This window comes from Lolium rigidum, chromosome 3, assembly GCF_022539505.1.
Source record: "Lolium rigidum isolate FL_2022 chromosome 3, APGP_CSIRO_Lrig_0.1, whole genome shotgun sequence".
NCBI lineage: Eukaryota > Viridiplantae > Streptophyta > Magnoliopsida > Poales > Poaceae > Lolium > Lolium rigidum.
In genome coordinates this window covers 102410599-102473041 of record NC_061510.1, presented here as the reverse complement: position 1 = coordinate 102473041, position 62443 = coordinate 102410599, and the positions used below count along the sequence as shown (strand labels likewise).

Here is a 62443-nt window from a genome sequence, read left to right as displayed (position 1 = left end):
AAACAATCATCTTCCACTCGATACGTTTAATCCTTTGTTACAGCAAGCCGGTGAGATTGACAACCTCACTCGTTTCGTTGGGGCAAAGTACTTTGGTTTTGTTGTGCAGATTCCACGTTGGCGCCGGAATCACCGTTGTTGCGCCGCATCACATTTCGCCACCATCAACCTTCAACGTGCTTCTTGGCTCCTACTGGTTCGATTAAACCTTGGTTTCATACTGAGGGAAACTTGCTTCTATACGCATCATACCTTCCACTTGGGGTTCCCAACGGACGTGTGCATCTACGCGTATCAATAGACTGACAGAACAAAATAGCGAATCGAACAGGAAAAAGAACTTACATCATTCAGTGAAGGAGTCGAGGAATCTCCAGCAACAATTTCATAGTTCTCGCCAGCCTCAATCCTTGCCCTTTTTGGTGAACGGGCTCGGGGGCTGGCTGCAGGAGTCGACGTTTCCATGTTTTGTTGAGGAGGAGGAGAAGTTTCCTCGGCACCGCGGCGTGCTTCGGAAAGAACCATGGTGTTTGACGTGCTCGTTGGAGCCATATCGGGAACCGCGGTTTCTTCTTCCTGTTCTTCGCCACTAACAACATAGCAAAGTGAGCGGGCCAAATAAACAAGAATTATGCCAACATAGCAAAAAGGAAACTTACGAGTTAACGGAGCCTGCGTCGTCATAAGGGCAGAAGGTGCCCTCTTCTTCGGGCGAAATTTCTACGGCAGGAGACCCAATGGGTTTGGAGGTGCCGGAATTTTCGACTTCTTCCCTTTTCCTCTTGTTCCTTGGAGAAACAGCGAGAGGAGGAGAGATGGAGCGGGCAGACTCTGAAGGATTTGATTCACTTTCTTTTTCGGAGGAAGCCGCGGATTTGTGAGACCCGACAACTTCACTCTCAGGACGAGAGGATTCTTGCGAATCGTCGGTAACAACGACTCGCTCATCCACCTTTAGGAAGGGGGGGGAAGAGAAGATAGGATTTGGTGGTTCTGCAAAAGTAAGTCGAGGATGAATACACAATATAAATAACGAAGCAGTCGAAAAATAAAAGAACAACTCGCGGAAAATGCTACTTACTTTGGGAAGGGCGTGGCTGCCACTGTATGGCTCCACGCTACAGGAGGTTGAACCTCGTGTTTCTTGCTAAGGGAAGAGAAACGTCGGATCAGCTTCTCCAAGTCCTTTACAGAAATATCCTCGGATATGCGATAAACATCTTCCTCGCCAGCGTAATCCAAAGGGGGTTTTTGCGAGCTTGCAGAGGCTGCACCCTGATCCTAAGGAAGTAAGCAGTAATTTGAATACCCGACAGTTCTGCACCGTGGGTATTCTGGAGCTCATGGATGCGCTTCATTAGAGCGTCCGTTTGTCGCTTTTTCTTCGGCAGAAGCTTCAGCGTCCCAGGATCGACGCCTGAGGATTTTTGCGGCACCATCAAAAGGAGCAATTCCATACTCCTGGTTGCCGACGTATTCGTCTTGGATCTACAGCCACTTTTTGCGCCATCCTTGAACAAAGTCGGGGAACTTGACGTCGAAGTAATCAACATCGGATCGGACGCAGATGCACACGGCGCCTACGTTGTAGACGGCGTTGCGAGAGTTGTTGCGCCGGAGATAGAAAATACGTTTCCACATGCCCCAGTGAGGATGGGTCCCGAGGAAACATTCGCAAAGGGTGATAAAAATAGAGATGTGGAGGACGGAGTTAGGGGTCAGCTGGTGCAGCTGAATCCCGTAGACAAAAAGAAGTCCACGAAGAAACTCATGGATGGGGGGAGAAAGGTCGCGAATGAGGTGATCGATAAAGGTTACCCGGTATCCAATTGGAGGGCGCGGGTAGCTTTCATCGCCAGGAAACACCAGCGAATCCTTCTTCTTCATCAAGCCCAACCTCTTGAGGCTCTTCTGGTCCTGGTTGGTGATTTTGGATCTCTCCCACCCAGAGATCTCCATCTTTTCCGCCGGCGCGTTGGTCCCTGGAGCGGCGTGCTTGGTCAGTTTCGTGCGCGCCGGCATGGAACTAAGCTTTGGTGGAGGAAGATGATGAACGGAGGCACGAGTGTGCAAAGCTTAGGGATGGCAATGACGGATGCGGAGAGAGAAGAGAGATGAACGGCGCAGCGAAAGGGGAGAATGAGGATGAAGGAGAATATTTATAGCAAGAAATCGATCCGCCGCGCCGTTGGATAGAAAGGAAATGAGTCTGATGCTTTACACGTGTCCACAGGGGCACAAAAGACTTTTTACTGTGAAGTTACTAGACAGGCGTTACAGCGCGCGTGCCGGAAAAAGCGGAGGACGTTCCCCCACTTGTGCAACGTGTCGAACGACGCAGAGTATTGGCCCCACAAATCAGTGAAACGGCATAACCCGCACCTTCCCAATACAACGTTCGTGGCCATCGTCAGTGCTGACGTTGTCAAAATAAAAAATTCGAGTGACCTCTTGTGAAGAAAAATAGCGACAGGGAAAATGTCGATGGTCCAAACGAAGTAATTTCGGGAGCCTTTGATCAAATACAAGTACTTGCTCAAATGCTCGGGGGCTACTCTTATCAGAAGTGCGATTCGTACTTCTGATAAGAGGATAGTATGGAGGACAGAAACGCAGGGTACCTTGAAGAAGATGAAAATTGAGCCTACAACCAAGTTACATATAAGGAGAATCATTACCGTCATACATCTCCGAGTTACATATAACTCGTCGTGTACTCCCGTCGGGAGAATCAAGATATTGTCATCATATGACCCGACAAAATTGGCTATTCCAACAGCCGATAAAGGTACTCGACAATATATTCCTAGAGCGCGTCCTCCGCGGTAAAACCTCTAGATGCAGTAAAAACTTTACGAAGGTAAGACCCCAGGTTCTGTCCTGAGTGGCGTGGTATCGCACCCGAATGCGCTCTACTAATTTTTTCCGTATCAACAGATGCGAAGAAATATTCCTAGCGGACGCGCTATGGATTTCATAAACTTAACTGGAATTTGATTCATGATTACGTCCTAAAGCGGCACATGTCAAATTACGCCAGTATTCCGGGATCATGTCCAGATACTTGACCTTGAAGTAGGTTTTTGCGGGTTTGCCACGAGAGCAGTTAACTGGTACCTGATCCGTCAGATGAACCAGCCCCATCTACCATTATCCTTGTACAAGCTATATATGTCTCGAATAAATTATTTGTAACTGACTCGAAGAATTTATGGGTAAACTGTATGATGGAGATTTTACTCGACTCTACGATTCAAGCAAAATCTCGGGGGCTACTGACATAGGCATCCTGGATGGGCCTGTCGAAGATAGTACCCGGGGTTTACTGAAGGCCCATGACCTGAAGTTTATGAAGCCCGGAAGCCCATTGAAGCATTGACTATGGCAAGTAGAGATAGATTAGGAATAAAGGGACTTGTAACTTTACGGGACGAACTCAAAGAGTCTCCCGATATTTGTAACTTGTGTAATACGAAACCATCGGCTCCGCCTCCTATATAAGGAGGAGTCAAGGGACAAAAAAAGGATCAATCTCATTGTCAACATAACCCTAGTTTTTAGCAGTCGAGCACCTTCACGGCTGAAACCTTCGAGATCTACTTGCCCTCTACTTCCGCGAAACCCAAGTCTACAACTTGTAGGCATTGACAAGTTAATCCCTTGTCAGAGGACCCGACGAAATTTTCTTCAAGGAGGACCAAAAAAAAGAGGTGGGAAAATCTTCAGGTCCTTTGACTTGTCATCTATTCCGATCGAGAGCACCGGCGGTGTACTCAACGACAATATAGAAGAACCCAATACATTCGGCTATCTCATCACGCCCGAGAAAAATATAGAAGAATGATACGTCTCAAACGTATCGATAATTTCTTATGTTCCATGCTACATTATTGATGATATCTACATGTTTTATGCATACTTTATGTCATATTTATGCATTTTCCGGCACTAACCTATTAACAAGATGCCGAAGAGCCTGTTCTTGTTTTCTGCTGTTTTTGGTTTCAGAAATCCTAGTAAGGAAATATTCTCGGAATTGGACGAAATCAATGCCCAGGGGCCTATTTTTGCACGAAGCTTCCAGAAGACCGAGGGGGAAAGGAAGTGGGGCCACGAGGCACCGCCACACTAGGGCGGCGCGGCCCAGGTCTTGGCCGCGCGGCCCTAGCGTGTGGGGCCCTCGTGTGGCCCCCCGCGTTGCCCTTCCGCCTACTTAAAGCCTTCGTCGCGAAACCCCCGGTACCGAGAGCCACGATACGGAAAACCTTCCAGAGACGCCGCCGCCGCCAATCCCATCTCGGGGGATTCAGGAGATCGCCTCCGGCACCCTGCCGGAGAGGGGAATCATCTCCGGAGGACTCTTCATCGCCATGATCGCCTCCGGAGTGATGAGTGAGTAGTTCACCCCTGGACTATGGGTCCATAGCAGTAGCTAGATGGTCGTCTTCTCCTTATGTGCTTCATTGTTGGATCTTGTGAGCTGCCTAACATGATCAAGATCATCTATCTGTAATGCTATATGTTGTGTTTGTCGGGATCCGATGGATAGAGAATACTATGTTATGGTGATTATCAATCTATTACCTATGTGTTGTTTATGATCTTGCATGCTCTCCGTTATTAGTAGAGGCTCTGGCCAAGTTTTTGCTCTTAACTCCAAGAGGAAGTATTTATGCTCGATAGTGGGTTCATGCCTCCATTAAATGCAGGACGAGTGACGAGAAAGTTCTAAGGTTGTGGATGTGCTTGTTGCCACTAGGGATAAAACATTGATGCTATGTCCAAGGATGTAGTTGTTGATTACATTACGCACCATACTTAATGCAATTGTCTCGTTGTTTGCAACTTAATACCGGAAGGGGTTCGGATGATAACTCTGAAGGTGGACTTTTTAGGCATAGATGCATGCTTGGATAGCGGTCTATGTACTTTGTCGTAATGCCCTGATTAAATCTCACTATATTTATCATATCATGTATGTGCATTGTCATGCCCTCTCTATTTGTCAATTGCTCGACTGTAATTTGTTCACCCAACATGCTATTTATCTTATGGGAGAGATACCTCTAGTGAACTGTGGACCCCGGTCCTATTCTTTACATCGCATACAATCTACTGCAATTGTTCTTTACTCGTTTTCTCGCAAACAATCATCTTCCACACAATACGGTTAATCCTTTGTTACAGACAAGCCGGTGAGATTGACAACCTCACCGTTACGTTGGGGCAAAGTACTTTGGTTGTGTTGTGCAGGTTCCACGTTGGCGCCGGAATCCCTGGTGTTGCGCCGCACTACATCCCGTCGCCATCAACCTTCAACGTGCTTCTTGGCTCCTCCTGGTTCGATAAACCTTGGTTTCTTTCTGAGGGAAAACTTGCTACTTTCTGCATCACACCTTCCTCTTGGGGTTCCCAACGGACGTGTGTCAACTGCACGCATCAAGCTCTTTTTCTGGCGCCGTTGCCGGGGACTTGAAGAAAAGTTACACCCCAGAGATTTCTAACTCCCACGTCAACTACGCGCCAGCAACTCTTTTTCTTGCGCCGTTGCCGGGGAGATCAAGACACGCTGCAAGGGGAGTCTCCACAATCCAATCTCTTTACTTTGTTTTTGTCTTGTTTTATTTTATCTACTACTTTGTTTGCTGCACTTAAACAAAACACAAAAAAATTAGTTGCTAGCTTTACTTTATTTACTGTCTTGCTCTCTATATCAAAAACACAAAAAAATTAGTTACTCGCATTTACTTTATTTACCTTTTGTTTATTTCATCATGTTTCCTCCTAAGTACACTCTAAAAGACATACCGGTAGGCCGAGGGTCTATAATTGGAAGAGATAATATAGAAGATTTTTTCACTCATGTTAGTACCGTTGAGGATTTTGAAGATAGACACTTGGCAGAGCTTGCTCCTACTTATGAAATTGCTGCTGCTTCTTTAGTACACATGTTGGAAACTAAATTTGTTAATCTCAATCCTATAATCCAACACATGTTTCTCACACTTGGTGATATGGAGGAAGGGGAGAAGAAAGACTTTGTCTTAGAAACCCTTCTTAAAGAATTTGGTGGTGTAGCAAGAGAGGCTAGAAAAGTCTTTGCTAAATATAAAATGCTTGGTTCTTATACCAATTTTGTTAGTATCCTTGAAAATATGGACATGGAGAGAGTAAGGTACACTAATGATATTAATGATGGTGGGGAGGTTAAGACAACAATACCTTGTAAGCTCCTAGGAATGCATGAAGCTCTAGAAAATAACTATGGTTGGCTTGTTCCTGAAAATTTGTTTGATGAGAATAGCAAGCCTAAGAATAATGAAAAAGGAGCCTCTGAAACTTACATAGATAAGATAACATGCATTGTTGAGGCAACTCCTAACACCCCTGGTAATAGTGTTGATGCTTCATCTCTTGAAAATACTTGATTCACACTTTCTGCGCCTAGCTGAAAGGCGTTAAAGAAAAGCGCTTATGGGAGACAACCCATGTTTTTACTACAGTACTTTGTTTTATATTTGAGTCTTGGAAGTTGTTTACTACTTTAGCAACCTCTCCTTATCATGTTTTTGTGCCAAGTAAAGTCTCTATGGTAAAGTTGATGCTAGATTTGGATTGCTGCGCAGAAACAGCATTGCTGTCTGTCACGAATTCGCGCAGAAGTTTCTGTAGGTAACTCAGAAAAATCTGAAATTTTACGAGCGTGATCCTCAGATATGTACGCAACTTTCATTAGTTTTGAGTTTTTCTGTTTGAGAAAGTCTAGTGCCCCTTTCAGGTTCGTCTTTACGGACTGTTCTGTTTTTGACAGATTCTGCCTTTTATTTCGCATTGCCTCTTTTGCTATGTTGGATGAATTTCTTTGATCCATTAATGTCCAGTAGCTTTGTGCAATGTCCAGAAGTGTTGAGAATGATTGTGTCACCTCTGAACATGTGAATTTTTGATTGTGCACTAACCCTCTAATGAGTTTGCTTGAAGTTTGGTGTGAAGGAAGTTTTCAAGGGTCAAGAGAGGAGTGTGATATACTAAGATCAAGAGGAGTGAAAGCTCTAAGCTTGGGGATGCCCCCGTGGTTCACCCCTGCATATTTTAAGAAGACTCAAGCGTCTAAGCTTGGGGATGCCCAAGGCATCCCCTTCTTCATCGACAACATCATCAGGTTCCTCCCCTGAAACTATATTTTTATTCAGTCACATCTTATGTACTTTGCTTGGAGCGTCTGTTTGTTTGTTTTCGTTTTTGTTTTTGTTTGAATAAAATGGATCCTAGCATTCATTGTGTGGGAGAGAGACACGCTCCGCTGTTGCATATGGACAAATATGTCCTTAGGCTTTACTCATAATATTCAAGGCGAAGGTTGAATCTTCTTCGTTAAATTGTTATATGGTTGGAATCGGGAAATGCTACATGTAGTAATTCTAAAATGTCTTGGATGATTTGATACTTGGCAATTGTTGTGCTCATGTTTAAGCTCTTGCATCATATACTTTGCACCCATTAATGAAGAAATACATAGAGCTTGCTAAAATTTGGTTTGCATATTTGGTCTCTCTAAGGTCTAGATAATTTCTAGTATTGAGTTTTGAACAACGAGGAAGACGGTGTAGAGTCTTATAATGTTTACAATATGTCTTTTATGTGAGTTTTGCTGCACCGGTTCATCCTTGTGTTTGTTTCAAATAACCTTGCTAGCCTAAACCTTGTATCGAGAGGGAATACTTCTCATGCATCCAAAATCCTTGAGCCAACCACTATGCCATTTGTGTCCACCATACCTACCTACTACATGGTATTTCTCCGCCATTCCAAAGTAAATTTCTTGAGTGCTACCTTTAAACCATTCAAAATTTATCACCTCTGATTTGTGTCAATGTTTTATAGCTCATGAGGAAGTATGTGGTGTTTATCTTTCAATCTTGTTGGGCAACTTTCACCAATGGACTAGTGGCTTCATCCGCTTATCCAATAATTTTGCAAAAAGAGCCGGCAATGGGATTCCCAGTCCCAAATTAATTAACCTTCATAATATTACAAAAATAGACACTCCTCCATGGTATGTGATTGTTGGACTGGCACCCGAAGGATTCGGTTAGCCATGGCTTGAGAAAGCAAAGGTGGGGAGGAGTGTCATCATAATAAAACTAAAATAAAAAGGCACTCCTTCATGGTATGAGATTGTTGGCAGGCACCCGAGGATTCGGTTAGCCATGGTTTGTGAAAGCAAAGGTTGGAAGGAGTGCCACCCAAAAATAAAAATAAAATGGGAGCCACTCTTTGAAGGTTTGTCCGGCAAGGGGTTAGAGTGCCCACTACCATTCGTTGACAACAACAAACACCTCTCAAAACTTTACTTTTATGCTCTCTATATGTTTTCAAAATCAAAGCTCTAGCACAAATATAGCAATCGATGCTTTCCTCTTTGAAGGACCTTTCTTTTACTTTTATGTTGAGTCAGTTCACCTATTTCTCTCCACCCCAAGAAGCAAACACTTGTGTGAACTGTGCATTGATTCCTACATACTTGCATATTGCACTTGTTATATTACTTTACATTGACACTATCCATGAGATATACATGTTATAAGTTGAAAGCAACCGCTGAAACTTAATCTTCCTTTGTGTTGCTTCAATACCTTTACTTTGATTCATTGCTTTATGAGTTAACTCTTATGCAAGACTTATTGATGCTTGTCTTGAAGTACTATTCATGAAAAGTGTTTGCTTTATGATTCATTTGTTTACTCATGTCATTACCATTGTTTTGATCGCTGCATTCATTACATATGCTTACAATAGTATGATCAAGGTTATGATGGCATGTCACTCCAGAAATTATCTTTGTTATCGTTTACCTGCTCGGGACGAGCAGGAACTAAGCTTGGGGATGTTGATACGTCTCAAACGTATCGATAATTTCTTATGTTCCATGCTACATTATTGATGATATCTACATGTTTTATGCATACTTTATGTCATATTTATGCATTTTCCGGCACTAACCTATTAACAAGATGCCGAAGAGCCGATTCTTGTTTTCGCTGTTTTTGGTTTCGTAAATCCTAGTAAGGAAATATTCTCGGAATTGGACGAAATCAACGCCCGGGGGCCTATTTTTGCACGAAGCTTCCGGAAGACCGAGGGGGAAAGGAAGTGGGGCCACGAGGCGCCGCCACACTAGGGCGGCGCGGCCCAGGTCTTGGCCGCGCGGCCCTAGCGTGTGGGGCCCTCGTGTGCCCCCCCGCGTTGCCCTTCCGCCTACTTAAAGCCTTTGTCGCGAAACCCCCAGTACCGAGAGCCACGATACGGAAAACCTTCCAGAGACGCCGCCGCCGCCAATCCCATCTCGGGGGATTCAGGAGATCGCCTCCGGCACCCTGCCGGAGAGGGGAATCATCTCCGGAGGACTCTTCATCGCCATGATCGCCTCCGGAGTGATGAGTGAGTAGTTCACCCCTGGACAATGGGTCCATAGCAGTAGCTAGATGGTCGTCTTCTCCTTATGTGCTTCATTGTTGGATCTTGTGAGCTGCCTAACATGATCAAGATCATCTATCTGTAATGCTATATGTTGTGTTTGTCGGGATCCGATGGATAGAGAATACTATGTTATGGTGATTATCAATCTATTACCTATGTGTTGTTTATGATCTTGCATGCTCTCCGTTATTAGTAGAGGCTCGGCCAAGTTTTTGCTCTTAACTCCAAGAGGGAGTATTTATGCTCGATAGTGGGTTCATGCCTCCATTAAATGCGGGACGAGTGACGGAAAGTTCTAAGGTTGTGGATGTGCTGTTGCCACTAGGAATAAAACATTGATGCTATGTCCAAGGATGTAGTTGTTGATTACATTACGCACCATACTTAATGCAATTGTCTGTTGTTTGCAACTTAATACCGGAAGGGGTTCGGATGATAACCCGAAGGTGGACTTTTTAGGCATAGATGCATGCTGGATAGCGGTCTATGTACTTTGTCGTAATGCCCTGATTAAATCTCACTATATTTATCATATCATGTATGTGCATTGTCATGCCCTCTCTATTTGTCAATTGCTCGACTGTAATTTGTTCACCCAACATGCTATTTATCTTATGGGAGAGACACCTCTAGTGAACTCGTGGACCCCGGTCCTATTCTTTACATCGCATACAATCTATCGCAATTGTTCTTTACTGTTTTCTCGCAAACAATCATCTTCCACACAATACGGTTAATCCTTTGTTACAGCAAGCCGGTGAGATTGACAACCTCACTGTTACGTTGGGGCAAAGTACTTTGGTTGTGTTGTGCAGGTTCCACGTTGGCGCCGGAATCCCTGGTGTTGCGCCGCACTACATCCCGCCGCTATCAACCTTCAACGTGCTTCTTGGCTCCTCCTGGTTCGATAAACCTTGGTTTCTTTCTAAGGGAAAACTTGCTACTGTCTGCATCACACCTTCCTCTTGGGGTTCCCAACGGACGTGTGTCAACTGCACGCATCAAGCTCTTTTTCTGGCGCCGTTGCCGGGGACTTGAAGAAAAGTTACACCCCAGAGATTTCTAACTCCCACGTCAACTACGCGCCAGCAAAGAACCCGAAAAATGGGTCGTTCCATCAGCCGAACAAAGGCACTAGACAATATATTCTCAGAGCGCGTCCGCCGCGGTAAAAACTCTGAATGTCGTGACTTGTAAAAGGGTCACGAAGGTAAGACCCCAGGATCCGTCCTGTGTGGCGTGGCATCGCACCCGAATGCGCTCTCCCACTTTATCCACATCAACAGATGTGAAGAAAATCCTAGCGGACGCGTTGGTACCCGATAATTTAGCTGGAATTCAGTTTTCGACAAGTCCTAAAGCGGCACGTCCTGAATTACGCCACTATCCCATGTTCGAGTCCAGGGACTTGAATTTGAAGTAGGTTTATGCGGATTTGCCACAAGAGCAATTAACTGGTACCTGATCCGTCAGATGAACCAGCCTCATTTACCAATATCCCTGTACAATATAGATGTCAAATAAAGATAGCAAAGTTGTTACCAAACATTTCGGGTTAGAACTTCAGTTTGGTCTTGAAAGTAAATATATCAAGGTTTGTAGACTCAACTCGAGTCTGCGACTCAAGTGGAGCCTACTCCCATCGGGAGCACATGGATTTCATCAAGTCCTCTCGCAGGAGTCGATAAAAAGAGGGGCTACGCCCAGCAATATAGTCAAGTTCTTCATCGATTAGTACAACTTGAGTCTATGCCCAGGTGCAAGCATCTGCCCATAGACTCGGGGGCTACTCCCATCGGGAGTGCTGGTCGCGCACCCAATAGAAAAATAACTTCGAGAATCATCGACATTATCTACGCTACACATGATCTACGACATTGACCTAATGTATTTTCCGGATCAATGGCCTCGCCTTGTATTTCTTCGACTTCGGAGATGATTACGATTGGAGTCTCTACGCAAGTCTTCGACTTCCCTAGACACTCGGGGGCTACTGTCATGGGCATACCCTTCGGGTACCCATTATTACCATACCCGGCTCGGCCCAATATGGAGAAGGCCCAAGAAGGCAACCCGAAGAAGTAGTTGACTAGGACTCTTGTAAAACCCTAGACTGGTTGCATATATAAAGTTAGCCAGGGCACCCAAACGGGGGGCAACAAATATACAACATAGCTCCGCCTACGGCGGCACCCTGTAAGCATACTTATGATCATATACTAGATTGCTAGCAGCATGTAGGGATCCTCCAACGAGGGGACCCGAAGCTGGTACATCGTGTGCCTAATCTCGCTCCCGGAATCTCCATCGTCGCTCTCTCCCGAAACCCAAATCTACAATACGTAGGCATTGGCGAGGTGATCCCTCGTCACAAGGCCTCCGCATATAAATTATGTTCAGTTTTAGCATTACATGAATCATTACTAAAGAGAGGTGCATCATTAATAATCATAGAATTTGTAATGTGCAACTCGTTGTCAACCTCACCTTCTTGGTGTTCCTCCTTTTTATCTTGTGAATCCCGCGAATGGTTATTTTCGGGTGACATAGGTATTCCTAATATGCATGTCACATATATACGCCTGGTTTATGATTGGAGCAGAAGGCCCATGGACTCGAAGATTCGGAAGCCCAGAAGGATGAAGATGTTCGAATTAGGAAAGTAGCATTATTATAGGAAACTTGTAACAATATAAAGAAAGGCCCAGTACGGCCCGACAACTTTGTACTTGTGCGACACGGAAAAGCTTTGGCTTCACCTCCTATATAAAGGTGAAGCCCATGTCGAAATAAGGATCGAATCATTGCAAACCCTAGCCACCGTATTTTTTTAGTTGGACGCCTTTGTTCGTCTGACAACCTTCGAGTTCTACTTGCCCTCTACTTTTCGCAAAACCCTAAGTCTACAATCTGTTGGCATTGACGATTCGATACCTCGTCATCAGGAACTAAAAGTTTACATTGTTCCTTACTCTTTATCACAAGTGCATTATCACTAAGATGTTCCTGACAATACTCAACAATATATTGAAGGTTTTGTATGCCATTTGTAAAAATTCATCATCACTACTCATCATAAGTATCATAATTTTTTTTGGAGTAGCTCATGGGCACCTTCATAAAGAACATACTCTATCAATTCCCCATTAGCATCATTACTATTGAAAGACACCAAGGATTCATAATAAGTATGAGAACATTGAAAACAAAAATGCCAGGCACACATACATTGAGGACATATTATTTGATAAGAAGAACATAATGTGTGAGCACAACATATTACTTGATGATACATCTTGTATACCCGTGCCTCATTAGTAGTTATGCTCTCTTCTTCATTGTACACGCCGTCCTCTTCTTGAGTAGCAATGTGTAGGTATTCATCGTATCCTTCTCCTCAATTGCAAGTTGCATATGTTCTCGGATAGACATCTTGGAAGATATGATTAGTAGAACCATTTTTTAATAGTTTTTGGTTTTATAATTTTTTTTGTTCTTTTCAAATAGGTAAAAGCAGTAAAATAGCAACAAATGGAAATAAATTATGTGCGAGTGGGTAGGTACTAACCAAGCGCAATGCTCCCCGGCAACGGTGCCAATTTGATGACTGGGTTTCTTGCGATCAATAACAGGGTTGTTGCAGTACTTCTAGCAGCAAATATTATTTATAAGTTCATCCCTGAGAAGCTTTGCAAATGGCTATAAACACAACCCCGCAATTGGGTTGTAAGGCGCAGCCACGTTCACACCCAAACCGTGGTTTGGAAATAGCCTATACTATAAGTTGTTAAGATGGTGAATAATTAAGAGTTTGAAGTAACTAAGAGCAAAGTAAATAGCAAAAGTAAACTAAGTAAAAGAGCGTGTTTGCGATGTGGTTGAGGGTTTCTCAAGGAGTGTAGGTTCCACCATTAGTATTGGTACTACTTATGATTAGAATGAACTATATATTTGCTATGCTATGTTAGGGAGAGATCCATAATAAGATGCGCCCAGAAAGCCATCGGTCATCACATCTCTAAATATTCACAACATCTAGTCTTCTGCAAGCCACATATTGACTATTGCTATTAAGAGTTTTACCCCATGGTTATCGATATGAGCTTAGTGAATCTCTCCTTATCCCCCTCATCCATGTGTTAAAGCACCGATACGGTAATGTCACTTCAAAGGGTAGTTCCCTCTCGAGACAATAAGGCAAAATATTACATGGTGCACAATATATAATATCAAGATAGATAACTAACACACATTCATAGATCAAAGGTATAAGACATCTTTATTTCACATTATAATATTACTAGGGTTTCTCTATATCTCCCCAAGAACAAAGGGACTACTCATACATGAAGGGGTTCAACATCACGACAATATGAATATGAAGGTACAATTGCATAAAAGTGTGAATCCTAATAGAGTTTGGATCACAACCAAGTAGACAAATGGAATTGAAGATGTAGACGTTGATGATTGATGTTGATGATGGAGATCGATGCGTTGCCCTTCAAGATCCTAGTCTCCTCCTCCTCTTCTGTGTGTTGATGGAGATGGAGGCGGCGACTGCGAAGATGGCGGCGGCGACGGAGCGGCAGGGGCTCCGCCCCTTAGGGCGTGGATGAATTGTGCTCTCCCTTGACTCCTCCCCTCCTTATATAGGCGTTGAAGGTCGGTTTCGCGAACCGACGGAGCTCGGAGCCGAATATGCCCATCGGGCCTTCACAAATGCTGTTCCGTTTGATGAAACAGAGTCGACGGAGGCCCGTACAGCCGTACGGTACGGACGGGCTCTGTCCATACCGGTGGTCGCTAAACTTGCAGATGCTTTCGTATCACCATATTATTTAGGACATGCTAAAATAAATAGTCTTAGTAGTTACACAAATTACAATATTGTTCAATACATACTAAAATAAAACATGATGTCAACATATTATTTAGGACATGCTAAAATAAATAGTCTTAGTAGTTACAAAAATTACAATACTCCATACTCCTCAAGATACCAAAATTTGAGCAATCTCCATACGTAGTGCGTTCGTATCACCACCATTATCATCATGTGAATAATTGTCTCCACCGACACAAGAAGCGCTATCATCATGGAGAAACCACCAGACTGGGGTGATTCATGTACGGGTACACCAGGTCGGACCGAATAGAAGAAAAACTGAGGAAAACATTTTGGTGCTACGGTGGCACTTTTATCATAATTTGGATGAAAAATAGGGACATTCTTTCGTACCTATTCGGGGTTATTGTGAGTATCTTGGGAAGTCGCTCTCTAGACGCTTCTCCAGGCCACCAAATTTGCTCTATAATTAAGCCCACCAACGGTGCAGACAAGCTGTCCACAATAAGACACTCTCTAGAAGCCCAAAAGAAGGGGGCCTAAATCTTGATTACCTTTCTCAATGTGTCCACTATCTCAAACACTTGGCCAACATGAAACTTTGGAGCCTATGAGTCTTCATTTATGAAGGTATTGGATCTCAAGTGAACCATTTCTTCATTAGAGTCAGGTTTCCATAGACCCTCTCTCTATGAATCCTCACATTTGCAAACTTTGTCTTTGCTTTCTCAAATGAACTTTTGGTATTGTTCTTCTAGGACTCATCCCTTTTTAACATCATCTGCATTGAGGTCACCATCACCATCAATTAAGTCAAAATATGAACCAACAATGTCATTGGGATCAAAGTCTGAATCTCTAGTGTCATGTAGTAATGCAGTGTCATTTGCTTCTTCATCTACTATGAAAACATAAGATTTCTTGCTTCTACTCCTATTGATATGCCCAGTTTTTCAAGCAACACAATCTTGATCTTCCACTTGACTTGCTAGCATCTCACAATGCTCTACATACACAATTTGAACTGGGATAGGAGGAGCCTTTTCAACATAATCTCCAGCTTGATTGTTGCCATCTCACTTTGAGTGCTTTTACTTGGCTTAGCAAGGATTAAAACATGGGGCAAATCTGCCACGGAAAAGTCCACTACATCATCCCAATCAATGCACCTCAAGCTCTTATCATGATCCACATACAAATTGAGAAAATGGCGCCACATACAAATTGAGAAAATGGCGACCAACTTATAAATAACTAACAATTTCCTTGCGTTGTTTCTTGATCACTTCTTATCTATATCGACCGATTACCGTTGATAGTTAGCAATGGTACTCAATAGTGTACCTTCAAAAATTTCTAGCACCTCATATTCAATCTCCTCCGCAATATTCTCAACCATCAATGGTGACTATGTTAGAGTATCGACATGATCATACCATATACCGTTCTCATCAACATATTACGACCATTGCCAACATAAATCCACATGATTGATTTCTAGTGAAAATGATTGCTACATGCTCTGCCACAACAAAACATAATACAATGCACCACAATCCTCCTTAACAATTTTTCTCAAGAAAATAATTTCATGAACAAAAACCCTACCTTGAACCCACCCAAAACCGTACGACAACACTTGCCCTCTGCTACCGCTCAAAACTCACAAAATTGACATAAAGTAGCCTAACCAGCGTATAAAACTCTAAAACTTCACAACAACCATGAATTCGAAACAAGATCGAGTGACATGTTTGTGCTTACCGTACTCGAGAACATGAGCGCTTTCAGGCTAGGACGAGGAGCTGAGCGTCAGCTCCACTCCACATGATGGTGATGACAGTGCCTAAACCCCTCTCGCCTCCAAACGAAGTCGTGGTGTTACACCGCTTCTTCTCCCTCCTCCTCGTCCCCAGATTGACCAGAATGACCATAGTGGCAACAGAGGCGTGGCGGATCTAGGGCGAGGGTGGTGGTAGCAAATTTCTGCTCGCTCCGGCTTCGCAGGTGACATGTGGCCTGATAGGTGGGTCCGACAACTCTCCACATCATCGAATACACCACACTAACAACATTAATGACCGTCTTTGGGCTCCTGAATCAGTTGTTGTCGATGTGCGCTCGATCGATCGATGGAGTACAATTACCACATGTGAATTTTATAAAATTGGCAATTGGCATGGTATCGATTCGACATATGCATTTTATAAAATTGGCAATTGGCAATTGGCAATTGGCATGGTAGACTTTTTTAAAGCACAATAAAAAGATAGCCATAAAACACCACGGGCCGTGGCACCAAGGGGAGTTGTTGGTGGGGTGGGAGCAAGGCACAGAGCTAAACCCTCAACAAAAACGCGAAGCGGGGGCGCAGCGCAGAAGAAGATAGGGAAGAAACCCTTGCCCTTGCCCTCCTCCCTCCGCCCTAATCCGCGGCACCCAAATGGCGCTCACCTCCCAGAGCCTCTTCTTCGCGCCGTCGCCCGCCGGCCCTTCGCGGCGGGCCCGGGGCCGCGCCGTCACCATGTGCGCCGCCGCCGCCGCCTCACACAACCCGCAACCCCGAAACAACCCCTTCGCCGTCTCATCCTCCACCCCCAAATCCGAATCCAAGGACTCCAAGAACACCCTCGCCCTAGGCTCCGCCATCGCCGCCGCCGCCTCCGGCGCCTTCCTCATCGCCTCCTCGGGCGGCTTCGGGGGCGGCCCGGGGGGCCCCCTCGGCGGGGGCGGCGGAGGCGGTGGGGCCGGCGGCGGCGGGGGCGGCGGGGGCGGCGGCGGCGGGGGCGGCGGCGGCTTCTGGTCGCGGATCTTCTCCGCCGGCGCGGCGAACGCCGACGAGAAGTCGTCGGGCGACTGGGACCCGCACGGGCTCCCGGCCAACATCACGGTGCCGCTCTCCAAGCTGAGCGGGCTGAAAAGGTACAAGCTTTCTGACCTCAAGTTCTTCGACCGCGCGGCGCCGGCCGGGGGCGGCGCCACGGAGGCCGGGCCGGAGGACTCCTTCTTCGAGATGGTGACCCTGCAGCCAGGCGGCGTGTACACCAAGTCGCAGCTGCTGAAGGAGCTCGAGACGCTGGTCTCCTGCGGCATGTTCGAGCGGGTCGACCTAGAGGGGAAGGCCAAGCCCGATGGCACCCTGGGCCTCACCGTCTCCTTCACCGAGAGCGTCTGGAGCGCTGCCAAGCAGTTCAAGTGCATCAATGTTGGGCTTATGGCGCAGTCGGGCCAGGCCGACTTCGATCAGGACATGACGGAGAGGGAGAAGATGGACTACCTTCGCAAGCAGGAGCGAGATTACCAGCAGCGTGTCCGTGGCGCCATGCCCTGCATATTGCCAGAAACCGTCAGAGGGGAGGTTCTTGCCATGATGAAGAAACAGGAGAAGGTCAGTGCCAGGATGCTGCAGAAGATCAGGGACCATGTCCAGAAGTGGTACCACAACGAGGGGTTTGTATGCGCCCAGGTGGTCAACTTCGGAAACCTTAACACCAGTGAGGTTGTCTGTGAGGTGGTCGAGGGGGACATTACCAAAGTGGAGTACCAGTTCCAGGATAAGCTCGGAAATTTTGTCGAAGGGAACACACAAATTCCTATCATAGACCGGGAGCTGCCCCAGCAGGTATGCTGCATACCACTAGCTTGTTACTAAAACTATCATGGGGGAATAATTTTATTAGCATTATTACTATGATGTTCTATTGTCAACTAAAATGTTAAAAAGATAGTGATTACCGTGGCATTTTATTTTGACTAAGGAACTAAAATAAATTAGCTTATAGTAGTGTTCTCTGACATTTTAATTTGACAAATGAATTTTGTTATGCGTCGCTTTTGGAAGGTTAGCGTTTAGTAGTTATTGCAATATCCTGTGAATTCCTGTTGAAAACCATCTTTTATCACTTATATATGATTTTTAGTAGCGTGTTGGTTAGCTAGGAGAGTAGCAGCCCGTAGCATACCCTTTTGTGACTTGTGTTTTGGTGATTGTTCAGCATGCAATAATCTCAATCTGTAACTTCTACCACCCTGGTTAGGGGGTGGTCTGCTTGTTCTGGCTTTTAGAAGCATCAAGGTTTTCTTGTTCTGACTGTGATGTTGAACTTGATCATGATTCTCCTATGTTCATTGCGCTGATATGATTGTTATCCAATACAATGTTTGTTATTGTTTCTGAGGCTTCAGCATTTAACTTGTGCTTTGGCTGCTCTCTTACAGCTTCGACCTGGTCATATCTTCAACATTGGAGCAGGAAAACAAGCTCTGAAGAATATAAATTCACTTGCTTTATTCTCCAATATAGAAGTGAATCCACGCCCTGATGAGACAAAAGAAGGTGGCATTGTAGTGGAAATTAAGCTTAAGGAACTAGAACCAAAGTCAGCTGAAGTCAGCACAGAGTGGAGTATTGTACCTGGGCGTCAAGGAAGACCCACTCTGGTATCGTGTCTAATAAATTTGCAATCTTCTATTTTTCGTGAAATCTCTATTTAAGAACTGATAGTCATGTGAGTAAACTATACTATTGTATTCCTGTTTTGCAACCTCGTATCTGATAGCAGATTTCTTTTAGGCATCCATTCAACCTGGAGGAACTGTGTCATTTGAGCACCGCAACATCTATGGTCTTAACAGATCTATTGTTGGTTCTGTTACATCCAGCAACTTGCTCAACCCTCAGGTTAGTTGGTAATGTGTTACTCGTTTCTGTAGTTTTGTTGTTGTTTTCCTTTTGGTTAATTAATCATTTATTTTAAGCATCCACGGGGTAAGTTAATCATGTCATTCTTGATTCAATTATTATCTGTTTCTTACATTACACTACCCTCTTGGAATTGTATTTATGTACATTGTCTATACTTCCTTTTGCAAGCTTTCAACTGGCCACTACATTATAAAAGAACCAAACAATGGCACAAGCTATAGCTGTTAGATAAAGAGCAACCGTGTCATGTGTAGAAACTAGACACATGCAGTCGTGCACATGGTTTCTATGTTTCCAGCATCATGAACAAGCTTTGGTTCGTTTCATTTTGGCAACATAATAACCAAACATTTGTCTAACATTCCATCCTGAGATGTTTTTTCTTTTCTAGAATACTCCTGAGATGTTTATCATTTCCAGTTTTAATCTTATCAGGGGAATGTCTGATTATTGTTGTTATGCATATGCTTATCCATTGTTTTTTATTGGTCTTAGGATGATCTTTCATTCAAGCTTGAATATGTTCATCCTTACTTGGATGGCGTAGACGACCGTAACAAAAACCGCACCTTCAAAACTAGCTGCTTCAACACCAGGAAGTTGAGTCCTGTCTTTGTTGCTGGCCCTAATATGGAAGAAGCACCACCTGTTTGGGTTGATCGAGTTGGATTTAAAGCCAACATAACAGAGGTTTGCACATGTTGATATTACCATGTACATCTTCTATTTTTTGTCCACTATTCAAGAAATGCCTGTAATGCGATGAGAATACACTTCTTGATTTCAGAGCTTCACACGACAGAGCAAATTCACATATGGCCTTGTGGTGGAAGAGGTTACAACACGTGATGAGACTAATAGTATCTGTACACATGGTTCTCGGGCAATGCCTAGTGGTGGCTTGAGCATGGATGGACCACCCACAACCCTCAGTGGTACTGGTGTAGATCGAATGGCATTTCTACAAGCAAATATAACTCGAGACAACACAGAGTTTGTAAATGGTGCAGTTATTGGTGACAGATGTATTTTCCAGGTATGCTGATCAGTACCCTTATGTTTCTGAAAACAAAAAAGTAGTCCTTCAATTACTGCCAAGCAGCTCTAGACAAGGTTCAAATGCTACCCTTAATCGCTTGAAAAGAACAATGACATGCCTCTTTATGGTTGATCTTTGCTTCAAGTTTTTTACTTCCAGACTTCCTCACAGTGCACATAAGGTTAAAACATGTTCCAGCGAATATTTTTGCTATATTATATGTTCAATACCATAGTAGGTAAATTATTTGCAAATGTTCTAATTGCTTTGCAAGCTTGTAAGCTTGTTTCATTTACTGTTCAATACTATCATGTGCTCGTAGAAAGTTTTCCATGGCTTTATATTACTTTAAAAGTTTCCTCATTGACTGCAGTTGGATCAAGGTCTTGGCATTGGAAGCAAAAACCCACTGTTCAACCGTCACCAGCTTACGCTGACAAAGTTCATTAACCTAAACAAACAAGAGAAAGGCGTTGGCAAGCCGCTACCGGCTGTGCTGGTTCTTCATGGTCATTATGCAGGCTGTGTAGGAGATCTGCCAAGCTATGATGCATTTACACTTGGTGGACCTTACTCAGTTAGGGGCTATGGTATGGGTGAACTGGGTGCTTCTAGGAATGTTCTTGAGGTGAGTATTATTACAGAACTTGAATTTTCTTTCGGATGCATCATATTTGTCACAAATTATGTCATGTTTTTACTTTTAAGAGTACTAACTGCCTTTTCTTCCGATTTATTCATTAATTGAACAAGCTCAAAATTTGACACATAAAAATTTGTGTAACATATGATAGTCATTGCTATACTGATAAATGATAACTATGTTTTAATCCACTCAGGTTGCAAGTGAGGTGCGCATACCTGTGAAGAACACATATGTTTATGGATTCGCTGAACATGGCACCGACCTTGGGAGTTCCAAGGATGTGAAAGGAAACCCTACAGAGTTCTTCCGACGGGTTGGCCGCGGATCTTCTTATGGTGTTGGTGTCAAGCTTGGCTTGGTAAGAGGAGAGTACATTGTAGATCACAACACTGGGGTTGGAACCGTTTTCTTCAGATTTGGCGAGAGATTCTGAGTGCATTTCATTCGGCCTCTGAGGAAGGTGCATTTGCACTACTGGGGTACTGAGTCTTGAAGCCGCCGTGCACTTGTTGGATTCAACTGGAGAAGGGACTTATGTTCTTCTGGAATAATCAAGTTTTGTTGTATTTTTCTGGGCAAGGGAGAAGTTAGTTTCAGGATGAGTTCTTTATTTGTAGGATATGAGGTTTGTCTTACAGAGCTTCGAGCTGGTGCTTAAGTAGATGAAAGTTGAGTGCTTAGAGCATCTCCAACAGGCGCGCTATATAGGCCGCGCGGCATAAAAACGTCCGATATAGCGCGCGCGGGGCAGAATCAGGCGCTCCAGCAGGCGCGGTAAACGGCGCGGTGCTGTAAAATTTTTAGGGCGCGCGGCGTTTTGCACAATCCGGAGCGGCATATCCGGCGCGTCGGCTACGCGCGCGCGGCATCGCTCGTCCAACCGCGAAAAATCCCCCGCGCTGAAGCTTCCTCCTCCGCGTCGGCTGCCCAGAGCCCGGTCCGTCGTCTCCGCGCGCCGCCGGCGATCCCGACGATGGACGACCCTCCGGCAACCCGGCGACCCCTCCCTACTCGTCACACCCTCCGCCGCCGCCGCCACTTCCGCCGCGCCGGCGCCAAACCCTAGCGGCGGCGCCGACGGCGGGAACCCAACGGCCGGCCGCGCGGGCGGCTCGTTCGTCCCGCCGCGCGGGGCACTACACGCGAGCGCGCGCCGCGGCGCGGATGGCCGCGCGAGGCACCGGCAACGCGCGGCCCGCGCCGAGGAGGGGGAAGGCGCCGTCAACGAAACGGCCTCACGTCGGCCCCGCCGCCGTCGCGGCACCGAAGAAAGCGAAGGCGCCCGTCCCCCGCCGACAGCCTCCTCCTCCGGCGCCTCCTCCTCCTCCTCCTCCGCCGACCCGGCCCGACGCCTCCGTCCCGGCAACCGCGCGGGCGCACATATGGTGGATGGTGAAATGCCCGAGAGGTAAAAAACACTTCTTTTTTGTCGAATTGTGGTTTAGATGCATACCTAGCCGATGGTAATGAATTTCATTGCAATGTAGAGTGGATGATGCGGCATTCATGGAGACAATGAATGTTGGATCCTCGTTCTTGAATGACGATGAAGCCGCCGATGGGGAGGAGGAATATGAGGATGTAGATGAGGAAGGAGAAGGGTTGATTGAACCTCGCCATCCCGGCCGTGCCGCCAACTACACCATAGCGGAGGACAAGTTGCTTTGCAAGACGTGGTTGACAATTGGAATGGATCCAACAACCGGTACCGATCAAACAAGAGAAACCTATTGGGTGAGGATGACGGACTACTTCAACACAAACACAAGTGGGATCGAGCGAACCATGCGCTCACTTCGGTCCCGTTGGTCCGGTATCAACACCGATTGCCAAAAATGGGCGGGCGTGCAAGCCAACATCGATGTTCTCAATCCAAGTGGCACTAATGAGAATGATAGGGTAAGTCATTCTACTATGTTCACCATATGGCTCATATGATAGGGTTGTACTTCATGGCTCATCTATTTTCTTTTCCGCATATGTGTAGAACTCCATGGCTCAAGGATTGTTTAGGGATGTTGGAAAGAAGAACAAAAAAGGCAATAAGATTCTTGGCAAGCCATTCACCTTGCATCATTGCTATGAAGTGCTAGGGAATGAAGAGAAGTGGAAGACGCGCGGCAAGTTGGATGCGGCAACTATGGCGGCCAATGCTACCGGTGATGCAACAATCATCGATGATGATGATTCAAGTGATGAAGGGAAGAAGAGAAGCTCCACTCCTCACTCCATCAACAATGGGCGGAGGAATGTGCCCGGTAGGAAGACCGCCAAGGAAATGAAGGGAAGGAAGGCCGGAGATGATGACATTGCCATGGCTATGGAGAGGATTGCAAATGCAAGGTTGCAAGCAAATGAAGATAGAAAGATGCAACGAAACTTGGAGAAAGAGGCTATGGATGCTATTGAAGCTAGGAGAGCCGCTTTGGAGGAGAGGATTGCCGCCAACGAGGAGAGGAAGTTGGCTTTGGAGGAGAAGAGGCAAGCCGCCGAGGAGCATGCACGCCTAGCGGAGGAGGAGAGGAAGCTTTTCTTGATGGATACTTCCCATATGGATGAGAGGCAAAAGGAGTACGTCAACCTTCTTCGCGATGAAGTGTTGGCCAAAAAGAGATTGTTGGTAGCCAACATGAACACTTCCACCACCGGCATGTTTGGAGGAGGCATGTTTGGAGGAGGCATGGGAGGCATGGGCGGCATGGGAAGCATGCCCATGCCCACCATGGGAGGCATGGGCGGCATGGGAAGCATGCCCATGCCCTCCATGGGAGGCATGGCCGGCATGGGAGGCTATGGAGGCATGGCCGGCATGGGAGGATCAAGCTATGGAGGAGTGTTTGGAGGGACAATGGGAGGCTCCGTGAGTGGTGTGTACGGGAGTATGGGGGCACCACCGGGAGGCTTCGTGTCTTCCATGAATGCTACTATTCCTCCTTCAACCCAAGATGACGAGGACGAAGAAGAAGGTGTTGACTTGGAAAATGCGGAAGTGTGATATGCATTTGTGATATGCATTGTTTCACTTTGTCATTTGAACCATATGTCGTGTGTCATTGTTGAACTACGTCATTTTGTGTGTGTTTGTTGAACTATGTGATGTTGTTGCACTTTGTGTCATTTGTTTCATGAATTGTGTCATTTTTTTCATGAATTGTGAATGCAAAATAAACTAGAAATCTGTTTTCCGCGCCCGCGCGCGCTGTATTTTGCCGCGCCCGGCGGAGGACCATTTTTCCTGCGCGCGCACGCGCTGTATTTTGCCACGCCCGGCGGAGGAAAAAACGGCACCGCGCGCCATATCTGTTTACCGCGCGCGGATTCTTGGTTTTAGCGCGCCGCGATATAGCGCGCCTGTTGGAGATGCTCTTAGTGCTACCAAGGGGTGTTTTGACAAGGCTTTTGTCAGAGTCAATTCTTTTCCCCGTTAGCACTTTGTTCGGTTGGTTAGCTAAATTGTCAATGCAGTTTTTGCTCTGTTGACGTATTATTATGGTGTTATAAGTGGTAATAACTCGTTGATCTGTGCTAGTTCAAACATGGGATCGAAATTATGGTGCAGTTTTTGCTCCATTGACGTATTATTATGGTGTTACAGAGCTTTGAGCTGGTATTTAAGTAGATGAAACTGAGTTTTTAGCTTGTATCTTTACGCTGTTCAAATCAGTGCACTTGATAACTGCTTCAAATTATGTTATACATCAGACAAAACTAGCAACCATACATGACGCCCTTACAAGGATGTTGATCTGGTTCCGGGCTTGTAAATCACACTTTTTTCTACCAATACAATGACACACAAAGTTAGTTCTGTTTTCTAGAAAGAAATACTAGGCAGTAGTGACTTGCACGGGGTAGTACAGGAGCAATCACTAGATACTTCGTCGGCATATTGGGAACGGAAGCATTTGACATTATAGATTCTCGGTGAGTCGGAGGACAAATGTTTGATGATCTTCCATGAATAACTTCTGGTGATCTTCTGGCGAATCCAGATAAGCCGTAGATAAGCTCTAATCTGCTTCGAATCCGCAGCAAATGCGCGGAACGGAGACCAGCTCATGGATGAAGCAGCTCACGAGCTCTTCCCGGCAAGGCCGCCATGGCCGCGTCCTCCACCTCTTCTTCACTCGCCTCTGCCTCCAACCCAGCATCCGTGGCACGGTAGACCCCTACCCTACCGCCGTGCCCACTGCCCTCCGCGCCTGCGCGCACCTCGCCGAAGCTGCCTCCGGCCGCCTCATCCACGCGCTCGTGCTCACGCGCCCCGCCCTCGCCCGGGACCAAGTCGTCGCCACCGCCTTGCTCGACATGTACGCCAAGTGCGGCCTCATTGCCAGCGCCCGCAAGGTGTTCGACGAGATGCCGGTCAGGGACCTCGTCGTCTGGAACGCGCTGCTCGCGGGCTACGCGCGCCACGGCCTCCCCGAGCACGCCCTTGCGCTGTCCGTCAAGATGCGGGGCCGCGGCCTGACTCCCGATCTTGTCACTTGGAATGCCACCATATCGGGTTTCGCGATGGCCGGTGATGGCACGATGGCCAGCGATTTGGTCGGCGCCATGCAAGAGGACGGGTTCCAGCCGGATGTGGTCACATGGACGTCGCTCGTCTCTGGCTCGGTGCTGAACTTCCAGTACGGCAGAGCGCGCGCGCTGTTCCGGCAAATGGTGGCCGGCGGCGCCCGTGTCCTGCCAAGCTCTGCGACGCTTAGTAGCGTCCTGCCAGCATTTGGCACCGTCGGTGACATGAAGCATGGCAAGGAAGTCCACGGCTACGCCGTCGTGACCGGCGTCGAACGGGAGGTCACTGTGGGCAGTGCTCTCGTCGACATGTACGCCAAGTCCGGACTTGTGCACGAAGCGCGCCATTTGTTCGACAGGATGCCAGAGAGGAGCACGGTGACATGGAACTCCATGATCTTCGGTCTTGCGAACTCCGGCCATTGCCAGGAAGCAGTCGGCCTCTTCGACCGGATGCCGCGAGAGGGAGCGAAGCCGGACCACCTGACCTTCACCGCCCTTCTGACAGCCTGCAGCTATGGTGGCATGGTCGAGGTTGGGAAGGCCTTGTACTGTGGCATGCGGGAGGAGTACGGCATCGAGCCGAGGCTCGAGCACTACGCTTGCATGGTGCATTTGCTTGGCCGAGCTGGGATGCTCGACGAGGCATATGATTTCATCAAGGCGATGCCCGTGGAGCCGGACTGCTTCGTCTGGGGGGCGTTGCTTGGTGCCTGCCGGAGCCATGGGAACATCGAGCTCGCCGAGTTGGCGGCGTCCCGCGTGCGGACTGTTGAGCCGGGTAACGCGGCGAGTTACGTGCTGCTCTCGGGTGCGCTGGCGAGTGCTGGCCACCAGAACGACGTTTTCAAGATTAAAAGGTTAGTGAAGAGCCGCCGGCTAAAGAGGCTTGATGGATGCAGCTGGCTAGAAACGTCTTAGCTACGGGGATGATCAGCAGACTGCCACCGGAGACGGACATAACTAGGATATCATGTCGTTGGAAAGTACAGCGATAGAAAATACGACATGGAGTTCAGGTTAGTTCATTTGCCCTGTCATCTCCTTTCCACATACACATGCCCATACTGAATTTTGTCCAACTTACCGGTAATAACAGTTCATACACTGCATATAGGTGCAATTGTTCAGATACAACACATTTACAGTTGTACATACAACACACTTACAATTACATACTCAAGCATATACGACACTGAAAATAACAAACCACTCTAAGACTGGGAAATTATTGATTTACTAGTCCCTGAATTACAACAATATACCTGATAGAACTAGCCCTGAATTATTTGTTGTACACCAGGACAGCGAACTCCTAATCTCCTCTTCACGTCATCTGCCAAATTCAGAATGTTCAATTACTCTGTGAGTTACCTGGCGCTGGACCTAGAAGCAGCATCATTCCTCCCCCTGTTCCATTTCCGGTATCTGTTCTCTCATCAGGAGCGGCCCTCCTTACTGAACCTTGGCGCAGCGGCTCAAAGAATCTACCGGCAACATCAGGAGGTTGTTCGAACGATTCCTCCCCAGGCAGAACGAGAAGCCCTTCCCTTTGAAGCATGGACGGCTGATGGTAGCATGTAACCCACAACGAGTCAACAAGTTGCCTCTCCTCTCGTGCAGCATCAAGATCATCAGGAGCCATCATTCGTATGCTTTGTATGCGTCCCCAGAGAAGCCGCTGTAGCCTGTCCTGGTCCGCTAGTAAAGTCCTATTTCCCAGCGCTGTGTCCCTTGCCAGCTCAAGCAGGCCTCCTAATGCTGCTTCTCGAACACCAGAGTCATCACTGGATACCAGGCGCATCATAAGACGGGGAAATCCTAGCTGCGTGAATACCGAGCAATCGGAATGGTTCTCACTGAGCAGATAATGAGTCAGGCTCAGCGCTTTCCTGTCACAGTAAACACTTGTCGGTAACAAGCATCCTGCCAAGTCATTTGGTCTATGTACTCGGGCCAGATCAGTTATATTACCTCTGAAACCTTACACTCTCTGAGTTTAATGCGTCTCTCAGTCCCGCATATCCATTGGCTAGGCGAAATGCAGCAACTCCTGGTTTATTGTTCCGAATTAAGGCTGAAAATGAAGTGATGACATTGTTAAACATGCAACTTAAGAGACATGTATCATGTTCACATCCGATAACATGAACAGAAAATACTTACAGGATAGTGCACCAAGAGCCTTTATGCGAGCAGTGAGATCAGAATCTGATGTAAAATTGGATACGAGGGGCTCAAAACCACTAGCTTCCATGACCAGCTTCTGGCTAGTCGGATTGTTCTGAACAACTGTTGTTACCACATCAGCTGCTTTGGCTCGGATGCGAGCATTAGAGTTCCGGAGGTACCTAATAACTGGAACCAAGCCACCAACAGAATGCAGATCTAGCATACCAAAAGAACAAAAGGGGAATCAATCCACTCCGTCCTGTACTCCTGTTATCATAACAAACAATTTGCACAAACAATGCATTCACAACAGTTTGGCGACTGTCAGATGCTCCTTGCCAATTCGTTAATCAAGCAATTCTGGGCACCTACAATATTTGATTCCCTAACAGATCAGCTCCCCTTGGAAGTTGTAATATTAGCATAGTGGAAGGGGAAGCTGAAAATTCACCTGAAGAGCAGTGTTTTATTGGCAAAAACCACTAGAGTTGCCTCCATCCATTTGTTATGACGTGAATGTTTTCAATTTGACACCAGTAAAGTAGTATATGCCTTCCAAGTGCTACCTTTGTTTCCTACAGATGGAACTGTAGATTTAACTCAAGGCAATAAATTTGAGTTCACATACATAGAACTAAAATAATAATAATGCATCTGCAAAACCTTAGTGCTCTTTTCGATTACCAACCCATGGCTAGCGAAGAGTCTCATAAATCATCAGACAGTTAATTGTGTAGAATAATATTGTGCAAGGTCGAGGCCTGATTGAGGTATCCGCATAATCGCGTGAAAGGGATATGTAACTGGCTTATGCCTACCAGCCTAACCCAGTTTGGTGGAGATATGTAACCATACACCACAGTTGGACCATGGTAACCAACAATTAGCAAGGAATGGGAAAAAGATGATGGGGTGATCAGAGTCAGACATACCGTTTGCTATGTCGATAGACTCCACATGTACCTGCAGCTCAGCGAGCAAATCTGCAATGGTCACAAGTAACAAATCAGTGTCAACTGCGACTTGAGGAAATAAAATACTACTGTTGCCAGCGTTAGCAGGCTAAGACAAGCTTATAAGGAATGACAATCCTCCATAATTCATAACAATGGGGAGAAAGACACAGAGGATTTCATTCATAGAGACCTCGAAAGGTGAAATGCTTGATGAATTACGAATAGGCGGAATAGCAATGTCGATTTCCCCGAGTACAGAATGTTCAGAATGCTGGGAACATTCCCTGACGCATAGTTTTTCACCTAAAGTGTTACGAACCATATCCCTATTCAATCCTCCCAAGGACTCAGCAAATTGCTAAACTGATTTCACCAATTCATTGTCCTTTTTTCTTTTTTATCATAAAAACTGAAAAGTCGATCACTCAAGTCCAGCCTTAATCCTAGTACAAATCAACCTCCGCTTCCACCTGCGGCTGGCATGCGAGGAGTCAAATAGTGGAACCCGTACCTTCGATGTCGTCGGGCGTGATGCCCTGCGCCTCCAGGACGGAGAGCGGCGTGCTGATGAGCAGCGCGATCTCCCTCAGGCGGCTCACCACGTCCTCCGCCATGTGCCGCCCCGCCGCCTCCGCCAGCCACCTCCGCTCCTCCTCGCTGCACACAGCGCACCAGGCACTCGCTTCAGCCGCAGGCCAGATGAAATAAACACGGCCCCGAAAATACCAGCGAAACAGAGTCCATTACCTGATGGCGCGAGAAGGCCGCGCGCCGTCAATGTAGGAGAGGCTCCACTTGAGCAGCCTCGCCCAGCTCATCCGGTCTCCGGCCATCCCGACCTCTCCTCCTCCCCCGATGATCCCACGGCGGCGCTGCCGGCGAAGCGAATCGAATCCACCACGACGCTCCGGCGTGTTGCGGTTGGCCCTGCTGTGGTGCCCGCGGTGCGGTGAGCGCTCGTCTGTTTCTTCCTTCGAGTGCGTGTCACAGCCAAACTGGCAAATGCAGACAGGTCAGGCGGTGGCACCTCGACTGATTTCCCTTCTTCTCGATGGGGATCGATTTATCTGGAATTCTCTCGGCCGCTCGGCCCTTCGGTCCCGCCGCACCATAATACTGCAGGCCGCCGGCCCATGATGGCCCGTACGGGCCCATCATCGCTTGCAGATTGGCCCATCCACCTCTCCGTTCGTGTCGACCGTTCATTTCACTCCACTCCATTCCGCTGGCGCGAGGGACGGGATAATGGCGGCAGCGCGCTCCCTCTCGCTCCTCCTCCTCCCCCTCGCGCCACCCGCGGTACCCGCGCCGGCGCTCTTCTCGAGGTCCTCCGCTTTGCGCCGCGCCAGGAATGTCGCGGGAGGGTTCGGAGGAGGAGCCGCGGGGCGGCTGCGCCTCTCGACGAGGCTGCGCCCGGTCGCCGCCGCCTTCGAGGAAGTGGAGCAGACGCCGGAGATGATGAGGGTGGCTTCCGACGACAGCACCATCACAGCCACCGTGGTGTCCGCGCTCCTCACAATCGCGTTCGTGGGGCTCTCCCTCCTTACCATCGGGGTAGGTGACGCGTTTGGTGACAACGAGTAGCATACTGCATTGCTGGATACTGCTGCTTTTTCTATGCTCGTTCCTGATTATATTTGTATAATTGATCCATTCGTGCATGGTTCCCTTTTTTTGGTGGCATCGCAGGTCATTTATTTGGCGGTGCAGGACTACTTGCAGAAGAGGGAGAGCGAGAAGTTTGAGAGGGAGGAGGCTGAGAGGCAGAAAGAGGAGGCCAGGAAGAAGAGGGCCAAGGCCAATAAGAGGAAAAGAAATCGGCGATGAATGCTTCCTCTGTAACCCCAATGTGAGTGACCATCGCTGGTTCTTCTGCAACCCCAATGCCAGCGATTCTTCATTTTCCTGCCTTAGTTTCTTGCATTAGCAGTAATTTTAGATCCAGCATTAGATTAGGTTCAAGTTTGGGGGTCAGTTTTTGTCTCATACTAAGAACATGGGTACGAGATAAAGTGCTCAATCACTGCATATGCTACCACTACGGGCACTACCAGAATTTTGTATTGCAGTTGCAAACAATTGCTATTTTTCTAGGAAGTAAAACCAACTCTTAATGGTGTCACAGCAAAAGTTTATTTCATGCCTTGCAAGTTAGTTGCATTGTCAATTTGTCATACTGCATGAAAGAAACATCTCCCACTCACATATCAAAGATTTTGTGTTTGAAAATATCCCTCAATAACATGTTTGAAAATATTCTACAGCGTTGAAGATTGTGTTTTTGTCAGTAACTTTCGGGATAGTTCGCTTATCTTTCTGAATTTAAGGAGGCTAAACTCTGTAGTCATACATTATCAAGTGAGCATTAGTGCTATGCTGTAATACTCAAGTGCCCTTCAGGCCATGAGTATGCAGCATTAGTGTGCTTACCCTTACACATTCGGGTGACAACCTCATAGAGAACATATCAGGTTCTTTCTCCCGTTGCAGTGCTTCCGTGATACTTCCATGAATACTTGTATGCACACTTGTAGGAAGTCACATATGCATTTCAATTAAGATGATTATTTTTTTTTGACAAAGGAGAGTGTGGGCAGCATCAACCAGATATTGTTGCAGTTTTGTACAACATCATTTTGACCACCGAAACTGCTTATGTTCTGAAAATCATTCACAGATGGAAGGATGGAGACGATACCAAATTGTAGATGTTAACTGAGCAGCTAAAATTTGCATAGAACACATGTGGGTCTCTATCTTCTTTTTTTTTTTGACGTTTTGGTTCACAGCAAGAAGGTGGAAAACATGGGATCGCGGCACCCCTGGAAAGATGGCATGAATTTTTATTGAAAACTCTGATAACGTTGGCATAAGCTTAATCTTATTTGAATCTAACCTAGAATTCGAGGAGCAATCGAACACAAATTCACCACCCAAATCTGTTTGGATTGTCAGAATAATTCACAGATGGAAGGATTGAGGCGATACCAATTGGCAGATGTTAACAGAGATGTAAATTTGCATAGAACACATAAGAACAGAACAGGTTCTGCCAGACTTCCCACCACTCGGAGAATGATACAACTGCTCTGAAAATTCTGACAGCATTAACCATAAGATCATTCATATACTAGTTTATAATTCAGATTTTCTTTAGAAAATTAGGAACAAAATAGACAAGTTCTGTTGTGAGGCATACCCCAAATAAAAAGCGCAAAAAAGACAGCTAGCGTTTTTTCAGTAGAGTTTGTGCAGGACGCTTGATTATATAAATGGCCTATTTAATGACTTTTTTCTTAAACTTGTAGGCTGGTAGCAACGTGTGGTAGCACTGGATATTTTCTATACAAACAAAATATATTGTTATTTTGACCCTTCACAGAGTAGCTCCTTTTGTTTTATACAGAGAGATATCCTAAAATATAAAGGGCAAAAAGATAAATATCATTCTTCCAGTAGAGAAATGACCCATCTAACATTTTTTTCCCTTAATTTGTAGGCTGGTAGCAGCATGTGGTAGCACTAGATATCTCTCTGCATAAACACGAAATATTGTTAGTTTGACCTTTCACAGATGAGCTGTTTTTGAGATATAGATCGAAACCCCCTCATGGTAGTCTTGTACTCTTGTTTGATGCTTGAGGCTGGATCATGTATGTAGCTCCGTGTGTTGTATCTATGCCTGAATTCCACTTTGCTCTTTAGTAATTCTCGGTTCTCGATGTTGTAAATTCCGTTCTACTTGTAATTTGGTTTATACATCCACTCACAGTGCTCCGCTTGGTATTAATGCAGAGCAATCTACGGCATTTCACTCACGGTGCTCCATTTTTGCACTGGTTTTTTGTCGTTCCGAAGAGCTGCAACTTCTTTCTTGTGTTAGTTCTGTTCATATCTTCTCCGGGTTGTGACCTGTAAGTTATTGTACTAAAAAGGCATGGTAAATTATATCTCTCACTCAAGTTGCCTCTTGTTTCACCTGAATGCATAATTGCATATACAGTATGGTCACTTTGAATTTAGCTGGTCCCTTCATGCCTACTTACGTGGGTACGTGCGGTCCTCCCTCCTGAACGGTGGCACTGTTCTGCTGTCGATGCCAATCAACAGGTGGTGGTTTCCATGCTGAAAAAGCTTGCACAGTCCTCCCAAATACTGAAATCAAGACCGAAGCACTAGGCATCAAACCATCCTTATTTTGTTCGTTGAATTATATGCACACTGCACGCTTTTGGGTGCCCGCATGATTTTAGATATTTCGTTGCTTATTTGGGATTCAGGATAGTTAGGCAATTGCCTTTCGCGCGTGAAACCTTGAGAACGACAGCTATATCTGTGTGTTCGTTGCGGGTTGCTTTCCTTCTGGAAGTGCGGAAAACTAGGTCCGTCCATCCTGAAATGTGCCGTACGACTATATATGTGGACGCCAAAAGCTAGCTATGAACATATGTGCCAAAAGCTAGTAGCTGTGAACGGGCTGTTGGATGCTGCTGGGTCACGCGTGGACATGTGTAGCCTCAGCAGAACCTGGAAAGCTGTTGCAGAACGAGGGGTTCATGATTGGGTATATCATATGCGTGCATGTTGGGCGCCGTAGTGAAGCAATATTTTTCTGTGCAAAGCATCTTGTTAGGTAATTTTCTGATGTAATCTGCGAACTGCGACTACTCTTCTACCACCTCGCGCTCGGATAAGCACATGAACCGAACCCATGTACATGGTCACACGCAATTTTATAAGAACTATATTGGAGTTGAAAATCGAAATTCTATTTCTGTTACAAGTATTACTATAGGATATTGACAGTGATCATGAATATGCAAGACCGCAAGTTATGGGGAGGAAGCTTCTTGTCAGGCCTCTCTCTTGAGCAGCAGACATGGAGTAGTGTAGCATGACTTTCTTGAACATGACAGCGCCTGAAATTTCTTTGTTGCTTCTGTAGTGTAGATCTCAACCCCTTTCCTGACGTGGACCTGAGCCCATGTCAACCTTGCTGGGGTCGTGACACCTGGCCAGTTTGTGCCACGTAGGCAGTGTAATGGTCTTTTTCTGGCAGCCGTGTCATGGCGTGTAGCACCACTGGAAACAGCTGGGGTTTGTATGGCTCGTAGCGGCTCCATTTATTTGAGTGGTTAAGAACTTGAGGCGGTTACAGGCAGCAGGAAACTTTTGACCCCGGCGCTGAATCTACTGCCGGTGAGTCATCGGTTTTCTCTTGTCAAAAAGTGAGTGGAGGTAGGAACTACTAGCAAGTTTGTTGCTGTAATGGTGACCACACCACCTCGGAGAAGTATCTGATGAACGAAAGCCGTGAATCGTCGTCCATGGTCTAGGAGACACGAAACGCAGGCCATACGACGGGCAACGCGTGCAAAGCTTACCAAAAGTGCAGGAAGAATATGCCTCAGAAAGGGCGTAGGAAAAGAGAACGAGTGCTTCCTTGATTTTACAAGACGAAGGTAATTTTGCTACGTCGTGAAGCTCATTCCACCTTTGCCGACTACAAATTCGTGATCATTTTTCAAATATTATCGTACTATTAGGATGTGCTGCCAAACCTACGCATATACTAGGTTTGTGTTGATTGTTCGCCGGACAACATAAAACGTGTGGACGCCTTATAAAAAATGAACCAGAAAATGCAGCATACCGCCTAGTTATAAAGTAATCTTAGTACTTCCTCCGTTCTTGTTTACAAGGCCACTATCAAAATTGCATTTTCCATCTATACATAGCTACTAACTCTATTTAAGAAAATCTGATTAGAATTTTACCTCGTAAGCAGAACAGGGATGGAGCTAGAAAATCGACCCAATGGTGTCAGTTGTATGTTCAATGGTGTCATCTTCACACATAAAGAGTGCTTAGTGGAGATTTAGTGAGGGATTCAGCTAACGCTGGTGGCAATGGATCAGCTTTGTCCCTGCTTGTAAGATGTTGCTCATTAATACAAACTTTGCATGTAACCATACAACATGTTTAATTAGTCTGACAACATTTTTACATGATTAATTGTGTTATTTATTAGTTGGTTTTGGTTTTTAGTATCTGAAATGTTTGTGTCCTTTTATATTTTGATAGTCGGCGGCAACACCCAAGGCAACTACACCTCCAGCGGCCACTACCATGTCTCCGGCCACCTCCGAGCCTCGTCAGCTGGGGCGCCCGGTCGCCATAGCCGCCATCGAGGTCAAACGCCTGCCAAGTGCTCGATGGAACACCATAGGGGTAAAATCTTCTCCTTTTCTAGTCTGCATTGTCGATTTCGTTAGCCACCAATATAGTTGTTGTGCTTTGAACGCCAATGAATTTCTTGGTTATATGACAACTGCATTGGAGGTGGCCGACCTCACAGTTGGAATCGGCAAACACGCTGGGCCTTGATGATCTCCGGTTTGATCAAGATGAGGAGGTGGCCGATGAAGAGGAGGAGGTGGTGTAAGAAGGTACGCAAGGGGTGCGAGGAGGTCAAGGACACAAACTACGACGTACAAGAAGATATTGCTCTTTTCCATGCTTGGATGAATGTGTCACTTGATGCAACGGTGGGCAGAAATCAATCAAAGGACACGTTTTTGGAGCCGGATTGAGGGCTACTACACCAACATTGTTGCCGTTCCATCTAACCGCACTCAATGCTCACTTGGTGCACCATTCAAGAGCAATGCAACTGACGTCCAGATGTGTAGATCAAATTAAAGTTGCACCACCGAGTGGGGTTCCGATCATCGAGTACGGGCCTATCATTAAGAGCTATGCAAGCATCACAACAAGAAGGGTGTCCACAGGGGTTTGCTTTGCACCATTGTTGTAAGGAGCTAGTTGGTAATGAGAAGTGGTCCAGGAGGAATTACGAGACCACACCAAAGAGGTCACAGATCATTAGCGCTGAGGTCGGTGATGATGGTGATGATGGTGAGGAACATCACAAGCGGCCGAAAGGAGAGGAGAAAGAGAGGGGAAGTCATCCCTACAAGGATTAGCTTGTTTCTATGATTGAGACGAAGAAGGCATTGGGAGGCGAATGCAAAGAAGACAAGTTGTCAAGGTGGAATGAGCTCAAGACATTGGAGGATGGGAAGTGGAGATCCAAGACAAGGACTGAGGATCATCATCTTGCACTTGAGGAGGAAAATGTTAACAAAAAGAGAAGAAGGGATGCTGACGTGGGCATTACCCTTCGGGTAACCAATATTGCTCTACCCTATACGGTCCAGATGGAGGCCCATGAAGGTACCCGAAGGGAAGGTGGGCCACTAGGACGGTGCGGCGGAAGATTACTTGAAGTACAAGACACGGAAGAAGCCGAACAAGGAAAGATTAGAGATAGATCTACTGTAAACCTACTCGTACTCGATTAGACCTCTCGGGACCTGGCCACCTATATAAAGGCCAGGAGAGGGGCTATCGAGGGACACAATCAATCTTAGCGATCTTAGCCAACAGAAGCTTAGAACTAGGTTACCCTAGCAATCAGCTATCTCGACGAGATCATAGCCGAACTATTCGGCACCCCATTGTAACCTGCTTTCATCATAATCAAGAACAGACAGGCAGGACGTAAGGGTTTTACCTCATCGAGGGCCCCGAACCTGGGTAAATCGCTCTCCCCGCTTTTCTGTGAACCGATGTCTCGTGTCGGCTTGCGGGATTCCATCAACCCTAAGCCCCTATCGGAGGGCATTGCCGAGGAGCACCCTCGACAATTGGCGCCGTCTGTGGGAACCCTGCTGGCGCAAGATCAGTCATCGGCAGATCCGATCATGTCATCGACATCTTCATCGGCACCGCCATCACCAACTCTGGGAGGTCCGGTCCGATTCGGCTCCTACGAGTTCACCCCGCATAGCGATTCTTCTCGCTCAAACTTCTCGGATCTACAAGGAAACTTCTCGGATCACTTTGGAAAATTGTTTATGAGAACTATTCCTGGTGCCATCATCAGCTTGGAAAAGTGGGCTGGCGATATTGAACCAGTATCCATCATGCAGGAAGCTTGGTTCAGGATCAAAGGGATTCCCATGAAGTTTAGGAACAAGTCTACAATTTTCTATGCTGCCAGTTTGGTTGGTAAACCTCTTGCTCTGGACAAGAACTATCTCAGGCATTTTGCTTTTGTGAGGGTTAAGATTGGTAGTCAAGATATGGCCCTAGTCCCTAACTCTAGAATTGGGGAAATTAAAAAGGCTTCTATGAATTCCAGTACTCTAGGGAGCTGTTTGATCCTTCTACAAATGCTGGCAACAGAGCTGCCATCCCTGTTGATGCCCAAGGTAATGAAGGGAATCAAGGTACTCCCAAGAGACAAAGAGTGGGACTGCAAGAGTCTGATGCTGGTTCTCAGTCTGTCCCCCCTAAGGTTTCTGGAAACCACAATGGTTCTCACAGGCAAAATGTGTTACATCCTTCTCCTTTGGCTGGGAGCAAAGAGACTGGTAAAAGGAAACTGTTCGAAATGGATCCTTCCTACAATCTGAGTGAGGTCTTAGTCCCTGGTAAAGCTACCCCTGTTCTCCCTGAGGTTCATAAACAAGTAGTTGATGCTCTGGCCTCTTTGCCACCACAAGTAGGAGAGGGTCCCTCCAATCAGACTGAGGATGAGTCTTACAGGCAATTCATCAACTCTTTTGCCAGATCAAACAGTGACAAAGCTTTTACAATTCAGAAAGAATACAAAAGCCTCCTTGATCCCATTGCTGAGAATGTAAGAGAAAGAAGTGGATACTATGAGGAGCTAGTGGATTATGATAGCTCTGGCAACTCACAATCAGCAGATACTCCTTTCCTGTCTCAAGGGCAAGGGATCCTTGCTCTGGCTGCCCCCATTGTTGAAAGAACTGATGAATGCTCCCAACCTGACCCTGACACTTAAGAAGATCCTCTCTCTCAGGTTGATAATCCTCCTGTTGCTGCTGCATCTCCAGGTGGTGGCAATCTCCCCAATACTGGTGCTGGTGAAGGTCAACGTCCACATCCTGCTAGGATGAGCTCCAGGATTGATTCTTTGGGTGCCCATAATCTAAGAATTGACACAAGAGCTATGGAGAACACAAATGCAAGAAACATTCCAGGTACAAATTTAAACTCCCATAATTCCTTTGCTTTGCTTGATGATGATGACATTGTAAGTAGAGCCTTAGAAATGGGTGTTGATATTTCTTCCCTTAGTCTTGAGAAAGTCAGTTATCTGAAGGACCTTGAAATTGCTAGACATACTATAGCTTCTGTGCAAAAATCTGCAGCTGTTTCTAACAATATTGACACTCAACAAGTCCTTTTTCTAGGGCTTGGATCTGATCAAAGTGATAGTGATAGAGATGTGAGTGAGGATGATTTTACTCCTGTTCTGTCCAGAAAAAAGAAGAGATCCAAGAAGTCTGCTTGTAAGATAGGAAGAAGTGGATCACAGTTAAAATCAGGTGATGCCACTGTGGGAGCACAGGCAAAATCATGTGCTGCCCAGGTGAAAGCTCACAATAACCACCCTTTGAGTGGGATTGTAGCTGGATCCAGGAGAAGAAAACAAAACCCTAAGTATCTATGATAGGTGCCTCTATGAATTGCAGGGGAGTGGGTAAGAAGGGTATGAGTGTTTTTTTGGCTGACTTACTGAGAGATCAACAACTTGACTTCATTGGTCTTCAGGAAACAATGAAGAGAGATTACTCTCCTACTTTCTTCAGGAGGATTCACCCCAGAGGGGAGTTGGACTGGAAATGGATGAGCTCTGTTGGTAGAAGTGGGGGTATCCTCGGTGGTTTTAGGCTATCCAGGTTTACCATTTGTGACACTTCTGTAGGAAAATTTCACATTAAGGTGACTTTGTCTGATTTGAAACTTTTGGTGAAATGGTGCCTTGTGGTTGTGTATGGAGCAGCTCAGAGTTGTGATAAAGAAGAATTCCTTGTGGAGCTAGGCAATGTTTGCAACAATCAATCTCTACCACTTTTGGTAGGAGGAGATTTTAACTTGTTAAGATTTTCCTCTGAGAAGAATAGGCCAATGACTCTTCCCAAATGGTCTGATATCTTCAATTCCATTATAAATTCCTGTGCTCTGAGAGAAATTCATATGGCTGGTGGACAATTTACTTGGTCCAACAATCATGTTGATCCTACCTTGGAAAAATTGGATAGATTCCTCATGAGTAGCTCTTGGGAAGTTTTGTTCCCTCTTGTCACTGTGCACAAACTTGTGAGAGATATCTCTGATCATAATCCTCTGATCCTGGATACGTTGGGCATCAGGGAGAAGAACAGAGAATTCAGATTTGAAAAAAGATGGCTCTGTGATGATACTTTTTTAGATAGAGTCAAGAGAAGTTGGAACAAACAGGTGTTTGCCACTAACAGCTTAGAAAGGCTGCAAAAGAAATTAAAAAATGTTAAGATGGCTCTGAAAGGTTGGGGGGGCTAACTTGAGAGGTGCAGATATTAAGAGGAAGAAAGTTGTCAGTATAGAACTGAAAAATCTTGAAGATTTGGAAGAAGCTGGGCTATTATCTCCAGATCAAAGAAAGAGGAAGATTCTGTTACAACAGGAAATGTTGGAAATCCATGATAATGAAGAACTCTTCTGGAGGCAAAGATCTAGAGAAAATTGGCCTCTGCAGGGGGACTGCAACTCTGCCTTCTTTCATAGAGCTTCCAATGGATGCAGGAGGAAGAGGACAATTTTCTCCTTAAGAAATGGTGATTCTATTGTGCAAGGTGATGATGCTTTATTAGAACGTGCTACTTCCTTTTATAAGGATTTGTTTGCCCCTGTACCTAATTCAGATGTTAGTTTGAGGGATGAGATCTGGCCAGAGGGGGAACAGCTCAATGGTCTTGATAGGGTGGACATGGACAGATGTTTTTCCTTGGAAGAAGTTAAGGAAGTTATTGATCATATGGAGAAGAATAAAGCTGCAGGCCCTGATGGCTTCCCCATTGAGTTTTATCAGCACTGTTGGGAGATAATTAAAGCTGATATTATGAAGGTTTTTGATGACCTGCATGATCACAAAATTACCCTTGACAGAATTAATTATGGGATAATTACTTTAATCCCAAAAGCTGATGATGCTGATATCATTCAAAAATTTAGACCTATTTGCCTGTTGCAAGTCTTTTTTAAGATTGTAACTAAGGTTTTGACAGTCAGAGCAAACCCTGTGATGAATAAACTGTTGCTTCCTTGTCAGACTGCATTTATTAAAGATAGATATATCACTGATGGTGTGATGTTACTCCAAGAAGTGCTGAAGAATTGTAAATTCAGGAAAAATCAGGGAGTGATTCTAAAAATTGATTTTGAAAAAGCTTATGATAAGGTGAATTGGGGATTTCTGTTTGACTGTTGTAGACAGAAAGGGTTCATCAATAGCTGGTTATCTTGGATTAGAGGAGTGGTTACTGGTGGGACCCTTAGTGTCAAAGTTAATGACAAGGTGGGCCCATATTTCACTAGTCATAAGGGAGTGAGACAAGGTGATCCATTTGCCTCCTTCCTCTTTAATATGGCAGTAAATAGTCTGGCAAAAATGATACATTTGGCCCAATCAAATGGACTGATCTCAGGTTTGGCTGATAATTTGATTCATCAAGGGATAGCAGTTTTACAGTATGCTGATGACACCATTTTGTTAATTAAAGATATACCTCAACAAGCTGTCAATCTAAAGTTGTTGGTGTATCTTTTTGAATCCATGTCTGGCTTAAAAATCAACTTTGAAAAAAGTGAGGTTCTGCTGATCCTGGAAGATGACACTAAACAGGAGTTCTATGTTGAGTTATTCAATTGTCAGAGAGGCAGCTAGCCTATCAAGTACCTGGGGACACCAGTGTGTGCCAGAAGAACTTTTGTTTCTAAAATGAGGTTTCTGGGTGAAAAAACCAAAAAGAAGATGAGTGGATGGATTGATAATTCCATGTCCATTGGTGGAAGATTAGTGAAAATTGATGCGTGTCTTTCTAGCACTGCAGTTTATCAGATGTCTCTCTGCTTGTTGCATAAAACAAACATTGAACAAATAGATAAACCCATCAGATCCTTTTTCTGGGCTGGTAGTGCTGACAGAAGGAAATATCACTTTGTGAAGTGGAAGTGGATTTGTAAACCAAAACAGAAAGGAGGTTTAGGTATCAAAGACTTGCTCAAGTTCAACATCAGCTTGATGTGTAAATGGTGGTGGAAATTAGAGCATGACACTGGCGCCTGGCAAGATTTCATGAGAAGAAAATATCTTAAGGATAAAAGGATCTATTACACAAAAAGAAGACCTGGAGACTCTGCTTTGTGGGCTGATATGATGAGTGTGAGAGATATTTATCTCTTTGGGAGGAGGATGAGAGTTGGGAATGGGACCCTAACTAGTTTTTGGGGTGATTCTTGGTGCAGTATCAGTCCCTTGAAGGATATGTTTCCTGTTCTCTTTGATATTTGCAATGATCAGAATATTTCTGTGGCTGAAGCTGCTGTACTGGGATGGAGATTTACATATAGGAGATGGCTGACGCCTGATCTTATTATCCAAGAAGCTGGAATCCTCCAGATTATGAACCAAGTGAGGCTGTCTGAGGAAAAAGACTCACCTCGCTGGAAATGGTAAAAAATGGTATCTTCACAGTAAAGTCTGTGTACAAACATTTGTGCAGTAATGGAAGAGACAGATCTTTTAGACATCTCTGGAAAAGCAAGACCCCTCTCAAAATCAAAGTCTGGCTTTGGATGATCTGGCATAATGCCATTGCTACTAAAGATAATCTGATCATTCGTAACTGGTCAGGAGCTTTGACTTGTAAATTTTGCAGCAATCAGGAAACCATCAACCATCTTTTCTTTGGGTGCTCAGCTGCCAAATTCGTTTGGAGTGCTGTCGCCACTGCCATCAACTCTCCCACTTGCCCTGGGAGTTTTTCCCAATTTTTCTGGTGGTTCCCACAGTTTGTCCCTGCGAGCCGAAACACCCAGATAGCTGGCTTGGCTGCTATTTGCTAGACTATGTGGAAGATTAGGAATAAAGCTTGCTTTGAAAATAAACTCATTAGTTCTCCTTTTGACTTGATCAGTTATGCTGAAGTTTTCATGAACTATTGGGCAGGGCTCCACGGGGAAAAAGATGCAGAGGACATTCGCGCAGGAGCTGACGGTCTCATGCGTCTGGTTGCGGCTGGAGCTGGAGCTTCAACATCAGGAAATAGTGGGCGTGTTGATCTGCCTCGCTTGGGTGACAGGATTCCTGATGATGCTGATGACGAGAATGTCTCATAAGGAAGATGAAGTTCTTTTGCTGCTGTTTCGTGAAGCAAGCTGGAAAAAGCTGGAGAAAAGATGATCTTTTTTTGCTTTGATGTACCCCTTTTGTTTTAGTTAGATACTTAGCTCTCCTTAGCCCTCACGCTGGAGTTGGTCTGTAACTAATCTCTTGAACGTTAGCATTAGGCGCCCCCCCTTGCTTTTTCCTTTTTGTGAACTCGTCTGTATTTTCGTTATCTCTGTGATAATGGAAATTCGACCCCCCCTGTGGATCGTGTGGAAGAAAAATATGTATGTCTTTTTGTCAATCCGATTTATATGCACATGAGAAAGGCTAAAGGAATTGGTCTAAAAAAACATGAGATAAATATAGGTGCGGCCACCGTTTAACTCCTAGAATCATACTCGTAAGAAGTTGAGTTTATTTGGCCGGATAAGGGACTAAATTATAAAGAATCGGTTAGAGATGCTCTAAAATTGCAACTAGGAAAAATGTCTCACAGCTGTTAAATTTGCGTCACAATTTGTGCTAATGGTGGGTTGCAATATGGGTGTAAGTGAAATTTCATAAAGTCATGTATTGTTCAAGAAAAAAGTCATCTAAGTCGCACACTTTTAAAAATGAACCACAAAAATGCAAGGGTACTTATAAAGTAATCTTGTACTAGTACAAGTCTATTTCCTTTGCTAATTCTGCCAGCTACATTGAGCTTGAATTTTCATTCAATCAGTTCATCTTGCTCCCTACTTCTAGATGACTTCGATCAAGCCAAGCCGCAACCAACGATGTCAGATGATTAAAAAAAAGAGTGTAAAATTTGCTGCTGCTTGTTACGAGTACGTCGAAGTCAGACATCGCCGTCCATCTACACGCGGCGGAGCCTATCCGGTCACCGCCGATCCCGTCCTCCTCCGATTTGACTCCCTATAGCCAGCTGACCAGTCAAGGTTAGCGCACGGCCGGTTAACACCGTGAGCCCGGCCACTCGCCGTCAGCTGCGACGTCACCGCCGCGAGTGCGCGGCGCCGTCCCACATAAAAGACGAAACCACCCACTCACCCACCACGCAATTCCCCTCTTCCCCTCCTCTCCCCCAAGTCTCCTCCGCTGCCCGAACCCCCATTTCGAAATTCGATTTGGGGATTCCGGCTCAGATCCGAGCTCCGGCCACCCGCTCGATCTGCGCCCGCGGCCGCGGCAGGAGGAGCTGAGCGGCTTCCCGGTCCGATTCGCCCGCGGGGATTTGTTCGGAGTTGGAGGAAGTTCCCGCTCCGATGGCGTCTTCTCCGGTGTCCTACTGGTGCTACCACTGCAGCCGCTTCGTGCGGGTCTCCCCTGCCACCGTCGTCTGCCCGGACTGCGACGGCGGCTTCCTCGAGCAGTTCCCGCACCCGCCGCCGCCGCAGCGCGGCGGCGGCGGCAGCGGCCGGCGCGGCGCGATGAACCCGGTCATCGTGCTGCGCGGCGGCTCGCTCTCCGGCTTCGAGCTCTACTACGAGGACGGGTCCGGCGACGGGCTGCGGCCGCTGCCCGGGGACGTCTCGCACCTGCTCATGGGGTCCGGCTTCCACCGCCTGCTGGACCAGTTCTCCCGGCTGGAGGCGGCCGCCCCGCGCCCGCCGGCCTCCAAGGCGGCCGTCGAGTCCATGCCGTCCGTCACCGTCCCCGGCGGCGGCGGCGCCCACTGCGCCGTCTGCCAGGAGGCCTTCGAGCCCGGCGCCGCCGCCCGCGAGATGCCCTGCAAGCACGTCTACCACCACGACTGCATCCTCCCCTGGCTCTCCCTCCGCAACTCCTGCCCCATCTGCCGCAGCGAGCTCCCCGCCGCCGCCGTCCCCGAGGCCGAGGCGGATGCCGGGCTCACCATCTGGCGACTCCCCCGCGGCGGGTTCGCGGTCGGGAGGTTCGCCGGTGGGCCCAGGGAGCAGCTGCCGGTCGTCTACACGGAGCTGGACGGTGGATTCAGCAACGGGGTCGGCCCGAGGCGGGTGACATGGCCGGAGGGGGAAGGGCAGGTGAACGGCGGCGAAGGCCGGATTCGCCGTGTGTTTAGGAACCTCTTTGGCTGTTTCGGTCGGGGCAGCAGCCGGCCCGAGAGTTCCTCGCAGTCCCGTAGTGGCTGAGCAAAAGTTTCTACTCGGTAACTCACTTTCCATTGATGATAGTGGTGAATAAGTAGGAGCTAGTGGTATAAGGAGGAAAACCCAGGTGATGAGTTCCTTTGGGTCTTTTGGTGTAAATGAAGGGCTTGCATTCCCCTCTTTTTTAAGAATTTAGAGATGGCCATGAACAACCAACTCAGTGTTTACATTTGAAAGTAAATTAGGAGGAGCAGGCCCAAGCCTTGGAATAGAGATGTAGTATGGGGTAAAATCAATCGTTCGAAATATTGTAGGCAGAGAGAACAGTTGTTGTTCTCACTTCTGTACCGGTTGTGCATATACTGGATTTATTCAAGATGAATTCAGATTTTGCAGTAGGTTGGTCTCATACATCAAATTTCAATATATTCGTGTATTTGTGCTATTATTCCTCTGGCCAAGCCTCATTTTTTGTTTTGACACAAGGTATAATGACTGGTAAGAAAGGCCTATCTTGTGTGTTGGATCTTGGACTGCTAAATTTGGACGTGACTTCTTCCATGCTGCACACTAACTTTTTTGTTGCGCTTCCTATATTGTGAAACCAAAAGTACCGGTATTGATTTTTATTGCTCTGCCTGTTAAATATGACACTGATGTGGATTGTTTTCTTCAGTGAGCTCAACTAGTGTGAGGGCCTGAGGGTAAATCTAAGATCGTGTGGTACTGTACTTGTGAGTTAATGTTCAAACGGAAACATCTACAGTGTTAAGATGATATTATGTCATTGTTATGTGTCTTTCTATACAATCAACAATCAACAGTTTCTGACATGTTCAAAATGGAGATTTTTGGGTAGTGCAAATCTATATGGAGTTTCCTGTTCGAGGCTTCAGGCATTACTTAATTGCTTCTTCAGGTATATATGACTGGGAGTACCATATTATTGTTTTCAAGTTCAAGTCTGGCTGGATGGTGAACACAGGCATGGCGACTCTCTATGTTCCTTTAGATGTAAATTTTGCCACAGGGGAGAAGGTTTCCACAAAGTCAATTCCTTCCTTTTGTGTGTATCCTTTAGCTACAAGTCTAGCTTTATATTTATCTACATTTCCGGGCTCATTTCTCTTTTCTGATAGCCATACAAGTTAGCCTTATATATATATATATATTGGCATAGTTGCGATGTTTTACCCCTCATTTCTTTTGTATATTCATTCAACAATTAATAGTGGCAGATTGATTTTTCTTCAGTGTATTGTTATGGTTATGTACATGGAATTCAGCAGAACTGATGGAATTGCCATCCATCTCTTTCTGAAGTCATGCATAATGAATGTTGTTGCTCAAGTGGTAATATTTCTAGACAACAATTCTCAAGCAAGCTGTGGCAATCCAGTTGATTGATTGGTACCATGCACATTCAAATATGTATGCTAAATACTTCATGTTTTTCATAGCTGTAATTCCTTGAGCACTATGTTCCTTTTGCCATGGTTTGGTTTTGCTTGTGAGCACTCTTATTTACCTTCCAAATTTTGTATCGTTATGCATCTGTAATTTGCATTACTTCTAAGCTGATCGCAAACTGATTTTTTCATTCACAAGACTTTTGGATAATTTTTGGGTTTGCTTAGAGCAGAAGGTTGCCTGACAGTTGTCTTTATTGTTATATATACTTGTGGTTTTTAATCTCTTCTGCAATCATGAATACTGCAACATCTTATGCTCATTTGTGTTATCTGCCGCATAGGTCTTAAACATCAATTGCATGTCTTCAATCGTCACAGCTTCACATTGAGGATACATAGAACATTTTCATTCTTAGAAGTTATAATTTTGGATCATAATCTAGAGTTAGTAAAAACGTGTGTTTGTAGTTTTGAAATAGATGTGATTCATAGCTGCTCATAGGTATCTACTGTTTACTCATTATCTGCACCAGAAGATTCCTATCCAATTGGCTAGACACTAACAACAAAGTGCTAACTAGTTATTTTATGTTTTGCTCTCAAAATTGATGCATGTGAATTGTCATTCAATGACCGACATGTTTCTTTTCAGCTGGTTTCTTTACCCTTTGCACCGCCCTTCCTTTGGTCTTATGATTTCTTCCGGTTAAATTATTCTGGGGACGCATGTGTATGTTCTGGTACTAATACTGTCGTTTTCGCCCACAGTTGAAACCTGTACAGTATTATAATTTGATTGATGAGAACTCTCAGTACCCTCCTTCCCTGGACTTGTTCGGCTGAATGGTTTCGGTGTAGTGCGGCGCCATGTTTAGTTTGAATCTCTTTTGCAATCATGAAAACTGTAACATCTTATGCTCATCTGTGTTATCTCTGGCATAGGTCTTAAACAATAATTGCAAGTCTTCAATCGTTACAGCTTCACATTGAGGATACATAAAAAAAATTCATTCTTAGAAGTTTTTGAAACGGAGGCAAAAGCTTTGCCTCATCTATTAATTAAGAAGAGGGTGTCCAGTTTTTAGGAGAAAACTGGGCGAAAACCTACAGCGACAGGATCAAACCCACACAAACAATACACCCACAACCAAACCTAACAAAGTCGCACCCACTCTAGCCAACACAAGAACAACACAGCCAACACAAGAACAACGCAAGGAAGACCCACTAAAAGAACATGACAACTCGAAAAGAGTCCAACGATCAATTAGCTGCCGAAGCTTTTCTTGCCACGGCTCTGTTCCTTCTTTTGCCCCTAATAGATACTCTCTTGAGAGACTTCTCCACCTTCCTGATCATATTCTCCGAAGCCTTTCCCGCCAAGACGCAGTCAATATCCTTGCCATATCCAGGGCTAGCCGCTTCTAAACTAGCGAGTAAGCCGCACAGCTCTTTAGCAAAAAGAGCATCGAGCTAGCAGCCAACACTCCTCCACTCGTCCAAAGAGGCGAGGGACTGGCAAGGCTCCGACTGCAATGGCGAGGGCGTCGTAGTCACCGCCAAGGCCTTCAAAGAGCCCAACACCAACGGAAGCACCACAGAAGAATCCTCACACAACCCATGTAGCTCTGGCGTGATCTGCAACATCGGATCCAAGATCCCATCAATGCCCTTGCTCTTCTTAGAGGGAGCCGACACAACAAGCTGCGGTGACTGACAGAGGCTGCCACGAGGAGAGAAACTACTGTAGAGATGTTCTTCATCAACCACAAATGACTTCTGCATAGCGGAATCAAGCGGTAGCGAATCTCGCATGGTGGCAAGCTCCTGCCCACCAGAAGAACATGCCTCTGTCGGCTCCAAACAATTACCAACGCGTGCCAACAACAACTTGAGACTTGCCACCACTTCACGAAGGGGGCGAGACACCTCCTCAACGCGGTCAGCAACCAACTGGATGAGCTCCATGCGCAGCAAAGCAAACTGACACTGAAAGCGCGAGTCGCTCATAGGCATCAACTAGATTCCTATCAAATTGGCTAGAAACTAACAGCGAAGTGCTAACTAGTTGTTTTATGTTTACATCTTAAAATTGCTGCCTGTGAATTGTCATTCGATGACCGACATGTTCTTACTTTTCCGTCGGTTTCTTTACCCTTTACACCATCCCTCCTTTGGTCTTACTGGTTTCTTCTGGCTAAATTATTCTGGGGATGCATGTATATGTTCTGTTGTTGTCGCTCCCAGTTAAAACTTGGTTTAATTATTATATTTTGATAAGAACTCCCAGTGCTCTCCTTCCCAGGACTGGTTCGTACGATGGGCTGAATGGTTTCGGTGTAGTGCGGCACCACGTTTAGTTTTGAAGAGGTCCTCTCCATTGAGCATGTTCAGGGTAGTGCCTATTTATATCTGAAGTTATGCCTGGACATCTCGGACTGGCATTTGCAGATTCACTTGCGGCTTACAGCAATTCCCCGGCTGTTCTGCATCTCTGTGGCCAGCATTTAGATGAAATGTGCTATATTGTTGGGTGGACTCTCAGCATCACACGGCGTCGGTTGACTCGACAGCTTGTTTGTGCCTCCATGCCGCTATGTGCTGCGTTCTACCTGGCGATGACAAACACCGGGGGTCCGCCACAGGATCGAAACATGAGAGCCTCTGGGCAGTACTGGGAAACAGTTGTCTGGTCAAGCGTGTCTGGACCCGATCTAGCGCCATTTATAGCGCCCAGATCGCTTTCGCCCTCTAGAGCTCGTGAGCAATCATCTTCGAATTGAGGTAGGCATCTTCCGTTAGGTACTAGCAGAGGTTCAGGTTTGGCTTCGGTAGTAATTCGGGAAATGTTTGGCAGCAGGGATCCAGGGTTTTGGAAAGCGTTGCTGGACCTGGAGATACTCCAGCTATTATGGGACATGACATTGAGTGGTCGGCCAAAATGATCTGTTACGAACGGGCCTGCCAATTGCGGCACGTACTGCTGTGCAGTGCGATTGTGTTGTACGGGAATTGGCGGATGCTAATGGACCCTAATGGTATGGTATTAAGAACAAGCAAGTGCGTGTGGTCTAGCGAGCCTCTGGGGCTATCCACGATCACCTAGTGGCGCGTATGGGCTGGGCAAAAATTGTACTGATCTAATTGTACTGCAGTTGTACTGCGTGACTGTACTGCACGCGAGCGAGGAAAAAAGAAACTCCGAAACCTTTTCTTTCATCTCAGCCTCGCTCTCTCCCTCCCAACCCCTTTTCTTTTGGTATGTAACTTAACTTGCTTAAACCTTCTTCTCTATCAATGAAATGGCAAATCTTTTGCCTCGTTTCAAAAAAAAAAAAATCTTCCTGGCGGCGAGCGCGCAAGAGCAGAGGCTACCGGGACTAGCGGCGGCGAGCGGGCAACAGCACCACGACAACGAGGTCAAGAACCCCAGCGGCCGCCTCCCCGGCGCCGGCAAAAGGGGATCCCCTTATCCTCGCCCCAGCGGTCATCCGGGAGAAGGATGGCATGTGCCTCCAGATGTGCCGCGGCTGCGCCATGGAGGCTGGCTTGCCGATGGTTCTCCACTTCTGTGTCGGGACGATGGTCTGCTGGTGCACGCCGTTGAATACCCCTTTTCCTCGCCCCGGCGGTCATCCGGGAGAAGGGCGAACTGTGCCTCAAGATGTGCCGCGCCACCGTGACATGGAGGCCGGCCTGGTGATGGTGCACTCTTTCCGTGTCGGGGACGATGGGCTGCTGCTGCACACCGGTGAATAGCGGCAATCGAGTACTCCTTGATGTCACGTCCGTTCTCCTCTTGCTAATACAATGAGGTGCTCGTCCGGCAACACGCCGACGCCGCCGGCCCGGCGGAGATGTCGCTGGCCTTCTAGGACATGCTCTGGGCGCACTTTCACCAACCGCTCGGTGAGTTCCTCCTCCCTGACCTGCCGATTCTTGCACATTGTACTTCCGGCGGCGCCACTCATGCTTGTTTGTTTCCCGTGCTCACAGGTACGCACTGGATGTGAACGTGGAGGGGGCAGAGGATGTGGTGACGCACCGGCCGCTGCTTGAGGTCGAGAAAGGAGAAAATAGGTTAGTGTGCTTCCATTAATATTCAACCTTTTTTCATGAATATATATGTATGGGATGTTATCTAGAATCTCTGCAGTATGAGGTGTGTCACTAACCTCTGAAGCATGGCTTTGTTTCAGGTATGTCTTGAAGAAGATCCGATTAGCCCACTATCGATCAGCACACCAATAGGACTCCTGAACAAACCTCTGTTTCCTCTGTGTCATGTGACATACCAGTATTCAAGCTAGATTGTTTGCTAAAAGATGGTTCCACCTTCCGATGAGCATGCAAAATTCACAACTTTGTTCTTACAGATGAAGCTCATTGCAAACGTAAGGTGCCCTTACATTGTGGAATACAAATACTGTTGGGTGGATAAGGTGAGCATGGTCCTCGCTTGCCCTATATGTGCATATGTCATATTGGCAGGGTCTAGAGAGCAATCTTTGCTATTGTGCCCTTCCTTCATGTTTCAGTGATCCAATTGGAGGATTTGTATGATCCTGAATGGATGATTTTGTTGGTGTTTTTAGGGGTGCTATGTCTGCTTTGTGATCGGCTACTGCAGGGGAGCAGACATCTATGTAACTTGTGAAGTAAGCTCTCAATTGTATTTGAACCTGTAACGAAATTGTGGTTATTTTTGTTTCATTGTACAGGTTAGAGGCTTAAAAGGTCTAACGCCAATCACCTCTTGGAAGAGTGGTTAATTAGTCTGTAATATGGGATGTTCAGTACCTGCAATTTTTGATTATTCAAATTTTTGACTCTTGTGTCCATTTTCTGCCAGCAGAAACTCTGAGTATGCCTCGTGCAGGTCCTAATAGCACTTGACTACTTCCATGCTAATCATGTCCTTCATCACTATGTGAAGATTGATATGCCCACAATCTTTATTTCTGTCCTACTGAAAAAGCAGTTTCGCAGCCGCGTATTCACTATGTATTGTATTATATTGTATTGGTTTTCAGTGTTTAAATATATTTCTTACAAAGCACAAAAATATACGGCTCCTAAAGTATGATCTGTAATATTGATGAGAAAAAAAATACTTGGACTATGAAGTACTTAAAATTGCTGATGAAAATATTTTCTGTGCAGAATTTGTTGTCTGAAACAGATGATTTTGGGCTTGTTAAATTTTGGCTTTAAGTTGTTCTTGCTCTACTCTTACGTGTTTCTTGTTCTAAGTTTCTTATGATTTTGATAACACTGTATTTCTTTCTGAAGCTTGTAGGAAATCCCATTTACATGTTGACCTGAACTTCTTGCGAATATTTCATATGGTTCCAAGTCCAAAATATGGTCGCTAGGTAAGTGTTCCTTTCTAATATTCAGTTGCGTGTCTTGATCCCACTGTCAAACTGTTATAATGGCTGCAGTGAAGCATGCATTTAAAGTATTTGTAAATAACTATGCTGACACCTCTTTGAGTCATAACTCGTCGCAAATTGTAACATGTGATTTTCACCAAAAGTTGCATCTGCGATTTTAGTCCCTAGGAGCGGCAACAGACTTGTTTATCTTGTCTATTGGTGCCTAAATAACTATGTTGACTCACCATGCTCTGTTAAGATGGTTTTTACACTGATTTACATTCTTTCAGTTATGGCTCTAATTTTTGCGCAGTTTCATCACGAATCATCGCTGGTGCCGTGACGTTGAAGTTATCAGTAGGTAATTGTTGAGGTATGTTCTTGATTTATTGGGTCCATTTGCCTGGGCATTACCTGTTTTCTTGAACAATGGTATGCTCTTTGCCTGCATGCGTGTGTTCTGCAGACTACCTGTTAAGTCAGCAATTTCTCAATGTAGATTGTTTTCTGTCTTGTTAAAATAGTTCGCATTTTTTCCATCTAGACATGACTAGCTATTTGTAGTGACATGTAATTTGTTTCTGACCAACTAACTGGATTTGAGTTTGGCAGCTCCTTCAAAGCAAATGTCCTGTAAGAATTACTTATTTAACCTTGTTTAGTTTCTATTCACAAGATGCTGCTTTTAATACTTTGGTCGTCTACATTACTGCTGCCATTTATTTAAACTTCTAAGGCTGTTGTTGACATTATACTTGAGCTAGGAGGATAATATAAATTTATAACCAGTTGTGTCTTTGTTCAGGCTAACAAGCCTGAACTGAATGTCTGCGATCAAACTACTCTAAGTATAATTTTCAGAAGCAATCTCATAAGTAAGAAGGTATGAGCTATATTTGTTGCTGTACTTGTTCATGTATTTTTTATCACACCATTAGCGACTTGGCATTAGAGGTTTTGATGAGGAGGTTATGCAGTGTCTCCACTGGAAGAGTAGTATGTTTCAGTCTAGAAATATTGAAGTTTAGCTGTTTACCACTAACTTCAGGTTTAGTGTTTTTGCGGGTTGCTTGCTACATACACCACCCAGAATGCTGTAATTATATTATTAGGATTATGTAAGTTTCCATGTGAATCTGTTTTCTAAGTGCCTTACAATATCTTGCATCCTGTGAGATTTCTTTATGGAATTTAACATATAATCTAATGCCATTAACCATGATTACTTCTTTTTTGCTTCAATGGGAATGCTTTTACGGAACTAAATATAACAAATCTTAATAACTTCAACAGGAAATTTTGTTATATTTCAGAGAGAAATAAGTTTTCTAATTGCTTATTTAATTGGAATTCCTGCCGTGTTATTGTCTGAAATTTATAACATGTATACTTTTTCTGCTTGAGAAGGCTATATCAGAAGTACTGCTATCCATGTGGAGACACGCATTATCACTGCTATGAGGAGCTTAAGTCTTATTTGATTAGGATTACAACAGCAACAATGCAATAGATTAGTTCGAAACTCAGTCCAGCTATCCTTCTAAATTTCTTGTATGCAAGCATTTTTTGTCTAGGTGATGCTTTGAGTCAGGGTGTACTAGATTAGTTAAAAGTTCGGCCAAGCATTCTTCATGATTTCATTTCGGTTATATCATTGCCAATGTAAAGTGCTCATGGTATTGTCTTCTTTGCAGAACTGAATGTAGAGTTTGTGGTGCGCAGTAAACATTTTGTGCCAGTTTGGTCCAGAACACAACTTTACTGCAATCGGAGCTAAGTAAATAAGAAAAGTAAACATGCAGCTGCTCCTAATGATTGTTTGTCAAACCTACTATTGATTGTTTGTCAGACCCGGTGTATTTTACTTTCAATCTTTTGTGTGATCACATTGCGAGTTTGGGGCGCACAGCTTCGGCGAGGAGGCGCCCCAAGGGGCGCCCCAACCACTATGTCCTTATACTCCGTACTACTTTGGTGAGGCTCCATGTTTTCTGAAAGTTCACTTCACTTTGCTGGGTTTGGTTCCTCTCTTTCGATGCGCCGATATCATTTTGCAGCATCCGCTTATTTAGCTAATCATTTTTTGAGAACTAAGGGATAAGACTGTCTTATCTTAATTCTGCCATGTAATATAGATATAACAATAAAACATGATGTACAACGAATTATTTTTTAGTCTTATCTTTAGTATTGGGACATCCTAAATATGTGGTGAGAGAGATTGTGCTAAGAGATCATTATTGTACATGTCTAAGGGGGTGTATCAATTTTGGACACAAAATATGTTCATTTTGATCTGTTTGGGTCGGCCCGTGTATGGAAATTATGTCGCGACTCCTCGCCCGGGATATCGTCGTCGTCCACCAACGGCTCCTACTACTGCGCCTCCTCCTGATCCACAACGGCCTCATTGTACTCCCACTCGTAGTCGCCCAAGATGGCCACATGTCGACGCGGATTGTATTCCCACTGCCCGAACATGTCCCATGTCGTCGAGTTCGTGGCGTAAGCGGGCCTTGCAGCAGATCAGGAGGCAGAATCACCCAACGTCGTCGAATCTCCTGGTGCTGCTCTGGCCCTTCCTGTGGCACTAGCGGCAACGGGCCTCCGGGCGCTAAGGTGCCAGCTCGTGGGGAGGTTAACATCGGACCAAGCTGTCGCCGACCTTGTTTGCCAAGCGAGCATGGCACATCCACAAGGATGTACTGGCGATTGCACTCACGATGAGGAGGATAGCCGCCGGAGTGCGAAGACCCAGCCTTGTGGTTGTGCTTGCTCTTCTTCCACGGCCAAGACTTTCCCATGGAGGTGGCTGCTACGGCTGACGAATGTATGGGGGCGAGATGGCCTGGATGTAGCAATGGTGTGCCATGTGTGGAATGTCAGGTGCGGTTGCTCGCCTTAAAAAGACCTGGTGCAGGGCCGCAATTAATGCCGGTGGGAGGCCAAGAGGTTGTGGCATTGATCTCGTCGTAGAAGGTGAAGCGGGCATTGATGACGGTGCAGAAGACCACACAGAGGGGTCGTTTGGACGCTGCCATACGGGCACGGAGTGGACACGTAGCATGTGCATGGTATGTGGCTCGTCCGCATAGACGCATTATTCCCATCCCAAATTTGGGTTGGTAATGGGCCGATCGACATGCCTAGGTGCTTTTCCGTATGGTCCCCCTTTTTCACGCTTCTGTCCGCGCAGATCAAAACAGGCCGCCTTGGTTCGTTTAGGTCAGGCATAGGTCATGCCGATTCCTGACCGGTCCATTTCAGACATCAAATGTATCCATTTTAATCTGCTTGGGTAAGCCCGTGGATAGGCCAGAGGCTGTTTTCCTCCACTGTCCATTTGGGCGGGGGCAAACCCAACAAAGCGCTCTATTTGGTTTGCGTTGGCCATTCTACCATTTTTTCCATTTCACCCAATTGGCATATATGGATATAAATAGCAACAAAAGTTAAGATTTAGTAATTACTAGATTATCACTAATCAGAGAATCACATAGCTCACATGTCATTGTACCGAATCAAAGTGCAAAATGATAGCAGTTTCATACGAAATACATAAAATAGAAACGCATCGCATTCTGGGATGACCATTTTCTTTTTCTCAAACCAAGCCCAGTTGGGTGGGTCAATGATACGCGAACATGACCTGGATCTCCTCAGTGAGCAATTTGGCCTTTACCTAAATGGTTGTTGACTGGGGTTTGCTGCAGATCTATTTATATGTTTTGATAAAGGAAATACGTTAATTTTATGAAGATACCAATTATATTCAACCTCTGCAACAATGTAGTGCCCTAACGATAATACGGATGCACACAACTAAAAAAAATTACCACAAGAAATTCCCGATACAATGACCAGTTCCTTGTACGAACGGACCAAACACCACCAAAACAGCACATAAATCCATCAACTTCAAACGCAACGTCTTCAAGAAGAAACAGTGCACAAACACATTCATCATTGTAATCAATGACCGTAGGTTTTCACCCATGAGAAAATCCGCACTCACAAAACAATATTTTCAACAAGATCACTGGCTAAACACAACCAATACAATAATTTGCGTGTTGTTTGACACATCATGGAAACATGTTGCGGTGATTAATAAAAATATTACTTGTGTCGGTGTGTGATCCAAGGGCTCAAATGAATTCCTAGCTATGTTCGGCTGACAGCTAGCACACGCCGTATTGAAAGGAAATGACATCGAGCTACCTAAAAAATCCCCAAATCACATACAAGGGGACCAATCTAGCAAGAACGACCTACGGAGGAGATCATTCGATAGGGGGAACGAGATTCCAAACCAGTAGAATTTTGCAACTATTCTTGCTTGAATATCTCCAAACCGGTGTAGAAATCCCAGTCCCAACTCCCAAAGCTAGCCAGGGAAAAACGCAACGTCTGATGGACTTACAGCATTATTGGGCGGAACTTCTTCCTGGGCCTTCGTCCACACGATGGGTAGTTCGGCGAACGTAGAATCCGACTCCGGCTTTTGCTAGAAGAAAATCGTATTCCGACTAGATGTTCCTGAACATCCGAGTCGGAAAGCTACCACGCTAGCTAGGTGGCCACAAAAGGACGAGCACGTACCTGTGAAACCCAAGCCGTGACAGCACGGAGTCCCAGCATAGCTGAATTTAGCCTTGATTCAGTTGAGTTGTTCCAGCCCGGCCGAACGAGTTCATCATACGCGATCAGAATGGCCTCTCGAGCTGTCATCCTGGCAGTGCTTCTCATGGTGCTATTGTTCGTCTTGCCGGCGATTGCGTTTGCAGCGGGTACGGCCGCAGGCACACACAGTCTGTGCACCGTAGACTTGGAGAAGCGTCAAGACCGATAGACGGAGCTACAGAACTGTTAGGCATCGCAAACTTGGCGAGAAGACCAAGCCCCCTCAAGAGGCAGAGTTCAATGTGGTAAGCTATGGAACTGTTGGCGATGGCCAAACCGATCACACGCCGGCGTTTGAGAAAACATGGTCCGCAGTCTGCTCATCGTCTAAGCCGGCCAGCCATCATGCATTCATGCTGGTGCCAAACGAGATGAAATTTCTTGTCAAGCAGACCAGGTTCTCCGGGCAGTGCAAATCAAGCGTGAGATTCAAGCTCGATGGAACATTTGTAGCTCCTAGCCGATCAACTTGGCCGAAAGAGAATATTAGAAAGTGGATCATGTTTAGCAACGTTGACTAGCTAACACTGACATGTGATGAGACCATGGACGGGAACGACGAGTTATGGTGGAAAAACTCATGGCGAGTCCACAAGAACCTCAAATGCACAGAGGCCACGATAGCATTGTTGCTTAGCAAGTGCAATCACTTGAAGGTAGAAAACATCCGGCTTCTAATTTCTAAATAGCCAGCAGATGCACATGTCGGTCGAAGATAGCAAGGACGTTACTCTAAAGCATATCAAGATCATTGGGTCCAGCGATAGCCCTAATACATATGGTATCCACATTGCCCGCAAGAAGGATATACAAGTCTTGGATTGCAACATTAAAACCAGAGATGATTGCATCTCAATCGAGACGGGAACCGAAAACTTGTATGCTTCAAAAATTACTTGCGGCCCGGCTCACGAAATCAATGTCGAAAGCTTAAGAGACAAAAACCAACATAACGTTTTACAAAGCACACCTCGTTGGCACGACGAATGATGCACGTATAAAGTCGTGGCAAGGGGAGAAGGATTTGCCAAGGACATCACCTTTGAGGACATTATCATGGACAAGGTCCAGAATCCAATAATCATCGATCAAAACTATTGCTACATGGATGATCCTTTAAAGCCAAAGGCATGCAAAAAAAAAAACTTCGCTGTGGAGCTAAGCAACATTCAATTTTGTAAACAAAAGACCTTAGCCCGACTTTATATATAAATCCATACGACACCCAAATAGAATTCGATACAACTGAAACCAAACACCACACACACTCGACAAGTCTGCAACTCGGATCCCCTGATCCCACGGATCAAACATAGCTGCTACAAGAGGCATACATGCAACATAAGGAAGGGCCTGGATCTCACGGCAAAGGTTGTCCCACTCAACCGTCTCCACGAAGCCAAACTTCCTACGGAAGAGAATGCGACATTCCCCCGGGATCCCCCCCTCACCCTAGTCTCGTCCACCGTGATGAAGGGGAGAGCACATCAACTGAATAAACGGGGCTCCAGCAATTGAATAAACGGGGATACCTAGCCCGAAGGAGGCCATTCCCGATCCACCAGTCAGTCCAAAAATAGGTCCACTTCCCGTTGTGGACCTTGTGTTTAGCGCCCAGCTTGAAGTGCCATTTGATTTTCTAGATGGCATTCCAAAACTGAGAGCCTCGCTTGGGGATCTCGTTAGCAAAGATGTCCCGGTCCCGAAGGTATTTAGCTCGAATCAAGTCAACCCACAGTCCCTTTGCGTTTTGATATAATTTCCAGACCCATTTAAGCATGAGTGCAATGTTCATGAATTTGGTGTTGAGGATTCCCAATCCTCCACACTCCTTAGGTCTGCACATTGTGGCCCAATCCACCATGTGATACTTACATTTATTCCCATCTCCCACCCAGAAGAATCGAAACCGGAGCCGGTCCATGGCCTGGTGGGTGGTATCATGTAGCAGGTAAATGCCCATGGAAAACATCGGTAGGATGGAAAAAAGGAATTAGTAAGTTCTAATGTACCTGCCGATGCCAGGTATAGGACCTGCCATGGGTCTAACCGATGCCCCACCTTCTCAGGGAGGATGTCCCAGTTCGCTACCCTAAACGGTCTGTCCCTAACAGGGAGCCCAGATACTTTATTGGGAGCATCCCAAGTTTGTAGTTTAGCATGTCCGCCACTCTGCGATCCTCCCCAATGTTGACCCCTGTCACCATGACCCCACTCTTCTCGAAGTTGATCTTCCGCCCTGACATATTCTCAAAGCAGAGCAGAAGGAACTTGAGGTTAGCGATCCCCAGATCGGGCGGTTCAATCAGAACCATAGTATCATCTGCATATTGCAGATGAGTCACCCCCTGGAATGAGATGAGGAACCACCCCTTTAATGTGCCCCGCTGCGTTGGCCTTGGCAAGCATGGCCGCGAGACCGTCAACGAGGAAGTCAAAGAGGATGGGGGAGAGTGGGTCGCCCTGACGCACCCCTGGCATTGATGGTAGTTTGGCCTCCCCTGACCAGCTGCATCAAACGGTGGACCATCATGTCCGAGAAGCCCTTGCACTCAAGGACCTCGCGGAGGAAGTCCCCGTTGACCCTGTCGCGGGCCTTCTAAAAATCCAGCTTAAGCATAAGGCCCCCAAGTCTTTTAGCTTGCAACTCGTGGGCAATCTCGTGTAGGGAAAGCACCCCCTCATGTAGACATATACCGCTAATAAACGCCATTGGCTACGATCTATGGTCCTGTGTGTAATAGGCGCTAGCCGAATCGCGTAGCGCTTGGCCACAAATTTGAAGATGACATTAATAAGTGCAATCGGCCGAAACTTCTTGTTTGTGTCCGCCCCTTTGAACTTGGGAATCAATGAGATAATCCCAAAGTTCAGTCTCGCAATATCCACCCTCCCTAGGACGAAATCATTGAGAATTTGTAAGATCGGAACACGTAGGATTCCCCAAAATCGCTTTAGAAAAGAACCGGCAAGCCATCAGGGTCAGGCGCCGAGTCCGTCTTCATACTCAGGAGGACGTCGTCAAGTTCCTCCGGGGCAAAAGTGAGCTCCAAGGCGAGGTCCTCCTCCCGTGAGATCCTTTTGCCATCTTCCCAAAGGTTTGGAGCTAGGGAGAACACCCTGTTCTTGATGTCTACGTGTGCTTCTATTCTTGTAGACAGTGTTGGGCCTCCAAGAGTAGAAGTTTGTAGAACAGCAGCAAGTTTCCCTTAAGTGAATCACCCAAGGTTTATCGAACTCAGGGAGGTAGAGGTCAAAGATAGTCCTCTCAAGCAACCCTGCAATTAAGATACAAGAAGTTTCTTGTGTCCCCAACACACCTAATACACTTGTCAGATGTATAGGCGCACTAGTTCGGCGAAGAGATAGTGAAATACAAGTAATATGGATGATTGTAAGTAGTAATTGCAATCTGAAATAAAAATGGCAGCAAGCAAACATGTAGCAGAACTTGTTGAAAACGGTGTTTCAATGCTTAGAAACAAGGCCTAGGGATCATACTTTCACTAGTGGACACTCTCAACAATGATCACATGATAAATAAATAACTTCTCCTCACTTGTGCTACGAACACTCTCTTGTTGGATAACAAACACCATTCATTGTGTAGGGCTACAAGAGCACCCTCAAGCCGGAGTAAACAAGCTCCACAACATTCGGAGTTCATATTAAAGTAACCTCTAGAGTGCATAATACCGTTGCAATTTAGACCGAGTACTAACATAGCATACACATTGTCAACAATAGCTATGAAAGGAGGAATAGATCGCATCAATACTATCATATTAATAGTTAACTTCATAATCTACAAGAGATTACAATCATAACCTACGCCAAGTACTACATGATGCACACACTGTCAACATTACATCATGGAGGAGGAATAGACTACTTTAATAACATCACTAGAGTAGCACATAGATTAATAGTGATACAAAGCTCATGATCACATAAAGATCACACCATGGGAGAGAGAGATGAACCACATAGCTACCGGTAAAGCCCTCAGCCTCGGGGGAGAACTACTCCCTCCTCATCATGGGAGACAGTAGCGGCGATGAAGATGGCGGTGGTGTCGATGGAGATGGCTCCGGGGCAATTCCCCATCCCGGCGGTGTGCCGGAACAGAGACTTCTGTCCCCCGAAACGGAGTTTCGCGATGGCGGCGGCATCCCTGGAGTCTTTCTGGAGTTTCGTCAATTGTCATCGGGTTTTTAGGTCGCGAGGGACTTTATAGGCGAAGAGGCGGCGTCGGAGGGGCACCAGGGCGCCCTCCCCATAGGCCGGCGCGGCCAGGGGGCCACCCGCGCGGCCCTGTGGTCTGGGGGCCCTCGGCCTCCTCTCCGTCTCCCCTTCGGTGTTCGTGTCCGTCTTGGTGAAATAAGATGTTTGGCTTTCGTTTCGTCGAATTCCGAGAATATTGCCCGAACAGCCTTTCTGGAACCAAAAACGACGAAAAACGAGAACGGCACTTCGGCATCTTGTTAATAGGTTAGTTCCGGAAAATGCATGAAATCATTGTAAAGTGTGAGCAAAACATGTAGGTATTGTCATAAAACTAGCACGGAACATCAGAAATTATAGATACGTTGGAGACGTATCAAGCATCCCCAAGCTTAGTTCCTACTCGCCCTCGAGTAGGTAAACGATAAAAAGAATAATTTCTGTAGTGACATGCTACTTACATAATCTTGATCATACTATTGTAAAGCATATGAGATGAATGAAGTGATTCAAAGCAATGGTAAGGACAATGACTAAACAACTGATCAATCATATAGCAAAGACTTTTCATGAATAGTACTTTCAAGACAAGCATCAATAAGACTTGCATAGGAGTTAACTCATAAAGCAATAAATTCTTAGTAGAAAGTTTTGAAGCAACACAAAGGAAGATATAAGTTTCAGCAGTTGCTTTCAACTTCAACATGTATATCTCATGGATAATTGTCAACACAAAGTAATATGATGAATGCAAATAAGCAAGTATGTAGGAATCAATGCACACAGTTAACACAAGTGTTTGCTTCAAACATAGAAAGAAGTAGGTAAACGGACTCAACATAAAGTAAAAGAAAGGCCCTTCGCAGAGGGAAGCATGGATTACTATTTTTGTGCTAGAGCTTTTATTTTGAGAACATAGAAACAATTTTGTAACCCGGTAGTAATAATTCATATGTGTTATGCATAAGACATCCTATAAGTTGCAAGCCTCATGCATAGAATACCAATAGTGCTCGCACCTTGTCCTAATTATCTTGGATTTACATGGATTATCATTGCATAACATATGTTTCAACCAAGTGTCACAAAGGGGTACCTCTATGCCGCATGTACAAATTTCCAAGGAGATAGATCGCATTTGATTTCTCGTTTTTGATAGATCTCAACTAAGGACATCCATACCGGGACAACATAGAAAACAGATAATGGACTCCTCTTTAATGCATAAGCATTCAACAACAGATAATATTCTCATAAGAGATTGAGGATTAATGTCCAAACTGAAAACTTCCACCATGATACATGGCTTTGGTTAGCGGCCCAATGTTCTTCTATAACAATATGCATACTCAAACCATTTAATCATGATAAATCACCCTTACTTCAGACAAGACGAACATGCATAGCAACTCACATGATATTCAACAAAGGTGTAAAAAGTTGATGGCGTCCCCAGAAACATGGTTACCGCTCAACAAGCAACTTATAAGAACTAAAATACATAGCTACATATTCATCACCACAATAGTTTTTAAGCTATTTTCCCATGAGCTATATATTGCAAAGACAAAGGAATGAAATTTTAAAGGTAGCACTCAAGTAATTTACTTTGGAATGGCAGAAAAATACCACATATAGGTAGTTATAGTGGACACAAATGGCATGGGTTTTGGCTCAAGGTGTTTGGATGCACGAGAAGCATTTCCTCTCAGTACAAGGCTTTGGCTAGCAAGGTTGTTTGAAGCAAACACAAGTATGAATAGGTACAACAAAACTTACACAAGAACATATTGAAAGCATTATAAGATTCTACACTGTCTTCCTTGTTGTTCAAACACTTTTACCAGAAAATATCTAGACTTTAGAGAGATCAATCATGCAAACCAAATTTCAACAAGCTCTACAGTAGTTCTCCACTAATAGATTTAAACTACATGATGCAAGAGCTTAAACATGATCTATGAGAGCTGAAAACAATTGCCAAGTATCAAATTATTCAAGACCATATGAAGCTTTTTCTGATTCCAACCAAATAGCAATCAACGAAGCAGTTTTCAGCCTTCGCCATGAACATTAAAGCAAAACTAAGAACACAAGTGTTCACATGAAAAAGCGGAGCGTGTCTCTCTCCCACACAAGCATGGTAGGATCCGATTTATTCAGAGAATGAAAATAACAAAACGAAAATAAAAGCACACAGACGCTCCAAGTAAAGTACATAAGATGTGACGGAATAAAAATATAGTTTCACTAGAAGTGACCTGATAAGTTGTCGATGAAGAAGGGATGCCTTGGGCATCCCCAAGCTTAGATGCTTGAGTCTTCTTGAAATATGCAGCGATGAATCACGGGGGCATCCCCAAGCTTAGACTTTTCACTCTTCTTGATCATAGTGTATCATCCTCCTCTCTTGACCCTTGAAAACTTCCTCCACACCAAACTTTAAGCAAACTCATTAGAGGGTTAGTGCATAATCAAAAATTCACATATTCAGAGGTGACATAATCATTCTTAACACTTCAGGACATTGCCCAAAGCTACTGAAAGTTAATGGAACAAAGAAATCCATTCAACATAGCGAAAGAAGCAATGCGAAATAAAAAGGCAGAATCTGTCAAAACAGAACAGTCCGTAAAGACGAATTTTTCTAAGGCACTTAACTTGCTCAGATATAAAAACTCAAAACTAATGAAAGTTGCGTACATATCTGAGGATCACGCACGTAAATTGGCAGATTTTTTTGATTCTTCTACAGAGAGATCTACGCAAATTCGTGACAGACAGCAAATCTGTTTCTGCGCAGAAATCCAAATCTAGTATCAACCTTCTATTAGAGACTTTACTTGGCACAACAATACATGAAAATAAAGATAAGGAGACGTTGCTACAGTAGTAACAACTTCCAAGACACAACAAAACAGTAGCAAAATAAACACATGGGTTATCTCCCAAGAAGTGCTTTCTTTATAGCCATTAAGATGGGCTTGATGACCCACAAGTATAGGGGGTGTATCGTAGTATCTTCGATAAGTAAGAATGTCGATCCCAATGAGGAGC

At 45.5% G+C, this 62443-nt stretch overlaps 4 protein-coding genes, 1 long non-coding RNA gene and 1 pseudogene across 7 annotated transcripts; 5 read left to right on the top strand and 1 right to left on the bottom strand.

Annotated features, from left to right (window-relative positions):
* The first annotated feature begins 16772 nt into the window (after positions 1 to 16772).
* On the top strand, positions 16773 to 21394 carry LOC124702065 (protein TOC75, chloroplastic-like). The gene is made up of 7 exons (XM_047234164.1): positions 16773 to 17951; positions 18548 to 18769; positions 18903 to 19010; positions 19530 to 19724; positions 19822 to 20070; positions 20447 to 20701; positions 20913 to 21394. Exons 1-7 carry the CDS (start codon positions 16773 to 16775, stop codon positions 21150 to 21152), a joined length of 2448 nt encoding a protein of 815 aa, XP_047090120.1. The 3' UTR covers positions 21153 to 21394.
* A 3319-nt stretch (positions 21395 to 24713) lies between these two features.
* Positions 24714 to 26219, top strand: LOC124697901 (pentatricopeptide repeat-containing protein At5g59600-like). Its single transcript, XM_047230427.1, has one exon. The coding sequence runs from the start codon at positions 24755 to 24757 to the stop codon at positions 26156 to 26158; it is 1404 nt and encodes a 467-aa protein (XP_047086383.1). The 5' UTR covers positions 24714 to 24754; the 3' UTR covers positions 26159 to 26219.
* A 132-nt stretch (positions 26220 to 26351) lies between these two features.
* Positions 26352 to 29198, bottom strand: LOC124697902 (hsp70 nucleotide exchange factor FES1-like). The gene is made up of 6 exons (XM_047230428.1): positions 29113 to 29198; positions 28877 to 29022; positions 28342 to 28392; positions 27404 to 27625; positions 27212 to 27314; positions 26352 to 27129 (listed from the first exon to the last, which is right to left on the bottom strand). The coding sequence occupies exons 1-6, from the start codon at positions 29196 to 29198 to the stop codon at positions 26592 to 26594; spliced, it is 1146 nt and encodes a 381-aa protein (XP_047086384.1). The 3' UTR covers positions 26352 to 26591.
* A 218-nt stretch (positions 29199 to 29416) lies between these two features.
* On the top strand, positions 29417 to 32327 carry LOC124697900 (annotated as a pseudogene).
* Positions 32328 to 42686: 10359 nt separating this feature from the next.
* On the top strand, positions 42687 to 43905 carry LOC124697898 (E3 ubiquitin-protein ligase RDUF2-like). The gene has a single exon (XM_047230424.1). The coding sequence runs from the start codon at positions 42883 to 42885 to the stop codon at positions 43729 to 43731; it is 849 nt and encodes a 282-aa protein (XP_047086380.1). The 5' UTR covers positions 42687 to 42882; the 3' UTR covers positions 43732 to 43905.
* A 4985-nt stretch (positions 43906 to 48890) lies between these two features.
* On the top strand, positions 48891 to 52205 carry LOC124697896. 3 transcript variants are annotated; one of them, XR_007000845.1, is made up of 8 exons: positions 48891 to 49010; positions 49098 to 49181; positions 49301 to 49543; positions 49697 to 49759; positions 50394 to 50476; positions 50793 to 50852; positions 51285 to 51362; positions 52174 to 52205. It is a non-coding gene; the product is annotated as an uncharacterized LOC124697896 (long non-coding RNA). The 3 variants fall into 3 exon arrangements; XR_007000846.1 differs by having other exon boundaries at positions 48892 to 49010; positions 49478 to 49543; positions 49697 to 50476; XR_007000844.1 differs by having other exon boundaries at positions 48894 to 49010; positions 49697 to 50476.
* The last annotated feature ends 10238 nt before the right edge of the window (positions 52206 to 62443 follow it).

Excerpts from the sequence above, each read along its gene's own strand:
- LOC124697901 (XM_047230427.1), top strand. The coding sequence starts at position 24,755 with ATGCGCGGAACGGAGACCAGCTCATGGATGAAGCAGCTCACGAGCTCT.
- LOC124697902 (XM_047230428.1), bottom strand. The coding sequence starts at position 29,198 with ATGGCCGGAGACCGGATGAGCTGGGCGAGGCTGCTCAAGTGGAGCCTC. Across the intron at positions 27,626-28,341 it reads GTCTATCGACATAGCAAACG|ATCTGCATTCTGTTGGTGGC; the intron begins GTATGTCTGACT and ends TTGGTATGCTAG. Across the intron at positions 27,315-27,403 it reads GGCTCTTGGTGCACTATCCT|CCTTAATTCGGAACAATAAA; the intron begins GTAAGTATTTTC and ends CTTCATTTTCAG.
- LOC124697898 (XM_047230424.1), top strand. The coding sequence starts at position 42,883 with ATGGCGTCTTCTCCGGTGTCCTACTGGTGCTACCACTGCAGCCGCTTC.
- LOC124702065 (XM_047234164.1), top strand. The coding sequence starts at position 16,773 with ATGGCGCTCACCTCCCAGAGCCTCTTCTTCGCGCCGTCGCCCGCCGGC. Across the intron at positions 19,725-19,821 it reads TTAAAGCCAACATAACAGAG|AGCTTCACACGACAGAGCAA; the intron begins GTTTGCACATGT and ends TCTTGATTTCAG. Across the intron at positions 20,702-20,912 it reads CTTCTAGGAATGTTCTTGAG|GTTGCAAGTGAGGTGCGCAT; the intron begins GTGAGTATTATT and ends TAATCCACTCAG.